The sequence below is a fragment of the Quercus lobata genome, chromosome 2 (genome assembly GCF_001633185.2).
Source record: "Quercus lobata isolate SW786 chromosome 2, ValleyOak3.0 Primary Assembly, whole genome shotgun sequence".
Classification (NCBI taxonomy): domain Eukaryota; kingdom Viridiplantae; phylum Streptophyta; class Magnoliopsida; order Fagales; family Fagaceae; genus Quercus; species Quercus lobata.
In genome coordinates, this window is record NC_044905.1 from 25833445 (window position 1) to 25905533 (window position 72089).

The following is a 72089-nucleotide window of genomic DNA, read 5'->3' on the forward strand; positions in this document are numbered from 1 at the left end:
CCTTACATCGACATGGTTTGGAAGGTTTGGCTCCTCGGAATTAGTTCGAGGAGCATTACATTCTCACCATTCTTCTTTTTTTTGTCCTGCCCTTTCTTTTAGCTCTCCTTCCCTTTTATACTAGTATTCACTTCCCCTTCTTCATCTACGTGTCAGTTTTTCCTTTTTTGGGGCAGTTACTCGTCCCATCAATCCTTACGTCAGAGTGGTTGGGAAAAGCTGGATAGCATGGTATGGAGTATGGGCTTGCCAGGCGCTGGGCTCCACGTTATGGTGTTGGCAGCTTTCTCGCTTGTACTGCTCTTGTACTGAGTTTGTCATTTTCTTCAGGCGTTTTGTGAGGTGTTGAGCGTGAGATCGTCCTCGGCCACGTTCTTGGGCCATTAAGGGGCTCTCATCATACGTCCTAGGCAGCAGGGCTCCTCGGCTTGGGCTTTGGGCCCTTAATGTGAAGTGGGCCGGGATTCCAAATTTCAGGCCCCACAATAGCTGATAAGGATAAAAGAGATCGTGATAGAGGACATGGTGAGATGCTTACTGGAAATTTGAAATTCGAAAATTTGCAGTTATTTAGGAAACGTTTAGTGGTTGTAGCCTTGCATTGTGTAGATAAAAAAATAATAGTCATAAATTATGTGGATAAAAAAATTATGGAATAAAAAAATAATAGTAATGAAATTGATAATTTCTCAACAATCAAAGCAACGCAATCCTCTTCTCAAAAAATAAAAAAATAAAATAAAACAAATAAAAATCAATGCAATATTTAATGCACTCATCATTGGAATGAATCATTCATCCCTGTTCAAAATTAATCATGCTGTGATGAAAACAAATAAGATTCTAGGTCGAATACTAATAAAAGGACAAAATTTATATACAATTTCTTAAATTACTTAATTACATTTAATTAAATAATCACATTAACCAATAAATTACATAGTTAATTTTTTTTTTTTATTATTATTGAAACGATAGAAATCACACCATTGAATATAATTTTTTTTTTTTTTTTTTAATTTGAGATGGATAACCCTTTTTTTTTTTTTTTTTTTTTTTTGAGATGTAGACAACTTTAATTGGATAATTTAGATATACTTAAAAGTTACACAAATTAAAAAAAAAAAAATCATTCTAAAAAAAAAATTTAGTAGCTGTTTAGTAGTGATAGATGTGTAGATGATTGTGGTTAACCTTTTGATAAAGTTGGATGTATTTAGTGCAAATGCAGTTAGAAATAGATAATTGTGGTTAACCTTTTGATAAAATTAAAAACCTTTTTTTTTTTTAAAAAACTCACTATCTATTCATGAGGTGATCATGGTTATAATTTCTTAAAATGTAAAAAAACGCTATTAAAAGAGGTAAAGGAAGCCATACTGTTTAACTGTTGGAGAATGATTTTGAATACTTCTTTTGTAGCATAAGACAGCCCTGTCTTTGGATCACAATACCTACAACATGAAATGACAATTCATTAAGAAGTATAATGGTAGAGTATATGAAGGAACCATTTATTTCAAAATTACATTTTAAAATAAAGAAGAAGGAAAAAAAAAAAAAGAGTTACCGTGATACATATAAGAAAAAAAAAAGTAAAACTTAAAGAAAGTCAATCATAAACAAAAGAAAAGAAAACAAAGAGGAACTTGCAAAAGATAGAACCTGAAAATTTGTTGAAGCCTCTGACAGTAAATATCTTTAATATGAAGAAAAAGAGAAGAGGATGTAGAGCTAAACTAAATGTCTTCAATCTGAAGAAGAATGAGAGAGAGAAAGTGAGATAGAAACTGTAAAGCGTACGTGAGTTTGTGGTTTTAAAGTGTAGGAGTTTTAATTTACATATCTATCCTCGGTAGTTGAAAACTTGTAAGTGGGTATGATAAGGGTATCTTAGACATGAAAAATGTGGAACCCAAACAGGGGAAGCCCCTTAAATAGTAGTATAGATACACTTTACAAACTGTTTCTATCAGGGTGTTAGTTATTGACAATTATTTTAGCGAGAGTTCGCACTTGTTGGAACTTGGATGTGGGCAATAACTGGGTAAAGTTGGTGCAAATTTGACACTGTGTGGGAGTGTTGAAGTGTTTGCATGACCATTGGAGTTTAATTAGTTGGTGTTTGAGTTGTATTTGAATTGCATTTTTAACATTAGTGAGGGTCTAAATGTTGCATTATGTCTGTAAATTTGGTAGAGTTATTATCTACAAATATTATATAACCAAAGCCTCTAACATTTTGTTGACCTCATGAGAGCGTGCCACAGTCTTTGCAATTTCCACAATTTTCCACATCACTTAATTCTTATTATTATTTTTTTAAAATATTATTATTTCAGTAGTTGTTTCCCTGCTTCCTCGATACTTTTTTTCCCTTGCTCTCATTACTCTGATTGAAGCCAGAAGCCTTCCCCTTCTCCATCTACCACTCTTTGTCTCAACTTCTTCTTAGTGCAAATTGTCATACAATCTCTCCTCTCTCTCAAACCTGGTCTCACCTCTTGACCCCAATTGCTCAACTTCCTCCAATCACTTTAAGTTGTACAAAGCTAGAAAGAGTACTAGACCATGGTTCACGTTGCTTTCATCTCTGCTACCCTTGACAAGCTGCTGATTTTATTTCTATAAAACCTGGTCTCCAAGACATCGTAGCCCAATCACCTTGAGAACCACTCTCTTCCCTGCTATTGTGTTGGTATAGATTGATTTGGTTGAGTTTTGGATAGATTTTTCATTCTTTTTATATTTGTTTGAGTTTATCTACTTCTACTTGAGTAAAAATGTTTTTTTCCTTAAATTTTACTTTGACACATCAATATGTTTCTAATTTGTAAATTCCATTATTCTAAATATTTTTATGGTGTTGAAAATTATGCTTCCCTCTATTACGGAACCTGTCCATGAACCAAGGTCTACTTCTTGGTTATATCTGCTAGGTGTTCGACAAAAGGCCTCTATGAGCAACTTGTGTTACTTGGCATTTTTGCATCTATGTTAGTTTACAAGCCTATATAGGTGTATGTGCAAGTTAGATTTGTGAACTCGTATGAAAAGTGTATGAGCTATCTAATAGTACATTTTGATGAAAAAGCTCAAAAGTGATAAAAATGAAAGCTTTAATATCATGAAGTCGTTAGAAAAAGAAAGCATTGCAAGGAAAGTAAAGAAAACAATGGAATGTACGTGGAAAACCCTTAAGAATAGGTGAAAAACCACGAGTGAGAAAGGGTGAATGTCCCTTACTCTTTCAAGCTCTCTATTATGTGAAAATGGAAGTTTTTCCTTGTACAGTGATGATATTCTTACTAAAAGGGAGGTTTTTTCTCTACCTCACTTCCTTACAAACTTTCTACTCTTTTCTCTAATGTTCTTTCTTGGTTCTTGCCCTAATAATCTAGCAACATTTTCCTCTTATAGTTCGAGGAATGTTGCTAGGTACAAAAGACAGGTGTCAAACTATGATTCTCTCATTTGAACCCTAATACAGCTGTTGTACTATATTAGGGCTGTCCATGGGTCGGGCGGGTCGGGTTTTTTCCCAACCCGCAACCGACCCGTAACAGTTCGGGTGGGTGGTTTTTTAACCCGCAACCGATCCGTAGCAGTAACGGATTCGTCGGTTCGGGTCTCGGCGGGTGATGGTCGGTTTCAGGTGAAACCGATTCACCGGAATTCTTCGAAACGCGGCGAGATCTCGCCAGACCCGGCGAGATCTTGCCAGATCCATCCAAGATCCAGTCGGATCAGGCGAGATTTCTGCCAAATCGTGATAAAAAATCACTGGTTCGGCTAAATCCGGTGTTTATTGTGCCAGAAATCGACGGATTTAAGTGAAAAAAGGTGCCGGAATCTGGAAAAATGGCCGGATATTTCATGAACTTCGGTTCGGGTCGGGTTTCACGGGTTTTGAACTGAAAAACCGATAACCGACCCACTGGGTGTCGGGTTAGCAAAGTCGGAAACCGAGTCCGACCGCCGGAGTCGTCGGATCGGGTGGCGGCGGGTCGGACGACGGCGGGTCGGACGGGTTGGCCGGGTCTCCGGTTTGCCTGGACACCCCTATACTATATAGTGGCTGGAGGAGAGAGAGTAAGCACGCTGAGGTCAAGGTAGAGGCGTGAAAAGTGACCTTGCCACTACGTGGGGAACAATCCTTAGACAAGGAAAGGGACATCGGGGGCATTAAGAATGATGCATGTGTCCTTAATAGTGGTCCAGCACAAGCACAACCAACGAAAGTGAGAGATTTCATAGCATCTGATCATAGGGGGTCACTGTCTCTCTTTTGTGAGTGTTGGGTGTCCATGTCAGGTGCAAATTTCACTCTTCCTTAAGATGGTCACGCCATTGACACGGACCAAAGATCCTTTCCCCTAGCCAACGTTTCATTTCCTTTGCTCACAGTCATTCCACGTGTAGGGTCCGGATTTAGCCATGTCAACATTCTCACATGTCTTGGCTGGTGTACTATACAATAGGTGTTGGGATAATAGTGTAGATGAACTGTGATAAACTATTTGACCATGTAGGTTTCATCCTTTGATTTTTTTTTTTTTCAAGCTTTTCAATTCTTTTTATTATATAGATATAGATATATATTTTTTGATAGATCAATTCTTTCCCTTTTTTTTTTTTTTTTTTTTTTTTTTTCTTAATTACTGCCACTATTATTTATATCAAGAGTAGTAACAAGCATGAATTTTATGGGAGCTATATAGTGGAATCATCCTATTGTTTGAAATAAAGACTGTCTTGGTCTTCTTTCTGCACTTTGCCACTTTTTATAATAAATCAAATATTAACTTTCTTAATCTTGTCTTGTACTTTCTTTTCTGTAAATTGTTTTCAAATTTAAGCAATTGATCGAGTAACTATACTCAATAATTAGTTGATTGTCGAACATGTGTTGAAGATGGAATTTTGGGTTGAGAACAAGTTGTAGGACCAGGTTTTATATCTAATTATATTAATTTAAAATAGGTGGAATTATATTGGGAGATTAATAGGCTAAAGTTGAACTTGTTTTCTTACAATAAGCCTTCTTCGCCAGTAGCAGGCTATGAAAAAGATTTTTTAGGCCCAAAGGAGCATCTCAATGATAATTGTTTATTTTACCAGTCGTTTTCTTTTATGTATAAACTTTTCTTAAATTGTATCTTGGATTAAAGCAATGTAATTTTCTAGTTATTTTCAAGAAATGTACATTCAATTTCAATTCATGAAATAGAGATTTGCAAATTGCTTCTTTTTTCCCCCCTTTTTTTCCTCCTTTTGCAAATTGCAACTCCAATGGCTAACCCAATGCTTCATCAAGAAATCAAACCCCTGAAACAAATCGCCATAGACCACCACTATGCTTCGCCCATTGCTAGGTGGCACATCACCACTCTATTTCCTCCATGCCACCTTTAGCGCTCTCATTCAGTGCTCCACAACCAATAGCCCATCAGGTTTCTCATGGGCTAGGGGAAGAAAAAAAAGAAAAATGAAAAAGGAAATCATAGAAAGTTATAAATGTCGTTTGCTGAGAAAATTTAATAGACAAATTGCAATAATTTAAGAGGGGCTATCTAAGGAACAATATCTAAAGTAAAATATCTATGTTTTGCCCAATAAAAATTGGAGGGATTTGGAGGATTTAATGGGAGGAGATCTCATCCCAAATCAGCTACCACAACTTAAAACCTATCAAAACACAAAACTCTATTTCCCTAAAAAGTAAAAACTCCACCATGTCTTTACACCATTTCGACCACCACTTTCAATCAAAAACCTTTCCAATCAAACTTTTGTGCATCGTCCAAAAACATCGTCAAAAAAAGCTTCTATTACCCACCACAATTAAACTAGCCAACCTATCAAGAAAATACTAGATCGCCGCTCTCTTTAAGACCTCAAACAATCCTTAGTATTATTTGCAAAAGAACATTTAAGCATATAATAGCATTAACTTGAATATACAAACATGAAAAGGAGATTCCAGATATGAAAACCATCTTCCTATTCTTTTTGGTTAGGAAAACATTAACTAACTTGAACCACATAAGCAACCATAATCAACATATAAATCGAGAAAATGGAATTCCACAAAGTTCGGTCCACAGCAATGGAATTTGATTACCTTGCAATGCAAGGAGAGGATCGAAGGGGGAAGTTGAGTATGAAGAGGAGTGAGTGGGGTCGTAGTACTGGGAGGTCTTGGAAGATTGGTTGGACTGGGTTTGGAGAATGAGGATTCCAATGGCAACTACTGGCTTCATCTTAGGCTTGGCTTGGTGTGGTCAAGTGTAGGGTGTCGATGGCAGCTTTTTGACCAGATATAATTTGAGACCTAAGGCAATAAATTTGAGTGAGGTTTTTTATATTTGAATATAAATTAAATAAATTCATTTAATATTAATCAAACCAAGGTGAATTTGATGAATCAAATACATAACTTGAATTTCTTAATAAAATGAATTCCAGGTCTCATTCTCGAAAAAAAAAAAAAAAATACATAACTTGAATTTCATATTGAGATTAAAAACTGTAATATCATAGTTCAAACATAAAATTTAATAAAAAGAAATAAAAATTTATTATTATTTTTCAAATGATGTATACTTTATCTTGGGTATATGGCAATGCATAGTTAAGTAAAATTGTAATGTAATTTTTAATTTTGATTATGGTGTTATGAGAGAGAGAACTAGTGCACAACCATGTTTTTATATTATAAAAATCCATTATTATTATAAAATTTTGAGCCAGATGGGGGGTAAAATGGGCAAATGCCCTTTACGTGCAAAAAAATCAGCGTTTTGCCCATTTTCACAAACTAATTAGGGAAATTCTTCTCTTTTGAAACTCGATTTTTGGACAACTGAGTTATAACAAACTGAAAATTAAAAAAAAAAAAAATTCTAGAACTCGAGTTCCATGCAATTTTTTAAAGCCTTATAGTGTCATTTTAAATACCTATAGTGGCGTTTTTTATGGAACTCGAGTTCCATGAACTTGAGCTCCATGCAATTTTTTTTTTTTTTTTTTTTTTTTTTTTTTTTAAATTTACCTATAGCTACGTTTCATGGAGGCCTATAGTGGCGTTTTTAATGGAACTCGAGCTCCATGAACTCGAGTTCCATGCAATTTTTTTTTTTTTTATTTAGTTTGATCGCCCCATACTCGATTTTCTACAAATTGAGTTTTACATTGAAACTCGATTTTGAGAAAATCGAGTTACAAAAGAGGGACATTTCCTTAATTAGTTTAGGAAATGGGGCAGAACGTTGATTTTTTTGCGCGAAAAGGGCATTTGCCCATTTTGGCCCAAAGATGGGCCTTTTTATACATTTCATTAATTCTTTTTTCTTCACCTTTCTTTTTGTAGATTTCAATTTCTTTTTATGAATTTTTTATTCAAATAGAAGCTACAACGTAACATGAATGAAATGTAACATTTTTGAGTAGTCTATGTCCCTTCAAATGAGAGATACCCTTACTTAATAGTTCTGATTATGATTATTAATAGGTTTAAACTTCAGGAATTAAAATGGGTCATGAGCTAAAGTTTAGATTTTGATCAATTTAAGTATTTTAGGGACTAAATGTGGTCACTTTGAAGTTTATTAGGGAATAAAATTAAAAGGGATCACTTTAAACTTCAGGAATTAAAATGGGTCATGTGCGAAAGTTTAGATTTTAATGTGATAGCTTTTAGTCCCTTTTAGATATCTTGGCAAAACTTAAACCTAATGCATTATCACTCCATGGGAAAGGGATTGCTTTAAGTTTGTTTGGGACTAAAATCGATCAATTTCAGTATTTTTGGGACTAAAAGCAGTCACTTATAACTTCAGGATTTAAATTCACTCATGAGCTAAGGGTTTAAAATCTAACAGTGTGTTTTGGCCTTTTTTTTTTTTTTTTTTAATGTAAATATAGTCCCTTGAGTATTGAGGGAAGTAAATATTCTTATGTTATATCCAATTTAAGTCTTTGTGAAAGCTTTTTATTTTTGGGTGTGCAGATTTTTAGTTTTCTATAACAAGGGTGTTTCTGTATTGATGTTATATTGGGCACACTTTTGTCTCCTATGAGAATGTATAAATAATAGCTGTTGTATACTAAGGATGTGTAGGCTCTCTGTTTGGGTTGTTAGTTGTGTGAGCTCATTGAGGAGACCCTTGTTGGTGGAACGGTAGTGATTTTCTTGTTTGTTTGTTTTTGGTATGTTATATATAAATATATAGATATGATATAGGATTTGAATGTATGGCGTATGCTTCATGATACTTGATCTTAACTGGTAAAATTTCTTTTTATTGAATGAGGGTCCTAGGAGTGGTTTAAGAAGTAATGGGATGTTGTAATAGAAGTGATTAATGCATCTATAAGTTGTTTGTGACTTTGTTTCTGAGAATATGACTTGTTTGTTAAAAAACTCTTATGATATTCATAAAGATATTAGAATGGGGGAGTGATGCCTATGAGATCTAATGCCTCCTGAATCCTGATTTTTGGTCATGTTTGAGGTATTACATAATCTTATTTGCTTCTCTACAATTAATCTTTGTGAATAAGTACAAGAGCAAAGAGAAAGCAAATAATTGAAGAAGAAGAAGATGAATTTCCTCATCTGAATAACCTATTGTTTGCAAATTTAACTATAGTTATAGAACTATCTTCTTCTTCTTCCTTGTTTTTGTTTATGTGTGTGTTTACTTTATTTTTTAAGCAAAGGAAATTCATTGAAAAAAACAAATTAGATGTTGGATGAAGCATTCTGTATGTTCCAGATGATGGTACTAGCATAACCATTGTTTTAATGTTACCATTTTATCTTTAAATTATTGACTATTGGATATAACATCTATTGGAGAACTTCAATACTTATACTTCTGCCACTCCTTTAATTCATTTTAAAAACGCAGCTATAGGACGTTTTTTTTAGAGGCCTCTAAAAAAAGATACTAACAAATTATAATAAAATATTAAATCATGAGGAAGTGACTATAATAAATTAATAATAGATAAGAGAGATTAAAAAAAAAAAAGAAGTAAACTTTATTACAAAGTGTCAAAAAAAGCAAAGAATTTGGCTTCAAAAATTGTAAGGCACAACCTTTAGAATAGTAGGGGCTAGGGTGCTTAACTGCATAGGACAACTTTTTTAACCTTTTGAGTTCATATCACCGGACTTTTTCTATAACTAGTTAGGGCAGCACGTGCTTGCCGTGGAAAAAAAAAAAAGTAGTAATTAAGGTCAATTTTAAATTTTATTTGTATCATAAAACAAAGATATGAATCATTTGATTTTTAAAGTATATAGAGATTTATATTAATCAAAAGAGACATTAATTTTAAGAATTTTGGCAATTATGTCGTAAAAAGTTAATCTCATTCGCATAAGAATTTTGATCAACTACAAAGTTAGAGTAGCTATTTAACATATAAATATTTATTTAACTATAATAGTTTTTTAGTACCTACTTGCTAAAGACAATATATCTACTCTCTAAAAACTTCTAAGAATGATAACGAATATCATCATTTTCCAACAATAAACAACTGAGTTTTGCTAAGGAATTTTAAAAAGAAAAAAGAAAAAAAAAAGATAACAAAAGGCATGTGTCATCGAATTTTTCATTAGATAAATTATAAGTTTTGAAAATTTAAACCTAGAAAATCAACGTTCTTTAAATAACAAATAAAACACTTAATATCATCATTCTAACTTTCTAAGAATTTCTATCATTTAAAACTCAAAATACGTAAAGAAAATTTTGAGGATGTTAAAATTTAGTGGGAGTAATTTAGACATTACACAATAAAATATTTTAAAAATCATAAACTTTCATTAGGGTTTAATTGAGAGAGTAACAATATGACATAATTGCTCTTTTCCAAAATATTAAGGGAAAAATTGCTTGATTTTAAACTTTAAGGAAGAATTGTAAACTACCTCAAACATAAAGGATGAAAAATATTTTTTTCCTAAGTTTTTTTTTTTTGTTTTTGTTTTTGTTTTTGTTTTTGTTTTTGTGTGTAAAACTATGTGTTTTTACTTAAAATAGTATGTAAAGAAAAAAATATACAAAAAGTCAACCCAAGAAAATTGTATGTGGAATAGTGAATTTTGGCTTAACAAAGTTAATTAAACTAACAAAAAATTTCTAAAAACACAACAAAATGATGCAACATTTTTATAATACCTTTATAATTTTGTTATATTTTATTTTAAATTGTAAAGAATTGACAGTTCAGTAGTTTTGAAAATATTGTGACGACATCAAGATGTCTTAACATTTTTCACACAATAAAATGTTATGTCCATGTCATTTTCACAAAAAATCATAAGTAGTAGGTTACTATAAGTTGTTATTGGTAGGCAAAAAAGTAGTTTTATTGGTAAGTTTAAATTAGAACCAATAACAATTTACCATATTTGATTTGTTATGAAAGTGTTCCGAAAATTATTGTGGATATAACACTTCTTTTTCACGATACTTTTATTTTCAGTTGTAACTGGTTCTGGTATGATATTTTATTATTTTATTTTGACCTATAATGAATTAACACCTCAACAATTGTGAAAATATTGTGCCAATTTGTGATGTTAATATTTTATTATAATGTGAAGCAATGTGAATTGGACAAACCAAAAATAATATAGCAAATATACTACAACTTTATGCATTCACAAAAAAAAAAAAAAAAAAAAAAAGTGAAATTTAAACAAACCAAAACTACTGTAGCGAAAAACTCACTCTTTTTATATATAGAAATATACATTGCACTTATAATGTAAATTTATATTGTAAACACATAAAAATTGGCAAATGTTGTACACATTTGCAAAATTTGTACAATTTTTTTTTTTTTTGCAAATGTATATAATATTTGCTACTTTTTGTGTGTATATAATGTAAGCTTACATTACAGGTAGAAAGTAAATATATAAAGATCCTTCAAAAGAAAAAAAACAAGCTCAAACCAAGTTGGTGAACTTGAAGAAATAAAATAAAAAATAAAAAGGGAAAGAGGCAACTCACTAAACCAAAAATACTGTTCATAACACTGTTCATGAACTTATTTAAATGTATATAATATTTGCTACTTTTTGTGTGTATACAATGTAAGCTTATATTACAAGTGCAAAGTAAACATATAAAGATCCTTTAAAAAAAAAAACTCAAACCAAGTTGGTGAACTTGAAGAAAAAAAATTGGGGGGGGGGGGGGAAGGCAAGCCACTAAACCAAAAATACTATTCATAACATTATCCATGAACCTATTTGCTCTTTTTATATATAGAAAAAAGAGCACAAATCGATGACCGAAAGAAAGAAAAAAAATGAATAGTACATATCGAACAAACCAAAAGTGCAATAGCTTTTACACATTCATTCAACAAGTGTCACAATATTTTCACAAAACATTTATTTTCAGTTGTGGTTGGTCACAGTTTTATATTTTATTATTTTATTTTGACTTATAAGAAATTGACATCTCAATAATTATGAAAATATTGTGAAATTTGTTCTGTCAGTATAACAATATATATGTGGATTCTTATAAATATTTAAAAGAGAAAAAAGTACAAACGGAAGACTGGAAGAAAAAAAAATAATTAAAAAAACAAAAAAAAAACGCTGTAGTTACTGTAGTGACATTGTAGTAACTGTTCAAAACTTGAAAAAAAAAAAAATGATAAAGACTCAATAAACCAAATGTGTACTGTAGGGGCATTGCCGCTTTTTATATAGCTAGAAATAATTATAAATATTTGACTATTGAGTTAGTATTTAGGTATTTGTACTGGACGTTAACTTCTATAAGGTAATTACTTCAGAAAAGATTTATTTGACTAAACTCTAACTATTGTTAGTGAAAGTTTTTAAGTTAAATATTGTTGAAATATTCATGTGTAATTAATGAGTTGGCTTAGTCGTGAAATCTTACATTTGGATGCTAGTGACAAGAATAAGTAATTGATATAATATAATTGGATTCCAATACATAAGTTTTTGACTCAAGTGGTGTTCATATATGTTTTATTTGGAGTCTTACCCAGGAGATATCTCCTAACAAAAACTACCGCCATAATTTGTCTGCTCACTCCTCACCAGTTGCTCTGTGCCCCGATATTTCTTAAAAGTTTGAGTCTATCTGATGCCCAAAACTTGACAACTCGGTAACCACATTATTTTATAATTTTTTTTTTTTGGGATAAAGTTTGTAGCATCTCAAACTCTCTGTATATGTATAATATCTAATAATGCGCATGTGTGGACTAATGTATCACGTAGCCACAGCGATGGACATGGATTGTTGAGAGAGAGAAAGAGAGGGGAGAGTAGTGTTCAGAAAGAAGAGAAGTGTGTTTGACTTTTGCGGTGGGTTGTTGAAAAAAAAAAAAATATATATATATATATATATATAAAATGATTATTTAAAGAAAATAGTATATAATAAACAATCTGATATATGTGTTTTTTTAAAGTGATCGTGTAAAATAAAAGAAGAAGATCCTAGCTAAAATAAACAGGAAATTTTAAAATAACTGATTTGAATGCTCTAAGTCATAAATTACCGTGCTTAAGAATTCATTCCGTGTGCGCAAACGATAATAGAAAGCTGAATGTTCAAACCTCAGGTGGAATCATGTTTGCCCACGTAAAAAGCTAACAGTTGAATGTGTTGCTGCTTCGTTTCCATCATCATGGTCGTCATCATTGTTATCAGTGTTGTAGTATAAGTATGCGATATCTACACCCTAAAACCTATAGGGAAAAACCAATATGGCCATCAACAAAGTTCAAGTTAATGTTAAGATTCTCCTACTGTGTGGTACGCTTCCACACCATTCTTTTTATTTGAACTCTTTCTTTCTTTTCATAAAAAAGTGCATTTTGATTTAAAGGCCATAGATTTTTTTTATTTTTTTTCTCCTCTCTGATCATTTTTTGACTTGTATTTGGTAAGAGCACCCATAGCAGATGTGAGATATGTGCCAAATGCTAAATATTTGGCACATATCCCACACCAAACACCATTTGACCCATTTATCAGATGTTCTAAATGTCATATTTTTTGCAATATGCTACAGTACCGTTGCAAATTTGTAACGGTACGAAATCAAAATGGTATAAGTTTTAATCATTTTTTATTCTCTTTTCTCTCTCCTCCCTCTTCACTTTATTCTTTTCTCTTCTCTCTCACCTCTGTTCTCTCTCACTGGTTCCCTCTCTCTTATAAATTGTTGATCTTGATCTGTCATCGCCGATCCATCATCGCCGATCTCTCACCGGTTGCATTTTGCATCGTCATCACCGATCTCTCCGGGCATCGTCATCGTCATCGTCGATCGGAATCGATGTGGGCATCGACATTGAGGTGAGATCAATCGACATTGAGGTGAGATCGGAGTGTTCGTCACAATCATGGGCATCGACGTTGAGATCTTGATCGTGGGCATTGACGTTGAGGTGAGGTGAGATCTTGATCGTGGGTTGCCCGTGCTAGTGGGTTTTGGTCGCCGATGCAAGTGGATTCGTGGCTTTGGGTTGGCGGTGCTAGTAGTTTCATGGGTTTGGGTTGCCAGTGCTAGTGGGTTTTGGTCATATTTTTTGGGTTTGAGTTGCTGTGTTTTCTGGGTTTGAGTTGCTGTGCTAGTGGGTGTTGCTCTGTTTTTAATGGGTTTTGTGGTGGGTTGTTGATGACGGTGGTTGTGGTGGTGGTTTTGTTTTTAATTTTTTGTTTTGCAATGGATTGTGGCTGCCACGGTGGTGGTGGTGGTGGCGGCAGCAGTGTTGTGGTTGTTATTTATTGTGTTAGATATATTATTTTATTGCGTTGTTTATATTACTTTAATGTGTAGTAAATATTATTTTAATGTATAGAATTGAATGATAAAACATTTGATAAATGGGATGTTGTAAAATGATGTGGTAAAATAATAAAGTAGGTCTTTGGCGTGACAAAATGACTTTTTTTTTTGCAACATCTGCTGTGAATGCTCTAATAGCATACAAAATGCCTCATGACATTTTATTAGTTTCACTACTAAAAGCAACTTTAACGTAACCCAGATTTGTGCGCGTTGAACGAATTATTGATCTTTTTACATTCTTTCAACCGCCAATTTATATATTATAGTTAAGAGCTTTGTAACTTAACTGATACTTCTTGATATTTACAATTGAGATATCCAGAATTCAAATTTCGTCTCTACCATATATTCTAAATTTTTTATTTGATTATGTTGTTAGGTGCATTTCTGCTGGGAGTTCTCAATCCAAAAGTTGCAACTGCGCAGACAGATGGTTGCCCAGAATCTTGCTTTTGTATGGAGTATATGACTTGTGGGTCTTCAGACGAAAAGCTATATAATGGCTGCAACTGCTGCTTTAACCCAGGCTGCACCCTTCATCTCTGCAGTAATACCACCATTTCCTGTCCTACAAATTGAAGGGGTGCATGGTCGATATTGTTCCATGTATTAAATTTCAAAATCTGTTTGCAAAACAATGAGCTTTACTTTGCAACAGACTTAATAATTGTCATAAATAAAAATCAATCACCCTGAGCCTCGCAGCACAATGGCGTTGCCTTCCTCTCCCCATGATTAGAACCTAGGTTCTAATTCTTCCACTTATTTTGTTAGCCAAAAGAAAAAAAAAAAAAAAAATAAAGACAGTTTGTGAATTCATTATCTCCAAGTTGTTATGAGCAATTTGTTTTCTTTTTTAATATATTAATTCTGCATCTTAAAACCTTGATCATATTAGCAAATTTTGTTCTTATTAATTCGTCTCCTTAAATCTAACTCAAATAAGCAAATTGTGTTCTTTTTATTAATTTGATTCCCTGAAATATATATAACTCAAATAAGTAAAGAAATATCCTTGTGAAATACACCTAGCTCAAGTAAGAATATTGTATTATGTATATATTTTTATTAATTCAGATCCTTAAAATCTGGGTCAAATAAGCAAATTGTGCTCAAAATCTAGCGACAATTTTACAAGCAACACCAATGGCACAGTATATCTTCAATCTTTGGAAATGCAACAAGTAAATAGAGCCCCAAAAATTGTATGAGTTATGTAAGGGAACCCATGATTGGATAAAAGAATATAAGGTCGTAGCTAATAGCTAATAGTGGCAGAGTAATACTTTTTTTTTTCAACGAAATAAAATCTAATTTAAAAATAAAAAAGTAAATACAGTCCATTGGAAATCTGATTAAAAAGAATAAAAGGTCTATCTAATATTTTTTTTTTTTAACAATTTATATCTTTCTTTCTATTTAATATATGCTCCTTTTCAATCCATTAGAAAGCTGCAATCATTGACTTCTAAGTTCTAATAAGGTCTACTTAAAACTTTGTACGTTTTTAGACCCTTTAAACACAAACAGATTAACCGAGTTATTTAGCCAAGTGATTAACTTAGGTAAATTATACAGATCTAGGTTAATACAGATATATCATATCATTGAAACAGTGCAGAAAATAAATAACAAAATGATATGATAACCCAGGAAAACCAAATCGGTAAAAATACTTGGGAAGGATTTAACCTAGCTATCCTCAAGGTAAAACAGATCCACTATGAAAGAATTGAAGTTTACACAATATGGACTTAGACCACTAACATCCTATTGCAACATCGAGTAGGAAACTTACTACCACGACCATATAACAGCTCCGAGTCCACAGACTATTTCTTTCTTGGATTCACAGCAACCATAAGTACTCCCACTTGTATTTTCTTTAAGCTTTGTGTGTAGCAACTGAAATGATCACCAAGCTCTCAAATCAATCTTGAGATTGGAAACTCTAAGTATGTATGAAGACAAACACCTTTAGATCTCACAAGAGATTCATACACACAGCATAAACAACCACATTAAAATGTGGCTAGAGTTTTTCCTTTTATACTTAAGGCAAAATATAAAACCCTACACGTTAAACGGACTTGGGTTGAGTTGGAAAATTCTGCAGAAAAAAAATCTGCACGAGCTTTGGTTGATCGAGTCTAATTCTCGATTGATCGAGCCAGGTAGATTTATACAATAAATCCTGCAGTAACTCGATTCCAACTTTACACATAAACATACTTTGAGCAAGTCTAAAACAAGACTAAACGTTTTGATCATGGTTTGCCAACATTACAAAATGAAGTTTTAATACATTTAAATCTAAAGTCTTAGAACCCAACAAACTTTTACTTGGTATCCGTTATTCCTTTTCCTGTATTATTTTATGTTTTTTTTTTTTTTTTTTTGATAGGATGTATTAGTTTATGTTATTCTTTGCCCGTAAGAAATGCACGTGTTCTTATCAAAAAAGGAAAAAAAATGCACATGTTGATGTTATTTTTGTAATGTTAAATGAAGTCGAATATGTTAAAGGGTTACTTGGAATTATCGTACCCATTTAAAAAAAAAAAATAAATTGTTAGAATGGGGTAGTTATCATTTGGAAGCTTAATTAGTATGAAAACACTAATGCTTGTTCAGACCCCAAATTAAAAATTATGGCTGGATTACTTTTAATCTAACTTATCAAAGTGCGGAACAAGAGTAAATGAATGCAATAAACCGGTAGCACTACTCTAAGCCACATTCAACCACAATGAACAATAAAAGAAAAGTTTAAAGAGTAGGGAAGTAGGAATGGCAACAGGCCGGGTTCAGGTCAGGTTTTTTTCATACTTGAACCCGCCCCATGGGCCAAGACCTATTACCCAAACCCAACCCATATAATAAACAGGTTTTTTTATGAAGGGCCCAGACTTGCCTTGTTGGGCCCCATTTAGCCCTACCAAATTTGGGCCCAATCTGCGGCCTAAATTGTGGCCCAACCAAAAAAAAAAAAAAAAAAAATTTGAATTGAAGCCCAAATTCATTTTTGCTAGATTCAAGCCCTATGACATGCAGATTCAAGCTTATATAACGTGGCCCAAATGCCAAATCAGTCCAAATCATAGGCTATTAATCATAAATCAATAAATCACATGTTAATTATAAATCTATAAATCAATAAACCATAGCTAATATCATAAATCAATATAAATCATCTGTTAATTATAAATCTATAAATCAATAAATCATAGCTAATATCATAAATCAATATAAATCACCTGTTAATCATAAATCTATAAATCAATAAATTATAGCTAAAATCACTTGCTAAACATAAAAATAAAATAAATCCAACAAGTCCAAGAAATAAGTATCACAAGTACAATAAGTTCAAGAAATTAAAAAGTTACAAAATAAATCCCACAGGTGACAAGTTTAGAATTATAACAAACCAACAAATTAATCCAACAAGTCTAAGAAATTAAAAAGGCCACTAAATTAATACAAAAAGTCTAATCCTCCACAGCTGTTAGGTTCTAAAGACTTAGGTATTTATGTATTTAGAATTCTAATATGTATTGTTGGCAAATCATGATCAAAACAATGTGTTTAGAAGTGTTTTAGTCTTGCTCAAAGTTGTGCATTTATGTAAAGTTGGAATCGAGCTAATGCAGAAAAGATTAATGCATTTCGGCCTGGCTCGATCGATCGAAGCTTAGGCTCGATCGATTGAAGCTCGGGCAGAATGTTTTTTCTGCAGATTTTCCAACTCACCCCTATTTGTTTTTAAACGTTTTAGGGTTTTTCTAATTTGTCTTAAGTATAAAAGGCAAACCCTAGCCACGTTTTAGTGTTGCTCATATTGTGGTTTGTGTAAATCTCTTGTGAGATTTAGAGGAGCTTTCCTTTACAAAAACTTAGGGTTTTCAAGGAGAAGATTTATCTACACCTTGATGATCAACTCAGTTGCTGCCATTGAAGCTTAAAGAAAACATAAGCGGGTGTGCTTGTATCTGGTGGTGAATCCAAGAAAGAAGGAGTCTGTGGATTCGGAACTTGTACGTGGTCATGTCAATAAGTTCTACTGGTTGGTAGCAATAAGAAGTCGAGCGTGGGGGCTTGTAAGTCTTATTATATGAACTTCGATTCTTTCAAGATAGTGGATTCAAGTTTACCTTGAGGATAGCTAGGTCAAATCCTCCCCAGGTTTTTACCAGTTTGGTTTTTTGGGTGATCATATCTTGTATTATTTATCTTTCTGTTGCTTTGCATGATATGATCTTTGTGACTGTGATAACCTAGATTTATTAAATTGGACTAAGTAACAACTTGGCTAATTATCTAGGTTAAATCAATTGTGTTTTTAAGGGGTCTAAAAACCATCAACAGCTGTGACAAAACTCTCATTCTCTTCATTAGGCTCCCCATCATTAAGAATTGATTGAAGTGTACAATCTCCAGATATAGTTGAAGAACCTACAACAACAATGAATTAAAAAAATGGAATAAACTTCATCAAATTATAACTAGCAAATATAAAAATACAATTTTGATTTTATAAATACAAATTAGTCAATTGCTAACCGTTGATTTCACTCTATAACCAATTCTGAGCACACATTATTGCTTCTATAGTCTTGGGATGGAGCCTACTACAATGTGGACTTAATAATCTCCCACTAGTGCTAAAGGCAGATTTTGAAGCAATAATTGTGTTAGGAATGGCTAAAATATTTCTTGCAATCCTTTGTAAAGTAGGATACTTGAGACCATTACTTTGCCATCATGCCAAAATATCACAGTCTTCATTCCTCTTCAACACTCCCTCATAAACCTCTTTTTTCAACAAAATTTTCATTAAAAATGGGTTTCATGACACTATTCACATATTTAAAAATTATTTTGCTACAGTGTTTTCAGTTTTTAGTTTTCAATTTTCAGCAAAATAAGCGGTATCCAAACACACCCTGATTTGTAATTGTGAGGAGATTGGATCCACGGATTTGCTAGAGGCAGCATGGCCTCAGTCTCGCTATTGAGCTAGGAATTGTGAACCTTATTTTAGAAGCTGATGATGTATTTATTGTTCAGCATATGAAAAATACCTCTACTAACCATCTATTGGAATTTTTACTCTCATTGTAGAAACCTATTGATGGTCATTCCCAGTTTTCAAATTGAACACATGTATAGAGAAGTTAACTAGTGTGTTGATGCATTGGTTAAACAGGGTGTTGACATAGACTTATCTTTTCAAGAAGTATGCGCGGGTCAGGTTAGGCGGTGGAGGGCAATATTCTTAACCAACCTGAAAATGGCAGGTTGGGAAAATTCCATTTTGCTATCAACCCACTAATTTATGAATCCGGCGAATTAGTTAAAAATCTTAACGATTTCAACTTGTTGTGTTGAGCGGGTTGACAAATTCAATTAACTAAATGAAATCATTTCAATGAAATTGGGTAATTAAAATTTTTTCTCCCTCAAATAAAAATAGAAAAGAAAAAATTGTAATTTTTATTATAAATAATTACAAATGCTACATTATTTTTTGTTAGAATGTTTGAAAAATTTATCATACTAAAAATATAAACATCTGAAAATCTAAAATTAGACTTGTACATAGAGAAAGAATAATAACAAAATCTTAGAGAGAGCAGCTAGAGTTTATTAAGGAAGAGAAATGTGAAAATGAAAAAAAGAAAAAAAAAAGAGCAAGAGATGAATGAAATAAAGTAGGTAAATATGTGAGGGAAAGTTTTGCAACATGACAATATATATATATATATATATATATATATATATATATATACATACACTACTATTTAAGGAGCTTCCTCTATTTGGATTCCTAGCCCGACACTCCTATGTTTAAGTAGAGACAAAACTAAAGGACAATCTGGTAAAAATACAACTCTAACTTCCACTATAACGTTGCTCAAAAAATAGGACCACTCTCTTATTGATTTTTAAATTGCTTTATCAACTTGTCAAATAGATTAAAAAAAAAAAAGCACAGAGCCTTTTCTTTGGTGAGAAACTCATCACTACATTTCTTTTTTGGTTTCATTTTGTAGTTTGAAGATTGAAAATGGCTTTTACTGTTTGAGTGTTATTGCTTTAAAGATGAACTTTTTTCAGGAACCTAGAAAAGATCCCATGGGTTAGGTTGGAGTCGACTTTGTGGTTGAGTCCATTACTGTTTTTACCAAAATGAAAAGGTTGCTGCCCATTTGAAGGTTTGCCTTTTCTTTTTTATTCAGTTGTAAGAAACTGTGTGTTATACATCAAAAAATGTGTTTGTGTTTTAATATCATATGGGGTTGTAAAAATATGGGATTTTCTTAGTTTTTTAATAAAATTCAATTGGGTTTGTTTTCAAAATTCTTTTTGTAATTTTGTGATACTAATTGACAGCACAAGAACAATAGTACACCTTCCTTTTTCCTTTTCTTCTCTTTTCCTTAAAATTTGAATTCTTCATAGTCATCCTTAGTCTCCAACAATGGAGATTCTGTTTTGAGGCACCGAGTCACCATCAGTGGAGATTAACAAAGTGGTTTGCAATAAGTGTATTTCTCTCACTCTGAGTATGATTTCTTTTTTTTTTTTGGTTATAGTAATGGGTTTTCATAGGTATATTTTGTGAACAGATATGTACATTTCTTATTTGTTTTTAATTTCATGTTATTATTGGCTCCTTAGATTACTACTTGCTATTTGCAATTAAGGAGGCCTGGAAGTTATTCGATAAAATATCCCATTGGATGAGTACTTTTTTTCCCTTAATATGTTGTTTAGATTTTTATATCCATTATATTCATTAGATTTGGTATTCTATATTTTTTGTTTGAATGGGTGGGAATTCATGGAACAAACTATTTCGTCAACATGGTTTTTAGTAGGGTGATTTTTTTTGCTAGCACTAATTGAAGACATATTGTAGTTTGGTTAATATTTTGTTATTCATTTTCATTATTCCTATTTTTTTCATGACTTTTGTTTACTTTAACTATAATCTATCAAATAATAGATTTGGGTTTAAACATTTGGAAGTTTTGCTGTGAGTGAAATAATTTTTTGGTATAAATATCATCACACGCCCTTGATATTTTATGATTTGAAAATATCTTCAAATTATGATGAATGAACACTATTAATCTTTATACAAAAAATACAAGAGCCTTTGAGCATGTGCGTAAGAGTGTGCTTAGAGGCTAGCTAGTATATATATATATGTGTGTGTGTGTGTGTGTGCGTGTGTGTGTGTGTGGGCAGGTCGAGTTGTGGCAAGTTATAATATTTCAACCCACTATTCAACCCGACCCGCTAAATTATTTATCTAACTCACCCAATCCAACCCATCTCACTTAATGGACCTGCATGTATTGGGTCGACCAAGTTGGCGGGTGAGGATTTTTTTGCATAACCCTTTTTTTTTTTGTACTTTCTGATAATCCATTATTTGTAGTGGATAATTTGCTTGTCTTTGATAAGTTAGCTAATGTTTGGAATAGACATATGTCTATTTCAGTTTAGCCTCAGGGGCGACGTTATGTAGAGTTCAGGGGGTTCAAATGAACCCCCTGAGCTGGCATATTTTTTTTATAATATATAATATTTTTAATTTTAATTTTTGATTTGTCCCTATTAAAATGAAAATTTGAATATTTTGACCCTAATTTTTTTTTTTTTAGTACAATTGAAATAAGCTTAAATATGATCTTCTTAACAATATTTTGATCTTTTTAAACACACAAAAAAAGCCCACAAAAAAAAAAAAAAAATCGTCTTAAACCTAAAAAAAGTGCCTATTTAGATTTTAACAAATTTGAAATAAACTAATAGAAAATTCTTAGTTTACATTGTGTATATAAGATTTACATTGTCTCTAAACAAATGTGTATTGTACATTTTTTGCAAATTTGTATAATATTGCACACATTTGTTTAGTCTACAATTTAAATCTTACATTAATAGTACAATATTAACATATCATTGTGCTAAACTAATAGATAAAAGTATTTTAAATAGTAATAACTAAAGTTAACTTTTTTTTTTTTGAGTAAAATTAAAGTTCACTTAATGAAAATAATTAATATGTCCATTGTATTAAGAAATAATGTGCTAAATGAACTTATAGTTTATTTTTTATTCTTTTACTTGTGCATACTATGGGCAAATTTGTAATAAGAAATCTTTGTAAAGCGCAAAATTCATCTCTTACCCAAAATACATCTTCTTGTTGACCTCTCTAAAAAAAATTCTGGAGCCTCCACTGTTTAGTCTAATATATATATTAGCCCTTTTGACAAAAAATAAAATAAAAAAATAAAATACAGACAGCGCTGTGCATGCATTGACATTGATTCTGCTCTAGTTGTCTGCCAAGATCTGTTGGAACAGAGTTTACTATTAATAAGTTCCGTTGGAACGATCAAGCTCAATTGGCTACGATGTCCATCTAGAATTATTTATATCGCTCTTTCTTTTTAGCATAAGTAGGCTTCCATGATTGGCTTCTTAGGTCCACTTAAAACTTTTACTATGTACATATTCCCCCTATTAATTTATGTTATTCTTTGACAGTAAGAAATGCAGATTTTATTTGCGAAATATTATAGCATGTATTGAATGCTACTTAGGAATTCAGGTGTTTAAGAGGGAAAGATTGTGTAAGTAGTTTTGGGGTATAGCGTTAAAGTGGGGGAGATTGTAATACTTCAAATTATTTGAATTGAATTGGATTAGATCATTTGAGTGTGTGTTATGCAGATACTTGCTGTGTCCCATGTCGAGTATTTATTATGTGGATCTTGAATTTATAATTAATTACAAGCATGGTTGGAGCCACTCTTTGACTTGAGGGCAATCCCCCCTCTCTATTATTTTTTATTATATATATTATTGTATATATATAGGTACAAATTTTACCAATTTTGTTCTATAAAATAACATTTTGCCTACTCTTAACAATATTATTGATGTTTTTAAAAGAGTAATGCTAGAGCAACAAACTTTTTTACAACATTTTTACAAACTATTAAGATAATAAATTCTTATTAGTTTGCAACTGAGCCAACCATTTACACCACTTTTTTATTTACTAATAACCACAGTCACATTTGTAATAACCACTTTGAAGCTCCTCCGCTTCTGAAGAAGGAAAAAACCGAGGTGGAAACATATATAATGCGACGTTGTCTTGGGAGTATTTTACTTCTTCTTAGTTCTTATAAGCACAGACTTGCACACAGTTGAATCCCATCTCCTTTAATCTCTGCTCTGGTGTAAGTCCAACCTAGATCCCATCTCCTTCAATCTCACTACCTTTTGTTAATTTGTCTACTCACTCCTCACCATTTGCTCCTTCAATTTCTTAATTTTAAGTCTGAGTCTATCTGATTCTTATGCGCAAAACTTGAAGACTCGGTAACCACATTATTTTATAGAGTTTGTAGTATCTCAAACTCTCTGTATATGTATAATATCTGATAATATGCACGTGTGGAATAATGTATCACATTGGAACAGCGATAGATATGGCTTGCTTGCGCAAACGAATATAATATATATATATATATATATATATATATATATATATATATAAGTTGAATATTCATCACATCACAGGTTGAATGTTGCTGCTTCGTTTCCATTATCATGGTGGTTATCATTGTTATCAGCGTTGTAGTATAAATATGCGATATCTACACCCTAAAACTTAAAGGGAAAAACCAATATGGCCATCAACAAAGTTCATGTTAATGTTATGATTCTCCTACTGTGTGGTACGCTTCCACACCATTTCTTAATTTGATTTGAACTCTTTCTTCTTCTTTCTTTCTTTTTTCTTCTTTTTATTTTATTTTTTATTTTTTTGCGTTCTGATTTAATGTTTATTAATTTTCTTTTCTTTTTTCCTCCTTGAATATCTTTTGATCTGTATATAGTGATAGTACTATACCACTACTGCCCTGGGTCATTTTAGTTTCACTAAAAGTAACTTTAACACATACATGACCAAGATTTATGCCTGTTGAACGAATTACTTGTACAAGGGTGATCAAGAACTTTGTAACTCACTCAGTACTTTCTAGTATTTCTAACTAAGATTTGAGACATTTATGATTCAAATCTTCTTTTTCCACAATAACCACAAAAAATCATTAAAGAAAAAAAAGAAAAAAAACTCATTGTGGGGGCCAGTTAATTAGGAAATATTGTTAAGGCAGTATTAACTAGGCCTATGGCCCGATCCGAGGACGTTAGACCATCCGAGGAGGTCCAAATAAGATTATGAGGAGAACATAATGAAGAGAGGAGTAGAGACAATATGGGATAGGTCCAATAAGCGTCCGAGGACAAAAACCTTCTTGGCAACATGTGTCCGAGGTAGATCTGAGTGCCATATCATCACGAACTTACTTCGGAGTTACATCACAACTAAGGGTTGGACATTGGACTAGGGGTAAGAAAAGAAAGGTAAACAAATATCTTCAAAAGCTACTACCTTTGCATTAAATGCCTTTCAACCAACTCTCTGGCCGCATTAATGTGGAAGTGATGCCTGAACAGTGATCAAGCAGTCTTACAGCTACTGGTTGATGGTTCTAGGAGGTGTTGGATGGGACAGAAAGGAGTCCCCCGAATCTAACCTACACGTGTGTAGTAAGGATGACACCAAGATTGTAGTATATAACATGAGAAGATGTACTAAAAAACGGGAGGAAGAAAATCAGGACTGTAACTCTTGTACAATTTTATTATTCGACAAAAATATATGATACAAACTACTTGAGTTACTCCGAGGACAGATTTTCTCATCCTACTTGTGTCTAACAGTCTTAAATTACCAAATTGAATCGTTTTTCTTCTGGAATAGATCTAGTTTTTTCATCCACGCTCTACAAATTTATTGTTTGGGCCGCTTGGGCCAGAACCCAATCTTATTTTAGGTCCAACCCAATTTCAGTCCTTACAATTGGTGCCGTCTGTGGGAAGAGCTTGATCTAGGCTAAACGAAATTCAGTTACAACATTCACGATGGAGGAGGCAGGTCTACACTAGGCAGCGGCAAGACCGCACCAGATAGATGTTGATCTACACCAAGTAAAGTTAAGGGATTCCCTGCATGGCAATCCGCGCGGGAGCCTCGAACGGAAAGGGGGCCGCGAGGGAAGTGTGCGCATAACTCATACCAGTAAAAGTCAGTTTCGAGGGAAGAGTAATGTCTCCCTTGCAAAAAATGACAGAGACATGCAACGTGAAATTGACGACTTAAAAAGAGAGTTGCATCATGCTCGGTGAAGACGTTCCCTGTCCAGCTCCAAACCGTCCTCCGAAGAGACAGATGGTGCTAGTTATAGACAGAGATCCAGAATTCCGTCTAGCGAGACTTTTTCCTATGAAGAGGAGCACCACCATCGACGTAGGTACAAAAGCCCGTCTCGCAGAGGCTTGGGGAACAATGCCATGAATAAGGCACTGAGTCAAGTTTCCAAATCACCCTTCACAAGGAATATAGAGGATGCGAGTCTTCCTCGGCAATTTCATCAGCCTACATTCACCATATATATAATGGTCGGACAGACCCGATAGAACACGTTAGCCATTTCAGCCAAAGGATGGCTATCCACTCCAAAGATGAGGCCTTAATGTGTAAGGTCTTTCCATCAAGTTTGGGCCCGGTGGCGATGAGATGGTTCAACGGTTTAAGGGCTAACTCTATCGATTCCTTCAAAAAACTCACCCGGGTTTTTGGCGCTCGCTTTATTATTTGTAGCAGGGTTCCTCGACCTTTGGGGTTCTTATTGTCTATGTCCATGCGAGAGGGTGAGACTCTTAAAACTTATTCAGATAGATACTGGGAAATGTTTAATGAGATAGAGGGAGAGTATGATGATGTGGCCATAAGCACTTTCAAGGCTGGTCTTCCAACCGAGCATGATTTGAGAAAATCTGTAACTGGTAAACCTGTTACTAGTGTACACTAATTGATATTTCGGATTGACAAGTACAGAAGAGTAGAAGAAGACCAACTGCAGGGAAAAAGAAAGGCTAAGGTAATCCTTCAGGAGAGAAGGGATTTCAGGTCGGACCGGTACATCAATAACTGACCTCGGAAAGACTTTGTTGGGAAATCAAGTTCTGCCAACACCCAAACGATTAATGCTGTGTTTCGAGAGCCAGTACAACAAGTACTGGAGAAGATCAAGAATGAGTCGTTTTTCAAATGGCCAAACAAGATGGTAGGAGATCCTACGAGACGTAACCAGAATCTTTATTGCCACTATCATCAAGATCATAGACACACAACTGAGGATTGCAGGAATTTATGGGACCATTTGGACCAGCTAATCTGAGAAGGGAAGTTGAAGCAACTCTTGCATCATTCCAGTGGTCGGATAAACTAAGCAGGCTTAGAGATGCGAGGAGATGTTTCTTCGAGACTCCCCCTTGGCACAATAAATGTTATTTTTGCTGCCCCGGGGAGGACTGGATCTTGTCCTTCTAGAGTAATGTCGGTATCTCGATCTCTAGTCGAAGAGTATAGCTCAATGCCTAAAAGGGCCAGGATGGACGTCCCGTTGGTTTTGAGTTTTTCAGATGAGGACAAGGTTGGAACCATACAGCCTTATGATGATGCTCTTATGGTCACACTGAGAATTGGCGGGTACAATGTGAAAAGGTTGATGATTGACCAAGGTAGTGCTGCTGATATAATATACCCTGACTTGTATAAGGGGCTAGGTTTGAAGTCTGAGAACTTGGCGGCCTACAGTTCTCCTCTGGTGAGTTTTGAGGGAAGAATGATCGTCCCAAAAGGTCAAATCAGACTACCTGTACAAATCGGTACGGATGTGGTGGAAGTGGACTTCATCAAGAATGAGTCGTTTTTCAAATGGCCAAACAAGATGGTAAGAGAGACTACGAGACGTAACCAGAATCTTTATTGCCACTATCACCAGGATCATAGACACACAACTGAGGATTGCAGGAATTTATGGGACCATTTGGACCAGCTAATCCGAGAAGGGAAGTTAAAACACTCTTGCATCATTCCAGTGGTCGGATAAACTAAGCAGGCTTAGAGATGCGGGGAGATGTTTCTTCGAGACTCCTCCTTGGCACAATAAATGTTATTTTTGCTGCCTCGGAGAGGACTGGATCTTGTCCTTCCAGAGTAATGTCGGTATCCCAATCTCTAACCGAAGAGTATAGCTCAATGCCTAAAAGGGCCAGGATGGACGTCCCGTTGGTTTTGGGTTTTTCAGATGAGGACAAGGTTGGAACCATACAGCCTTATGATGATGCTCTTGTGGTCACACTGAGATTTGGCGGGTACGATGTGAAAAGGGTGATGATTGACTAAGGCAGTGCTGTTGATATAATGTACCCTGACTTGTATAAGGGGCTAGGTTTGAAGTCTGAGAACTTGGCGGCCTACAGTTCTCCTCTGGTGAGTTTTGAGGGAAGAATGATTGTCCCAAAAGGTCAAATCAGACTACCTGTACAAATCGGTACGGATGTAGTGGAAGTGGACTTCTTCATTGTAGATGTTTTCTCTCCATACACGGCTATTATAGGCAGACCTTGGCTTCATACAGTGGGGGTCGTTTCCTCTACTCTACACCAGAAGGTAAAATACCCATCCGGAGGCCAGGTTTTGGAAATAGTAGGAAGTCAGGCTGCAGCCCGACAATGCCTGGTAGTGGCTATCCAACATCGACCAAAGGCGGAGACCTCGGCTACCGCCGATAATGGTTTATGGCAATCGAAAGCCCAGCATTACCCTTAAATGGACCAACTGTCGAGGCAAAATGCGAAGATCTGGAGATGGTAATCGTTGGCAATGATCCGGAGAAATTCTTTCAAGTTGGGGCTAAACTGCCTTCGCAAGAGAATGAGCAATTGGTGGAATTCCTCAAGGAAAATGTTGATGTGTTCGCATGGAGTGCATATGAAGCCCCGGGTGTAGATCCGAGCTTCATTTGTCATCAACTCAATATTAATCCTTCCATTACTCCGAAGAGACAGCCACCTCGGCGCCCATCAAAAGAACACGCTGAGGCTGTCAGAAGTGAGGTTGCCAAGCTCAAGCAGGCAGGGGTTATCAAGGAATTTTTTTATCCTCAATGGCTAGCCAACACGGTGGTGGTGAAAAAGAAGACTAAGAAGTGGCGAGTGTGCATGGACTTCATGGACCTCAATAAGACATGTCCCAAGGACCTCTTTCCTATGCCAAGGATAGACTAGTTGGTAGATGCAACAGTAGGTCATCCTCGGATGAGATTTTTGGATGCTTTTCAAGGATATCACCAAATACCGTTAGCATTGGACGATTAAGAGAAGACAGTTTTTGTCACCCCCATTGGAAACTATCATTATAAAGTGATGCCCTTTGGTTTGAAAAATGCAGGGTCTACCTATCAACGAATGATAACTAAAATGTTCGAACCATAACTGGGTAGAAACATTGAGGTCTATATCAATGATATGGTTGTGAAGAGTAAAGTGGTGTCCGAGCATGTGGAAGATCTTACGAGCATTTTTGAGATTCTGAGAAAGCACAAGCTACGTCTGAATGCTTCAAAGTGTTCCTTTGGTGTAGGCTCCAGAAAGTTTTTGGGGTACATGGTGACTCACAGGGGAATTGAGGTGAACCTAGATCAGATTAAGGCCATTAATGACTTACAAGCACCTCGAAATCTGAAAGAGGTACAGAAACTGACAGGGATGACTGCTGCTTTAAACCAATTTATCTCTAGGTCAGCTGATAGGTGTAGACCGTTTTTCCTTTTACTGCATAAATGGAAAAAATTTGATTGGACCGAGAAATGTGCTGTAGCATTTCAGCAACTGAAATAATACCTATCTTGGCCGCCTATCATGTCCAGTCCTGAAATGAATGAGGTCCTATTTGCCTACCTGGCAGTTGCCTCTCATGCAGTAAGTTTTGTCTTGATACGATAAGATAATGGCGTTCAAAGACCAGTTTATTACGTAAGTAAGTCACTTTATGAAGCCGAGGTGCGGTACTTATCACTGGAAAAGGCCATCTTGGCAGTAGTCCATGCTACACGTAAACTCCCACATTATTTCTAAGCGCACACCGTGGTAGTTCTAACTTAGCTACCGCTCAAGTCCATACTTAGAAGCGTAGATTATACGGGGAGGATTGCTAAGTGGGGAACGATCCTAGGGGCTTTTGACATCAAGTATATGCCTCGCACCTTTGTGAAAGGCCAGGTCCTCGCCGATTTAGTAGCCGAGTTCGCTGAGCTTCCAGAAGAAGTTGAGATGAAGCAACGTGGCATGGATGAAAAGTCGGTTGGCTTGATCTCCACACAAGATGCCTCATCCTGGAAAGTATATGTGGATGGAACAGCAAACCAACGAGGAGTAAGAGTTGGGCTAGTTCTGGTATCCCCTGAAAAGATCATCATTGAGAAGTCCTTGAGGCTGGGATTCTCAGCTACGAACAACGAAGCGGAGTATGAAGCTTTGCTGATGGGAATGAATATCCAGAAAATGGGTGGAAAGACAGTGGAAGTGTTCTTAGATTCATGACTGATAGTCGGCCAGGTGAAAGGGGAACTGGAAGCCTGAGATGCAAGAATGCAGGAATATTTGAGTCAAGTTAGGCATGTACAAACGAAATTTGAATCTTTTGACTTGTCACATATTCCCAGAGGTGAAAATACCCATGCAGATTTCTTGGCAACCCTTGCCATCTCCTCAGCACGGAATTTGCCCTGGGTGATAATCATTAAGGATTTGTGCACCCCCACCCCAACAAGGAAGGACGTACTCCAGGTTCATCAAGTCAACTTAGCGCCGAGCTGGATGGACCCCATACTGCTATTCCTCGAAAGCTATACATTGCCTGAGGAGAAACTAGAAGCCAAGAGAATATGAAGGAAAGCTCCTCGATTTTGGTTATCCGAGGACAAAAAGTTGTATAAATGTTCTTTTTCTGGGCCGTATCTGCTTTGTATACACCCCGAGATGTCAGAGTCACTTCTAGAGAAACTACATGAAGGAATTTGTGGAAGTCACATGGGGGGAAGGTCCTTATCTCACCGGGCCATTACTCAAGGATACTGGTGGCCAAATATGTAGAAGGAAGCGCAAGAGTATGTTAGAAAATGTGACCAATGTCAGAGATTGTCTCTAAACATCCACCAACCTGGAGGAATTCTTAATCCTCTTTCCAGCCCTTAGCCTTTTGCTCAGTGCGGTTTAGATATTGTAGGTCCTTTTCCTAAAGCATTAGGAAACAAAAAGTATCTGCTGGTCGGCACGGATTATTTCACTAAGTGGGTCGAACCTGAATCTTTGGCTAACATCAGAGATGTAGATGTTAAAAGGTTTATCTGGAAGAATATCGTTATATGATTCTGAACTCCCCACGCCCTATTCTCGGATAATGGCCTTCAATTTGGTAGTAAAACCTTCAAGCAATACTGTTCTAATTTAGGGATAAAGAATAGATATTCCATTCTAGCCTATCCTCAAGGGAATAGGCAAGCTGAGGCTGTCAACAAGGTTATAGTCAATGGACTTAAAAAGAGGCTGGATGATGCAAAAGGAAAATGGGTGGAGGAATTGCCACATGTCCTTTGGACATATCGAACAATGCCTCGACGGTTAACAGGAGAGACTCCTTTCTCAATGACATATGGAGTCGAGGCCGTCATCCCTCTGGAAACTGGTTTCCCAATGTTAAGGACTAGTGCATTTATCTCGGACAGTAATGATGGGCTGTTAGAAAAAAGTTTGGACTTGATCAAAGAGCGAAGGGAGAATGCAATAGTCCAAATGGCTTACTACCAGCATAAACTCAAGCAAGGCTATGATACCAATGTAAAGCTGAGGCCGTTAACTGTAGGAGATCTGGTGCTGAGGAAAGTTCTGGGAACCACCAAGAATCCAGCTTGGGGAAAATTGGGGCCTAATTGGGAAGGACCGTATCAGATTACTTCAGTAGCCGGAATAGGAGCCTATTATCTAGAAGACTTAGATGAAAAAGCTGTACTCCATCCTTGTAATGTAAACAATCTGAAGAGGTATTATTATTAATAAAAGTAATCTTGTTTAGTCTTCTTTTAATTTATGTCAATCATACATCATGTATTTCCATATCTATTGAAGTTTTAAACAGAAACTTAATGGAAATTAATACCCTATGACATCTATTGAAGTATTAAACAGAAACTAAGTTATGTCAGGTTCCTCGGACCATAAACTTAGTGGAAATTAATACCCTATGACATCTATTGAAGTATTAAATAGAAACTAAGTTATGTCAGGTTCCTCGGACCATAAACTTAGTGGAAATTAATACCCTATGACATCTATTGAAGTATTGAACAGAAACTAAGTTATGTCAGGTTCCTCAAACCACACACTTAGTGGAAATTAATACCCTATGATATCTATTGAAGTATTAAACAGAAACTAAGTTATGTCGGGTTCCTTGGACCATAAACTTAGTGGAAATTAATACCCTATGACATCTATTGAAGTATTGAACAGAAACTAAGTTATGTCAGGTTCCTCAGACCACACACTTAGTGGAAATTAATACCCTATGACATCTATTGAAGTATTAAACAGAAACTAAGTTATGTCAGGTTCCTCATACCACAAACTTAGTGGAAATTTATACCCTATGACATCTATTGAAGTATTGAACAGAAACTAAGTTATGTCAAGTTCCCTATGACATCTATTGAAGTATTGAACAGAAACTAAGTTATGTCAAGTTCTTCGGACCACAAACTTAGTGGAAGTTAATACCCTATAACATCTATTGAAGTATTGAACAGAAACTAAGTTATGTCAGGTCCCTCGGACCACAAACTTAGTGGAAATTAATACCCTATGACGTCTGTTGGAGCATTAAGCAGGTTCAATAGAAACTAATACAACCTCTTGTTATTAAAATACTAGTGCAACACAAACTTGGGCATTAAAAGGGAGTAAACCCTTAAGTCCCATTCTCGGATCACAAGGTTCCTAAAATACCTAGTATAGATATAAATCTCAATAAGCTCGTAAGTATCATTTAAAGCATACTGAGGTGCTATGGACTTAACTTTATACAACTTTTGGACATTTTCTTAAGGATAAACTTGTTAGACTGGATATATATGTATCCAAAATATATCTATGTAATATTATAGACTCAATGGTTATCATTCATCTTAATTGCCAATTAAAAGAGTGTGTAAATTATGTTTTTTCTCTTGTATAAACAAAGGGTAGTCAAGATGAAAGCTACTCAAAAACAAAATAACAAAACAAATAAAACAAAAATGAAATAAACAACAACTCAAACGAATTCCAAAAAGTAAAAATGCACACTTCATTAAAATATGTCTAAAAAAAAACAACAGAAACAGAATTCCTTGCAAAAGTTTTAATTACATAACAAAAGCAAGCTCATTTTTTCAGCTTAATTTGAAGCTTGGAAGTTTTGTTGGTTGGGTTATCTTCCTCCGAGGTAGTTGTTCCCTCTTTATCTTTAGTAGCTCCCTTAGCAAGCATAACTGTTGAAGCCAAGTCTTGCTGAAAGCCTTGGGAAGCTGCTCCTGTTTCCGGAACAGTAGTAGCTTTATCCGAGGATACTTCTTGGGAAGCACCAAGTTCTTTTGTTGGCTTTTGCTGGCTGGGAAGAGGAGGATTCTGAGGCTGTGCTTCTTTACTTGGTTCAACAACTAAAGAAGCCACATCATTTTGAGCAGAAGGAAGGTTTGAGGCTCGTATTGCAGAAGGGTAAAACACATTTTCTGGTTTCCTCAGCTCGGATGAAGCCTCTACCCCAACTCGGGTTAAGGCTTCATCCCAAGTTTGGGCGCAGAAAATGCGACACACAGCTAGGACCTCTGTCCTAAGGGTTTCCTCGATCTCAGCCACTCCAAGGTCATAACCCTTCTGCTCAGCCTCGTCTCTTGCTTTCTCGGCCTCAATCTGTGCCTTCTCAGCTTCGGCCTTGGACTTCTAAGCTTGGTCTTTCAGCCTTTGGGCTTCCTCCAGTTGTTTCTTGAGTGCTGCCACTTGCTCCTGGGCAGCAGTCAATTGGTCGGCGGTCTCACGCAGACGTTTCCTCTGTTCCTCGGCCTGCCTCTCTACGCCTTCCAAGGCCGAGTCAGAGCTACGGTGAGCCTGCTCCTCACTGGTCAACTTTTTCTTCAGATCGGCAACATTATGTTCGAATATTATCAGTGTTTGTATAGCTGCCGACCATTTTTTCCTTTCATCTTCCAACTGTTGATATCAGTTATTGGTAATCTCTTCCAACCTAAAAGCATGGTTTTGAATCCCGGACTGGACTGTACGGTCCGAACGGAAAAACCGTGAACCTCTCATAATCACGGTTCTTTTAAGCTTAAGAATCGGTCTATGCCAAAAAAATAGGAAACTGTTCGAACCGCGGTTCAATCGCACAGTTCTGAGAACCGTGATCAGACCGGTTCTCACGGTTCCCTTTGAATCTGAACCTTAAAAAAAAAAAAAACACACACACACACACACACACACACACACAACTGCTGGGAGTAAATCCTATCTTCAGAAACTCTGCCATTGCCATCTTCAGAGAAACACAGCATGTCTTTATGTTTCTTCTTCTTCTCTCTTCAGAGCACATCACGCAGCTCCCTCTCTTCAGAAACTCTTCTCTTGGGCGAAGCAAGCTTTAAATTCTAGCTTTGTTCTCCGTTGGTAATGTGTGTGTGATAGGGTGAGAGTATGAGAGAAAGAGAATAAGAAACAGAGAGCTAGAGAGAAAGAAAGAAAACTAAAAGCAGAGGACACATTCTGTGGAGAAGGAAGAGTCTAGAAAAATAAAATCAAGATGAGACTTCAGAGGAGTGGGGATGGGGAATACGTGTGTGGAGGAGAAAAAACGAAAGAAAAAAAAGAAAAGAAAAGGTAAATACACCCATACGCTTTCTTTCTTTTCAAATGTCCTACAGTCATGCGCAGCTTGGATTTATATCAATATCAAGTAATTGGTAGTCTGACAATACACGCGTCAAGAGTCGAATGGAGGAGAAAGAGTTAAAGACTGAGTGTTATTAATTGCTCCCCCATATGACTTTGTAAAGCCGACTAACAATTTCTTAAAAGCTTTTCCCTGAAAATAATATTTGTCAAAAAAGTGGTCACTTCACAACTCAACACACTTGTTGAGACTTGACACTTAGACCAACCAGTAGTTGCCTCATGACTCCCCCATTTTGTTACAATCCCTTCATCCCGTTTCTACCTTGGCACATTTTGGGCTTTTTTTATTTAGTTGGAAACTTACTTTTCCATAATGTTTCTAATCTTGTAATCAAGAAAAGGAAAATAGCTATTTATGTTTTTTTAGAATTTAATAATTTTTATTTGCATTATGAAAGTTATGTCATAAAAAATATTATATATATTTGTTTTGGACTATTTTAGTTTATTTTTTTTTATTAATTTAATGTTTTTATATATATTAAAAATAATTATTAAATTAATTATGACGTCGTCACGGTTCGACCCCGGTTCGACCTCGATTCGACCACAAAAACCTTGAACCTCTCCCTTTTACGGTTCAATGAACAGTCTGGGTCTGAAAACCTTGCCTGAAAGTGGCTTGGACAGCCTAAAAAAAAAACATTAATACTGTAGCCAATAAAAAATATATATGTCTATAAATAATAATTATAAACAAAAGAAAAAAAAAAGTTAATATTATACCATTCCCAGGTATCTTTTGCAGTTAAGGAAAACTTCATTCTTCCTCATGTTCCTCAGGTCAGCCATGTCCTTGGGGAGCAACAAGGCCTCCTCCACGGCCGAGGCAACGTGGCACCCAATGCCACCGTTGAAGTTCCTGAGTGATGCATCATCCCTCAAGGGCTCCCTATTGTGCATGGGCACTGGGAGCTAGGCTTGTGGCTCAGGAGGTTGAGTGTCCGACCTCTCCCAGCCTCGTTGAGATGGGTGGATGACTTTTTGTTGCTTTGCAGCTCGTTGAGCTTCCTCTTCCTGGGTCGGACGGGACCTTCCTGTCTCAACCACATCCTTCCCTTTTTGCTCCCTTCTCCTTTTTGGATCAACAGGATCAGGTCTAATGGGCTGAGGTGGGTGAGGAGCAGGAGGAGGAGATTTGGGACGAGGAGGGGGGATCTGAGGTTGGGTGGACTTCCCCGGTACACTTTTTCTCGGCTGATTTTCTATCAGCTCTATTAAACTCCTTTGAGGCTTCCTTTGGATACCCATTTCGTCAAAGACTTCCTCGGGAGGTAAGTCTGGTTAAAAGCCTCGAATTCTTCAGAGGAATCTGATAAATCTACAACTTCGTTTGGATTTTCTTCTTCTTCTTCTCCTTCTTCTTCTTCTTCTCCTTCTTCTCTTCTTTCCTCCTCTTCCCTGAGAACGAGCTGGGATGAAGATGCTCCTACTGAAGGAGTGGCAACGAAAAGTGGTTGAGTGTGGGATGTATCTCTAGGGAGTGGAACACCTTCTGGAACGACAAACCCTTGGTATGTAACACTGATGCGGTAGAGCTGGGGGTCGCGAGCTTTGATCACGTACTTGGGGGTTTGGAAGGCGAACGAAAGGGGGGTGTATCCAAGGATCAGATGAGCTACTCGGAGTTGACCGTCAACTTCGTTCACATACACCTCGGCTTGCAAGACCCTATCCAAGCTTGCCTTATTAACTAAACTGAGTTTAGGCTTGGTAGTATGCTTGTCTATAAAATCATTGAATTAGAATGGGGCTTTATTAGGAACAAGGACATTGAGACATAGAATGGAAACATAAATCAAAATTCATGAATCTACAGCTATTCCCCCACCTGGCTCTCCTTCCTCCATTGGACAGGGTAGGCCATCATGCCATTCCCTGAAGAAGATAAGGAAATCCTCCTTTAAATTCTTGTTGGAAGTGGGAAGGAACTGGATTAATCTTACTGCAGGATACCTCGATTTGAGGTAATATCCCTGCCCCTTCAAATGGTGCAGATTGTACACCCAATTCACATCATGGTGGGTCAGGTTTAGGTTCATTCTCTCGTTCAAAGTTTCTATACTTCCCAAGACCCTAAACATGTTTTGGGCACACTGTGTGGAAGATAACCTAAAAAACCTAAGGTAATTCCTGGTAATGGTACCCATGGGAATGGTCATCCCACCCTCTATGAAGGCAATCATGGGAATAACCATCTCCCCTGTTTTCCTAGCACCGACCCACTCCCCCTAGGTCGCATACCTCACACCCACTGTTGGTGGGATCCTATACTTAGCCCTGAAACTTCTCATACCCTCCTCGTACTCAACCAGACATTTGAACTTACCCATTTTCCTAAAGGGTTTCGAAGAAAAATTAACAAGTTTAAGATGAAAGCTAAAAAGGTTTTAAGAAGACTTACAGGTTTGAAAGAGGGTCCTCGGACAAGATTCTAGTATTTGTAAATGCACAGGGAAACGAAAGAAAGATACAGGTTTAGTGTATGAGCTCTAGGATTGTGTGATTGCTGAAAGTAAGAGAGAGAATTGATTTGAAAAGCTATTTATAGTAGCGCAGAAGTTACAAGCGGGAAAGTTCTCGCTTGTAAAACAAGAAAAACCCTCCACCGTTCGATTTACATCTTACCGTTGAACGTGGGGGACAAGGGCGTCGCCAAAATTTAATGTTGGCATGCTTGGACGCCGAAGTGTCAAGAGCGTGCCCAGAGCATACAAAAAGACATGTAGGAGGTCAGGAATACAGAGTAGAACCAAAAACAAGATGGGCTGAGGACATCAAAATTGTCCTTGTCAGTTTTTAGACCCCTTAAACAATTGATTAAACCTAGGTAATTAGCCAAGTTGTTACTTAGTCCAAATTCCAAGTCTAGGTTATCACAATCAAACAATCATATCATGCATAGTAGCGGAAAATAAATAAGGCAATGATATGATCACCTAGGAAAACCAAACCGGTAAAAAACCTGGGGAGGATTTAACCTAGCTATCTTCAAGGTAAAAAGCAAATCCACTAGAAAGAATCGAAGTTCATACAATAAGACTTACAAGCCCCCACGCTCGACTTCTTATTGCTACCAACCAGTAGAACTTACTGACACGATTACGTGCAAGCTCCGAATCCACGGACTCCTTCTTTCTTTGGTCTTTGCAAAACACAAACACCCCCGTTTGTGACTTTGAGATCCCACTCAAAGGTTTAGCAACACAAACTCTCCTGTTTGTGACTTCAAGATCACTCTTGAAGATTTAGATTATCAACACCTTTGATGACAAGAGAAGACGGCAACTTCTACAATACCGGATCTTGAGATTCTTCAAGGAATAGCACCGGTAGAAGACATAAGAGAGTTTTTAGGAACAAAACCCTAAATACAAAAGAGACACACTCTTTTCTCTCTGAAAAGCCACATAAAAACGTGCTTAGGGTTTCCTTTATATACTGGGAGAAGTAGATTAGAAACCTTAATCCTAAATGGGCTTGAACTGCTGTTTGGGCTTAATTAAAATTCTGCAGATACGACTTTCGATCGATCGAGCCTGTCTTTCGATCGGTCGAACCAAACAGATTATGAAATCTTCTTCCTGCAGCTTGTATGTTCTTGAATCTTGACTTGAATCACATTGAGCATTGTTTAATAAAACCTATAGACTCTAAGATCTATATCTAGACAAGTTTGTGTTCATGATTTGCCAATTGTTCTAAACATTTAGAACCTAACAGTCCTTTTCTCCCGAGGAGTCAAAAAGCAAGATTTTGAGGGGTTATTGTAGGGGCCAGTTAATTAGGAAGTATTGTTAAGGTAGTATTAACTAGGCCTATGGCTCGATCTGAGGACGTTAGACCATCCAAGGAGGTCCAAATAAGATTATGAGGAGAACAAAATGAAGAGAGGAGTAGAGACAATATGAGATAGGTCCAATAAGCGTCCGAGGACAAAAGTCTTCTCGACAACATGTGTCCGAGGTAGATCTGAGTGTCATATCATCACGGACTTACTTCGGAGTTACATCACAACTAAGGGTTGGACATTGAACCAGGGGTAAGAAAAGAAAGGTAAACAAATATCTTCAAAAGTTGCTACCTCCGCATTAAATGCCTCTCAACCAACTCTTTGGCTGCATTAATGTGGAAGTGATGCCTGAATAGTGATCAAGCAGCCTTACAGGTGCTGGTTGATGGTTCTAGGAGGTGCTAGATGGGACAAGAAGGAGTCCCCTGAATCTAACCTACACGTGTGTGGTAAGGATGACACCAAGATTGTATTATATAACATGGGAAGATATACTAAAAAAGGGGAGGAAGAAAATCAAGATTGTAACTCTTGTACAATTTTATTATTCAACAAAAATATATGATACAAACTACTTGAGTTACTTTGATGACTGATTTTCTTATTCTACTTGTGTCTAACAATCTTAAATTACCAAATTGAATCGTTTTTCTTCTAGAATAGATCTAGTTCTTTCATTCACGCTTTACAAATTTATTATTTTGGCCGCTTGGGCCAGAACCCAATCCTATTTTGGGTCCAACCCAATTTCAGTCCTTACACTCATAAATGGTGGTTAAAAGCTATTGCTTTTAAGATAATAAAAATAAGAAAAATGTTATAACTACAAACTATTGATGTGTCAAATTTTTATTAGTTCTAATATGATCACTACAATATCATATTTTTATTTACCAATAATTATTTTTAAAAATACTTAAGTCATATCAACAATTTTGTAAAATAATTTATATTTGTAGGATTACTTTAAATATATATAAAAAAAATAAATAAAAAATAAATAAAAAAAACTGTCTAGTTGAATTCAAAGAAAAACTTATTTTGCCCTGTCAATTGAGGGAAAAATCAATGGTCAATCATTCATACATTCTGATTTTTTTTTTTTTTTTTAAATTACTATATTGTTAGGTGTATTTATGGTGGGAGTTCTCAATCCAAAATTTGTGACTGCGCAATCTTCTTGCCCAACGTCAGAATGCTTGTGCGTATTTAATATGACTTGTGGGCCAGACAATACGCCGGCGCCATATAATGGCTGCACTTGCTGTGATAACCGAGGATGCACCATTAATCTGTGCGATAATACCTCACTTTACTGTCCTACCAATTGAAGGGGCGGTCGATGTTCCAGGTAATAAATTTCAAATTCTCTGTTTGCAAATAATGAGATTTATTTTGCAACAGACTTAATAATTGTCCTAATTGTCATAATAGTAAAATAAAAATAAATAACTATGAGCATTGCTCTGCTCAATGTATTCTCTCTCCATGATTAGAACCTATCGGTTCTAATTCCTCTATCCCCACTTAGGACACGTTTGATAAATTATCATGATTATTATATGGGAATAGGAATAAATATTATAAGGAACACATCAAGTTAGAATGTAATAAGTATTAATATTCATTAGTTTAGTGACCATTTAAGAATATAATTTTGAATATGCATCCACAATTTAGTAGAGTATAAAAAGAAGGTGTAATTAAATCATTTTTAAGTCAAATTTCTTAAAATATACTTATTTTAAGGTGTTCAAAATAGAGCTAATAATTAACAACAAGAAAAATTATTTTCTTTTCTTTTGAAGATGTGGCAACTAATGGTTTTTTAGGAAATTTTTTTAAAAAGTTGTTACATAAGGTGAAGGACTAGATATTCAGTACTTTTGATAAGGAATAGTTATTTCTCATTTTGAAGAATAGTTATTCATAAGGAATAACTATTCATTGTAATAAAAACATAACCAAACAACCGAATAGTTATGCCATGGAAAAATCTGTTACATTAAAGTATCTATTACAGTTTACCAAACGTGCCCTCTTATTGTATTTGAAGTAAATAAAAATAAAATAAAAAGATAGTATGAGAATTCATTGTCTTTCACTAATGTGCAATTGTGTTCTTTTTATTAATTCAGCTTAAGATCTAGTCAAATTAACAAATTGTTTCTTCTCCTTAATTCTAGTTCAACTCCTATGCGAGAGACCCAAGTTTATCTTGACAATGAGAAATTATTAAGTTTTCGGGAGGACTATTGAAGTGGTAGTTCCAATCAATGAAACGCTAATCTTTATGCAAGTGTGACATCACCTACAGTATTTTTTATATTTTATTTCTTGTGATGATTAGGAACATGATTTACACATTTGCATAGGTTGTATTGTTTCATTGGTTGGGAAGACTATTTCAACATTCCTCTCATAGACTTAATAATTTATCCCCGGCAAAGAAAATCTAATTCTTTTATTCATCGAAATTAATTCATATCCTTAAAATCTAGCTCAAATAAGCAAATTGTGTGTTTCTTTTTAATTAATTAATTAGCCTCTTTAAAATATAACTCAAATAAGTGAAGAAAAATCCTTGTGTAGCTCAAATAAGCAAATTGAATTATTTTTACTAATTTGGCTCCTTAAAATTTAGATGAAATAAGAAAATTATGCTCAAAATCTAGTGACAATTACAAAGAATGCAAAACCAATGTATGTCTTTTTTTTTCTTGTTTTTATTTATTTATTATAGTTATAATTATAATTATTATTGGAGAGAAAGGACTATACATTAATTATATCTTTGAAATGCAATCTGACCAATTTTTTACACTTAATTAATTTTAAATTAATTCTTGTTAGAATTAATCAAAATTAAATGTTTAAAATCAGATGTGATCATGGTCCATATTGTGTGTGTGCATCACGATTGTTGAAAATTGTTTTGATGATAACTTTTGATTGGGTGGTCCAATCGAGGCCTGTGACACACCGTTGTAATCGTTAGATGTCAAAATTTGTTTTGTGCCACAAATTTAAAGATCTAATTGTTAAAATTATGATTATGCACTCAGTGCAAAATTATTGTTTTGCCCTTAATATCGGTTAAATGTAAGTTGTAAAATAAGGTGTCAATAAAGTCTTTGATATGTGGGTTGGTTAAGTGAGTTTTTGATTTGTGGCTTTGAAACTGATTGCCCGACTCCACCCCAATGGAGAAAAACCGCACCACTACAAGTCATAAGTTCGACTTTAGGCGGTCTACAACGATGATGGTTATGGGAAAACCGACCCTATTAGTTCAATGAAAAATTTGGACGAAAATCAAACTAACTGAATTATACACACACCTAGTGGATAGAAATCTTTATTTTTTTAAATGAAATATTTCATAAATTAAGTTATAATATGAGAAGTTACAGATTTAACTATTACATTTATACAAACCCAGCATAATTTTATGAAATGTTTGCGGTAATTACTGTCATTTTGTAAAATCTCAAAATTGGTTGGTATTATTTATAAAATAAAATAAATAAAATATTTCTTCACCCCTTATTAGGGACTGAGATGTGAGTGGATTTGGCTGATGTAGGTCACCATGCCATGACCAACTAGCATCGACGAAATCATTTAGCTAGCACAAAGACCTCAAACAATCAAACATGATGAATTAAAAAGGCCTACATTATTTTTTGGGTAAATTATAAAATCCTCCCTTGAGTTTTTAGATAACACGTTGCCTCAAAATATAAGGGAAATGACACTCTAATTCCTTGATGTTTGAAGTAATCAACACATTAATTCTTTAATTATTAACAGTTTTAGAATACTATAAAATCTGAAAAGATTTATTTGACTAATAGTAATAAACCCTAACTATAGTTAGTGAAAGTTTTTGAGTTAAATATTGTTGGAATATTCATGCGTAATTGATGAGTTGGCTTAGTCGTGAAATCATACATTTGGATACTTATGACAAGAATAAGTATTTTATTTTTTCTTTTTTTTGAGAAAACAAGAATAAGTAATTGATATATATATATATATATATATAATATAATATAATTGGGTTCCAATACATTGCTTAAGTTTTTGACTCAAGTGGTGTTGATATTGTTATATTTGCAGCCTTCCCAAAGAGATATATCTCCTAACAAAAACTACCGTATTTTGTCTGCTCACTCCTCACCAGTTGCTCTGTGCCCCAATATTTCTTGAAAGTCTGAGTCTATCTGATGCCCAAAACTTGACAACTCGGTAACCACATTATTTTATAATTTTTTTTGGATAAAGTTTGTAGCATCTCAAACTCTCTGTATATGTATAATATCTAATAATGCGCATGTGTGGACTAATGTATCACTTGGCCGCAGCGATGGACATGGCTTGCTGAATTCACACATCCTATGTATTAAATTACTGTGCCTAAGAATTCATTTCGAGTGCGCAAACAATAATAGAAAGTTGAATGTTCAAACCACAGGAGGAATTATATTTGCCCACACAAACAACTAACAGTTGAATGTGTTGCTGCTTCGTTTCCATCATCATGGTCGTCATCGTTGTTGTCAGCGTTGTAGTATAAGTATGCGATATCTACACCCTAAAACCCATAGGGAAAAACCAATATGGCCATCAACAAAGTTCATGTTAATGTTATGATTCTCCTACTGTGTGGTACGCTTCCACACCATTCTTCTTTTTAATTTAGCCCTTTCTTTCTTTTCTTAAAAAGTGCCTTCTGATTCAAAGGCCATTGATTTATTTATTTATGTTTACCCCACTTGCTTTTGGTAATTTTATACTACTACTGCCTTATGACATTTTATTAGTTTCACTAAAAGCAACTTTAACATAATCCAGATTTGTGCGCGTTGAACAAATTATTGATCTTTTTTGCTTTCTTATAGCTGCCAATTTGTATATAGTGGTCAAGAGTCTTGTAACTCAACTAATATTTATTGGTTTTTTCAATTGAGATATTCATAGTACAAATTCACTCCCTCCCATTATAACTATCGAATTTAAAAAATAAAATATAAAAATAAAAAACCTGTTTGGTATAAATAGATACCAAAATATAGGGTCAGTTGTTATTCAACCATTCTTCTTTTTATTTGAACCCTTTCTTTCTTTTCTTAAAAAGTGCCGTCTGATTCAAAGGCCATTGATTTATTTATTTATGTTTACTCCACTTGTTTTTGGTAATTTTATACTACTACTGCCTTATGACATTTTATTAGTTTCACTAAAAGCAACTTTAACGTAACCCAGATTTGTGCTTTTTTACTGCCTTACAGCTGCCAATTTATATATAGTAGTCAATAGTTTTGTAACTCAGTTGATATTTATTGATATTTTCAATTAAGATATTCAATGTATAAATTCACTCTCCCATTATGACTATCGAATTTAAAAAATAAAATATAAAAATAAAAAACCTGTTTGGTATAAATAGAGACCAAAATATATGGTCAGTTGTTATTCAATCATTCATACATTCTGATTTTTTTTATTTTTTTTTTATTACCATATATTTTTAGGTGCATTTATGGTGGGAGTTCTCAATCCAAAAGTTGTGAATGCGCAAGCTTCTTGCCCAACGATAGAATGCCCGTGCGTAGTTAATATGACTTGTGGGCCAGACAATACGCTATATGATGGCTGCAGCTGCTGCGGTAACCCAGGCTGCACCATTCATCTGTGCGATAATTCCACAGTTTACTGTCCTAAAACTTGAAGGGGTGGTCGATGTTCCATGTAATAAATTTCAAATTCTCTGTTTGCAAATAATGAGATTTATTTTGCAACAGACTTAATAATTGTCGTAATAGTAAAATAAAAATAAATAACTATGAGCATTGCTCTGCTCAATGTATTCTCTCCAAGATTGGAACCTATAGGTTCTAATTCCTTCGTCCCCACTTATTGTGTTTGAAATAAATAAAAAGACTCTGAATTCTCATTGTCTCCCACTAATGTGCAGTTGTGTTCTTTTTATTAATTCAGCTTAAGACCTAGATCAAATTAACAAATTGTTTCTTCTCATTTATTCTAGTTTGTCTCCTATGCGAGTGACCCAGGTTTGATACCCAGGAATGAGTAATTATTAGGTCCATGGGAGGACCATTGAAGTGGTCCTCCCATTCAACGGTCCTCCCAATCAATGAAACATTATTCTTCATGCAAGTGTGACATCACCTAATATTTTTTATTTTTTATTTCTTGTGATGATTAGGAACATGATTCACATATTTGCATAAGTGGCATTATTTTATTTGTTGAGAAGACCATTTAAACATTACTCCTATGGGCTGAATAATTTATCCACAACAAAGGTGATCTGATTCTTTTATTCATCAAAATTAATTCGTATCCTTAAAATCTAGCTCAAATAAGCAAATTGTATGTTTTTTTAATTAATTAATTTGTCTCTTTAAAATATAACTCAAATAAGTGAAGAAAAAATCCTTGTGAAATGCGACTAGCTCAAATAAGCACCTTGTATTATTTTTACTAATTCGGCTCTTTAAATTTTAGATGAAATAAGAAAATTATGCTCAAAATCTAGTGACAATTACAAAGAATGAATGCAAAACCAATGTATGTCTTTTTTTTCTTTTTCTTTTTTTCTTTCTTGTTTTTATTTATTTATTATAATTATTATTATTGGAGAGAAGGGACAGTACATTATATCTTCAAAAATGCAATCTGATCAAATATTTACACTTAATTAATTTTAAATTAATTCTTGGTAGAATCAATCAAAATTAAATGTTTAAAATCAAACATGATCATGGCCCATTGTGTGTGTGCATCATAATTGTGGAATATTGTTTTGATGATAACTTTTGATTGGGTGGTCCGATTGAGGCCTGTGACATATCGTTGTCGTTGTAATCGTTAAATGTCAAGATTTGTTTTGTGCCACAAATCTAAAGATCTAACTGTTAAAATTATGATTATGCTCTCAATGCAAAATTATTGTTTAAACTTATAAAGTCTTTGATTTGTGGGTTGGTTAAGTGAGTTTTTGATTTGTGGGTTTGAAACTGATTGCCCTACACCGCCCCAATGGAGAAAATCAGCACCGCTGCAAGTCAAAAGTTTGACTTTAGGCTGTCTACAACAATGTTTGTTATGGGAAAACCGACCCTGTTAGTTCGATGAAAAATTTGTGTAAAAACCAAACCAACCGAACTATGCACACACCTAATGGATAGAAATCTTTTTTTTTTTTAATGAAATATTTTGTAAATTAAGTTATAATATGAGAAGTCACAGATTTAACTATTACATTTATACAAACCCAGCATAATTTTATGAAATGTTTGCGGTAATTACTGTCATTTTGTAAAATCTCAAAATTGGTTGGTATTATTTATAAAATAAAATAAATAAAAAATTTCTTCACCCCTTATTAGGGACTGAGATGTGAGTGGATTTGGCTGATGTAGGTCACCATGCCATGACCAACTAGCATCGACGAAATCATTTAGCTAGCACAAAGACCTCAAACAATCAAACATGATGAATGGGAAAGGCCTACATTATTTTTTGGGTAAATTATAAAATCCTCCCTTGAGTTTTTAGATAACACGTTTCCTCATAATATAAGGGAAATGACACTCTAATTCCTTGATGTTTGAAGTAATCAACACATTAATTCTTTAATTATTAACAGTTTTAGAATATAATAAAATCTGAAAAGATTTATTTGACTAATAGTAATAAACTCTAACTATAGTTAGTGAAAGTTTTTGAGTTAAATATTGTTGGAATATTCATGCATAACCGATGAGTTGGTTTAGTCGTGAAATCTTACATTTGGATACTAATGACAAGAATAAGTAATTAATATAATATAATTGGGTCAAGGGCGGCGCTATGTATACTTTAGGTTGGTCACAGGACCACCTTGAACTTGGAAAAAATAATTTTTATACCTTAAAAAAAATTCAATTAAATGTGTTGTTGACCACCCTAGAAAAAAAACTTAACCACCCTAAAAATAATCTTGAACATTTTAAATAAAAATTTAAGCACATAAAAAAAAAAAAATTGACCTCCCTAAAATTTTGGTCCGTTGAAGGCTTAGTCGTGAAATCTTACATTTGGATACTAATGACAAGAATAAGTAATTAATATAATACAATCAAATATTATGAATAGAAAAGGCCTATATTATTTTTTTGGTAAATTATAAAATCATCCCTTGAGGTTTTAGATAACACGTTGCCTCAAAATATAAGGGAAATGACACTCTAATCCTTTGATGTTGGAAGTAATCAACACATTAATTCTTTAATTATTAACAGTTTTAGAATATTATAAAATCTGAAAAGATTTATTTGACTAAACTCTAACTATAGTTTGTGAAAGTTTTTGAGTTAAATATTGTTTGGAATATTCATGCATAACCGATGAGTTGGCTTAGTCGTGAAATCTTACATTTGGATACTAGTGACAAGAATAAGTAATTAATATAATATAACTGGGTCAAGGGCGGCACTATGTATACTTTAGGGTGGTCACAAGACCACCTTGAACTTGGAAAAAATAATTTTTATACCTTAAAAAAAATTCAATTAAAATGTGTTGTTGACCACCCTAGAAAAAAAACTTAACCACCCTAAAAATAAACTTGAACATTTTAAATAAAATTTAAGCCCATAAAAAATAAAATTTGACCTCCCTAAAATTTTGGTTCATTGAAGATTGAACCAAAATATTGCGACAAATGTTATGTTCATAATATTTTCACAACATTTTTATAACAAATTGTAGGTGGTAATTGTTTAGTGGACAAAAAAACAATTTCAATGATAGGCAAATTAGAACTAGTAACAATTGCCAACTTGAATTTGTTGTAAAAATGTTGTAGACGTAGCATTTTTCAAAAATTGTCCAAACAAACAAATTCGCCTAAAAGCCCAAATCAAATGTTTAATTATGATATTTTAAATTGTTTTTTCAAAAGATATATTTTAAAATCACTATTTAAAAAAAAAAATTTAATTGCATATTTTCCTATAGCTAGTCAGTTAATGCTTGCTTTTGTCTTTAGCTTAATTTATTGGATTTATGTGGTACATCTTGTACATATGCATATGCACTGAAATAATGCCCTAATACTTTATCGAATATGAATGTAATGATTTAATGCCTAAGTTGAATACGTTGAATGAACTTCTAGTTTACCCTTTATTCGTTTATTAGCACTATGGACAAAATTCTTATAAAAAAATCACTTTTATTACAAAATTCATCTTTTAAGCAAATTTGTACTTATTTGAATAATGCTTTTTTAGATACTACACCATGGTTGTGAGAAAAGGTCTCATCTTTTTATCCTAATGATCAAGGTAAAATAAATAAATAAATATATATATATATATATATATATTTACAAAGAGGTTTTAGCCATGATTTCTCTAAAAAATAAATTAGTGAAGCATTGCATTGATTTAATCTTGATTACCTTAAAAAATACAAAATATTCGTAGGAATATATCATAAAAAAATGATAATACATTTTTTTATATTGTTACTTATTTAGGCAAGATGTTGGTTTTTTTTTAATAGGAAGATTTTGGTAATTGAACGAGAGATCAGTAGTTTAATAATTACTTGGTTGTGTACGTTGAAAAAGATGCAGCTAATAGCATTAATAATGAAGCCATCATACAACAATTTCAAAATATGAAAAACTCATCGAAGGAAATTTTAAAACTTTATGTATTTAAGCCTTTTTTTTATGTTAATATATTTAAGTTTTATTTTTATTAAATTTTTGTTTAATTTAAATTTTTTAATAACCATCTTGAAAAAAAAAAATTCCTGAAATCGCCACTAAATTGGGCTCCAATCCATTGCTTATGTTTTTTACTCAAGTGGTGTTTATATATGTTATATTTGCAACCTTGCCAAAGACATATCTCCTAACAAAAACTACCGCCATTTGTCTGCTCACCCCTCACCAGTTGCTCTGTGCCCATATATTTCTTAAATGTCTCTGTCTATCTGATGCCAAAACTTGACAACTCGGTAACCACATTATTTTAGTATAATTTATTTTTGGATAAAGTTTGTAGCATCTTAAACTCTGTATATGTATAATATCTAATAATGTGCGTGTGTGGACTAATGCATCACTTGGCCGCAGCGATGGATATGGAATGCTGAATGCATATATCCTCAGTCTTAAATTACTGTGCTTAAGAATTAGTTCCGTGTGCGCAAACAATAATAGAAAGTTGAATGTTCAAACCACAGGTGGAATCATGTTTGCCCACGTAAAAAGCTAACAGTTGAATGAGTTGCTGCTTCGCTTCCATCATCATGGTCGTCATCATTGTTATCAGCGTTGTAGTATAAGTATGCGATATCTACACCCTAAAACCTATAGGGAAAAACCAATATGGCCATCAACAAAATTCATGTTAATGTTATGATTCTCCTATTGTGTGGTACGCTTCCACACCATTCTTCTTTTTATTTGAACTCTTTCTTTTCTTTAAAAGTGCCATATTCAAAGGCCATTGATTTACTTATTTATGTTTTCTCCACTTGTATTTGGTAATAGTATACTACTACTGCCTTATGACATTTTATTAGTTTCACTAAAAGCAACTTTAACATAACTCAGATTTGTGCACGTATTATTGATCTTTTTACTTTCTTACAGTTGCCAATTTGTAAACAGTAGTCAAAAGTCTTGTAATTCAAATGATATTTATTGGTGTTTTCAATTGAGATAGCCAGAGTACAAATTCACTCTCTCCCACTATAATTATCGAATTTAAAAAATAAAGTATAAAAATAAAAAACCTGTTTGGTATAAATAGAGACCAAAATATATGGTCAGTAGTTATTCATACATATATTCTGAATTTTTTTATTTGATTATGTTGTTAGGAGCATTTCTGCTGGGAGTTTTCAATCCAAAAGTTGCGACTGCGCAGACAGATGGGTGCCCAGAATCTTGCTTTTGTATGGAGTATATGACCTGTGGATCTTCAGATGAAAAGCTATATAATGGCTGCAACTGCTGCTTTAACCCAGGCTGCACCCTTCATCTCTGCAGTAATACCACCATTTCCTGTCCTGCAAATTGAAGGGGTGCATAGTCGATATTGTTCCATGTATTAAATTTCAAAATCTGTTTGCAAAATAATGAGCTTTATTTTGCAGCAGACTTAATAATCATCATAAATAAAAATCAATCACCATGAGCCTCGCAGCTCAATGGCATTGCCTTCTTCTCCCCCATGATTAGAACCTAGCTAGGTTCTAATTCTTCCACTTATTTTGTTAGCCAAAAGAAAAAATAAAAATAAAAAGACAGTTTGTGAATTCATTATATCCAAGTTGTTATGTACAATTTTTTTTTTTAATTTATTATTATTATTAATTCTGCATCCTAAAACCTTGATCATATTAGCAAATTTTGTTCTTATTAATTCTTCTCCTTAAATCTAACTCAAATAAGCAAATTGTGATATTTTTATTAATTTGGTTCCGTGAAATATCTATAACTCAAATAAGTAAAGAAATATCCTTGTGAAATACACCTAGCTCAAATAAGAATAATGTATTATGTATATAATTTATTAATTCAGCTCCTTAAAATCTGGCTCAAATAAGCAAATTGTGCTCAAAATCTAGCGACGATTTTACAAGCAACACCAATGGCATAGCATATCTTTAATCTTTGGAAATGCAACAAGTAAATAGTGCCCCAAAAACTGTATGAGTTATGTAAGGGAACCCATGAGTGGATAAAAGAATATAAGGTCGTAGCTAATAGCTATAGTGGCAGAGTAATAATATTTTTTTTTTCAACGAAATAAAATCTAATTAATATATATATATATATATATATACACACGTACGTTTTTAGACCCCTTAAAACACAACCAAATTAACCTAGTTAATTAGTCAAGTGATTACTTAGTCAAATTATCAAATCTAGGTTAACACAAATATATTATATTATTGTAAAGTGCGGAAAATAAAGAACACAACAATATGATAACCTAGGAAAACCAAACCGGTAAAAAACCTAGGGAGGATTTAACCTAGCTATCCTCAAGGTAAAACGAATTCACTATGAAAGAATTGAAATTTACACAATAGTGACTAAGACCACGAATATCCTATTGCTAGCTTGAGTAAGAAACTTACTACCATGGCCACGTAACAGCTCCGAGTTCACGGACTACTTCTTTCTTAAATTCCCAGCAAGTACAAGCACTTCCGCTTGTGTATCTTTGAGCTCTTGAATTTGCAACTGAATTGATTACTAAGCTCTCGACATCAATCTTGATATTAGAAACTCTAAGTGTATGTGAAGGCAAATATCTCTAGATCTCACAAAAGATTCACACACACAACATAAAGAGCAACCTCTAAACGTGGCTAGGGTTTTCCCTTTTATACTTAAGACAAAACATAAAACCCTACACGTCAAACGGGCTTGAGCTGAGTTCGAAAATTCTGCAGAAAAACAATCTGCATGAGTTTCGATCGATCGAGTCTAATTTTCGATCAATCGAGCCAAGCAGATTTACACAGTAAATGCTGCAGTACACTCGATTCCAATTTTACACTTAAACAGACTTTGAGCAAGTCTAAAATAAGAAATAACGTTTTGATCATGGTTTGCCAACATTACAAATTGAAGTTCTAATACATTTAAACCTAAAGTCTTAGAACCCAACAAACTCCCCCTTTGGCAATCCATGACAAAACACAAACTAAATAAAAGTGCTTAAAGTTTACAAAAAATAAACAGCCCATTACAAAAATATTGCCCAACACAACAAATTCAACCTAACTACTATCTATCAGTTGCAAGTGTAGGCAGCAGCACGACTGAATCAACATGTATATTCCTAAAACACTCAACAAATGCATAAACGCATGTATGGAAAATAAAAGTAAAACAAAATAACTTCTTGATTTCACAAAACATAAAAATAAAGACATATATCATGAATAACCTCATAAATATAAATCAATAAACAATGTGAAACAAGAAACATATATAGTCAAAGTATCTCCCCCTATCATGGACAACCCAAAAATACATGAGCCAAAAAAAAAAAAAAAGTAAATACAGAATAAAGCACCTAGATATAATCTAAAAGCTCCAAAGCTCCAACACAACAAAATCTCCCCCTAACAACAAAATCTTTCCTACATATATACTCCCCCTTTTTGTGACGAATTGCCAAAGGGCAATCATAACTCATCATCAAAAGGAGGTGGCAGAGGCGACTATCGAAAACTCTCCAAATCCGCTCGCAAAGATCGAAGCTCCTCAAGCATGTCCACCAAAAGCTGACCATGAGCCACCTGAACGGTCATGACAGTCTCCAACATATGACGAATGTCTGAATCATTTGAAGTAAAAGGTGGGGGAACAATAGCAGCAGCAGGATCGATAGATGCCTCAATAGAAGTATCACGTGTAGAAGAGGGAGGAAGAGGTGTGACACCAGAAGACTCAACCCTAGGGCGTTTAGAGCTTGCTCTCATCTGAGCAGCCCTCTGCCTAAGAAATGTGGCACCTATGAGAGCTATAATATGAACGGGCTCAGACACAAGAAACTCCTCTAAACCCAAATGCAAAAGAATCCGATGAATAAAAACTGGAAAGAAAAGAGCATGAGCAATAGAACTACTCCTATGAACCTTAACCAAAGATCGAATGAAAAGATAAGGAAAGCTTATAAGAGCATCAGTGACAAGGGCATACAAAAATGCACATCTCTCTATAAGAATGGTATGCAAATGAGAGATGGGCCAGATGGAATGGCAAGAAATCTGGAAAAAGAGATAATGAGTCTTGGTCAACTCGTGAGAGGTGATCCGAGGATCAGAACCCCACTGGATAGAAGTACCAGTAATAAATAACATAATGTCATCTAGGGGTGGAGACTCATCGTACGGATAAACAGGATGTGGGACCAGTGGTACCCCAAGAGCACATCCACTACTGAAGGAGTAATGTTGTACTCATCACCCCGTATCCAACTTCTCACGAGAGTGTTGGAATCATAGGAGTGGACAGAGAGGTTCGAGTAGAACTTTCTGATCAAGGTAGCCGAAGGAGGATGATCAACATCCAACAAAGGCAACCAGCCCCTACGGTCAAAGTTTCTCCTAATCTCACCATCTAACTCATCTAAAATGACCTTACGCTCAGCCCAAACATTCCTACGAAGGTTCAGCTTCTTATACGCATCTTGGTTTTTCTCACTCAGGAACCTCTCACTATCAAAAGTGGGGGCAAAAGAAGAAGAGGATTTCCTATTAGCTCTAGTCTTCCTAAAAATAATGCTAAAGAGCAGAAGGACAGACACAAAAGAGATAGAGAAAAAAAAAAACAGAAAAACCAAGGGCAGACTGCAAGTTAGCACAGAAATATATAGAAATAATAATTCTATATGATGCATGAACAATATCAACACATGATGCATGCTCTAATGCAGTGAGAATAAGTTCAATTTTACTTTAAAATCACAAAATTGGCTTGAGCATAGAGTTTATATCAAAAACCCCATATTTTGAAAACCCACTTTCAAAAAACCAACAAATTGACCAAATTGATCATTACACAAGATAGATAACATAAAATTATGATCAAATCAATCAATCTAACAAGCCGATTTCATCAAATTAGGCTCAATGGAACAAAAACCCTAAATCGGGTAGTTTCAAGCCCTAGAATTTCCAATTTTTCCCAAATCATCAAATTGATCAAATTAATTCACAAAGATCACTTTTATATTGTCACAAAACAAAAACCCATTGATCAATTTCCAAAGAAAAAACTTAAATCAATAAAAACCCCAAAATTTCATAGGTTCGAAATTTTCCCACAATGCATGAAACATGAAAATAAATGAAAAATGAGGGGTATAATGGTCTTACCGGCCTTAGAAGACAAAAACCTTATAAAAATTTTGAGGGAAAACGACAAAAAAATTGATTGGAAGCCTTGACCGATCGAAGAGAGAGAGAAAAGAGGTTTTGAAAAAGTTTGAAAGTGATAGAACACGTGAAAACTCAAAGTTTTAAAAAACTCTCTATGTGACTTTCGATTGATCCAACAGCGATCAAGCACTGATTGAAACAGACAGAACCCAACCAAATTTTTAATCGCTATTTCGATCGGTCGAGAAACAGGTTCAATCAATCGAAATTCTTGAAAAAAAAAAATTTAAAAAACAGAGCAATTTTATACAGAAACTCCTCAAAGTATATTATTTTATGAATAAAATGTATGAGTATGAGATGAAATGCTTTTTAAAAACACTTGTTTTGAACCCGTTTCCCAAAAATAAGATTTTCAATCAACTATCCTTAAATTATCAAACTTCAAACATATTTTGCATTAAAAATAACGAATTTTCAATCTTGGATGGCCAAAACAAAATCACACTCAATAACATGTACAAAGTTTAGCAAAGAGTAACTTGTACAGTGTGTGCTACTAGCAAGAGCTTGTGATACATGTGAGGTGATATGTAAATAGAAATCAAGCACAATTTCTACAAAATTCATCACATAAACTTGAAAGAGGCTATCACCTAAAGAGTTACATCATATAACTTCCACATCTCCTAGAAAACAAACTTACAATCATGTAAGTTTCTTGATTTGCCTCATAATGTACACACCAATTTTATTTGTTCAGAAACTTATTAAAATAGTCAGGATAATGTACACACCAATTTTAATTGATTGAATTTATTATTGTCCAATAATGTACACACCAATTTTAGCATTTAAATCGAGGCTACACCTTATGTTCTTTTTGTGCATGTGCTACACTTTCTCGAGCACGAAATCTTATGATATGCACTAAGGTGTTCATGATTGGCTAGTAAACAGTGGTGAGATGGTTATTTATGTCTTTCTCAAAAAGTTCAAGTCCGACAATCAAAGGCATGTGATTTCAAGATCAAGATCATGTGATCAAAAACTATAAACATCTTCTCACACAACATGCACTACAAAACTCAAACTAGTAAAGTGCAATAAATAAGCTCATCCAAGCTAAACAAGGCACATAGACATGTTATGTAAAGATAAATTGGCCAATCTTGATTTCAAATCCAAGAAAAATAATGCAAAACACATTTTGCTTCCCTTTTCCTTTTTTTTTTTATTATATTGAAAATAAATAACAAAAACAATTCTAAAATAAAATGCATGAATGTTATGCAATGCAAATCCTAGAAAACAAAGAAAGCAAAAGCAACAAAAAGATGGTCACAAAGAGAAGAGCGATGAAGCACAAGGATCATGTCAAAAAGACTCAATTAGATCGAGCCTTTTGCATCCAAAACTTTTTAGATGCAACTCTAGCATTGAAGTTATTCACATTAGAATTCTAAGCAACTCTAGGATTGGAATAAATGTTTAAAACCTTTACCAACTCACCAATAAGTACCATAGGATCTTGTGCTTAAAGCATAGGTACTTTTGGCTTATTTGCTCGCTTAGCAACTTGCAACTTTAAACAGTTTGGACGAATTTGCCCAGACTTTCCACAAAAATGACAAACCCATACAGCTCTATCATGCAACTTGCCCTTAGGAGGATTAGGAGTTTTAGGTTTAGATTCTTGAAGATCAACCCTAATTTTCCTAAGAGGTGTGACTTCTATAGGTTTGACAACCTCACTCACAAGGGGCTCAGAAAAAGGAACAAAATTTGTAGAATGAGTTTCAGACACATTAGATGCTTTCTAAAAAACCTAAACCAATTTTGTCTGAGGGAAACTTTTGAACACTTAGCATGTGATCAAGTTTGGAGCTTGCAGACCTATTAGTTTGTTCTCTAGCAACAGATAATTCAAGTTCTAAATTCTTAACTTTATCAGGCAAAAGCATGTTCTCAATCTTCACATTATTCAATAATTCATTAGCATCAAACAATTTCATAAGCAAATTTTTCTTATCAAGTTCAAGAGATGCAATTTTCTTTAAGCCTAAATCAATACTCATAGCATCGTTTGTAGCAACTTTGCAAAGTTTATTGTAGGTTTCTTGCAAATCTACATCCTCAGAAAGTTCCCCATCAGAAGGGTTCTCTTCAATAGCAATACTTTCATCAACTATAGCAGTAGCTGTGAAAGCAATGAAGTTTTCATCCTCATCACTACCAGACTCATTACCAGAAATTCCATCATCACTAAGGGTTACAGCCATAGCTTTACCCTTAGACCTCAAGAATGTAGGATATTCTATTTTCACATGGCCATACCCTTGACACCCATAACATTGTTGACCCATAGAATTATTAGAAGGTTAACCTACTTTTTCTTTAGGTTTTTCATTGTTGTTCACCTTAGTGTGATCATTCCTCCTAAAATTTCTAAATTCAGCATTGTTTTTGCCTCTTGCCCTTCTGTTATTGTTCCTAAGAAAGTTTCTAAAGTTTTTGGCAAGATAGGCAATCTCTGTAGCAGAGAGTTCATCATCAAATCTATTCACATCAACATCATCAACAGACTTAAGAGCCATTGATTTGGATTTGCTTGTCTTAGGTAGGTCCAACTCATAGGACTGAAGAGATCCTACAAGTTCATCAACAGGGATGGAGTCCACATCCTTGCTTTCAGTGATTGCAGTCAATTTGGGTCTGAAATCCTCAGTCAAAGATTTAAGAATCTTCCTAACAATCTCAGGTTGATCATAGATTTCACCCAAATTATAAGCAGAATTTACAATATCGTTAAGCTTAGGATAGAATTCATCAAAAATTTCATCATCAGACATCCTAATGCTTTCAAATCTCGTTGTTAATTGCTGCAATTTATTGATTTTAATTGCCTTTATACATTCATGCACAATTTGGAGGATATTCCAAGCAATATGAGCAATCTCAACATTAGAGATTCTCTTAAATTCCTCCATAGAAATAACATTAAAGATAGCATTCATAGTTTTGCTATTAAAAGCAGCTACTTCTTTTTGAGAAGTTTGCACTCACTAACAAGAGTAGTGGGCTTCTCCCATCCGTATTCAACAAAGTTCCAAACTCTCTCATCAATGGATTTCAGGAATGCTTTCATCTTTACTTTCCAATAAGCATAATTATTCCTATCAAAGTGGGGTGGGATAACAAGAGAGTGACCGTGTTCCATGACAATAGGGATCAAGGATCAACTCCAAGATCAAAGGATCTACAACGGAAGAGCTACCCGCTCTGATACCACTTGTACGTTTTTAGACCCCTTAAAACACAACCAGATTAACCTAGTTAATTAGCCAAGTGATTACTTAGTCAAATTATCAAATCTAGGTTAACACAAATATATCATATTATTGTAAAGTGCGGAAAATAAAGAATACAACAATATGATAACCCAGGAAAATCAAACCAATAAAACACCTGGGGAGGATTTAACCTAGCTATCCTCAAGATAAAAAAAATCCACTATGAAAGAATTGAGGTTTATACAATAACAACTTAGACCACTAACATCCTATTGCTACCTCAAGTAGGAAACTTACTACCACGACCACGTGACAGTTCCGAGTCCACGGACTACTTTTTTCTTGGATTCCCAGCAAGTACAAGCACTCCCGCTTGTGTATCTTTAAGCTCTTGAATCTGCAACTGAATTGATCACTAAGCTCTCGACATCAATCTTGAGATTGGAAACCCTAATTGTATGTGAAGGCAAACACTTCTAGATCTCACAAAAGATTCACACACAGAGCGTAAAGAGCAACCTCTAAATGTGGCTAGGGTTTTTCTTTTTATACTTAAGACAAAATATAAAACCCTACACATCAAACGGGCTTAGGCTGAGTTGGAAAATTCTACAGAAAAATAATCTACACGAGCTTCGATCGATCGAGTCTAATTTTCGATCGATCGAGCCAAGCAAATTTACACAGTAAATCCTGCAATACACTCGATTCCAACTTTACACTTAAACATACTTTGAGCAAATCTAAAACACGACTAAACGTTTTGATCATGGTTTGCCAACATTACAAATTGAAATTCTAATACATTTAAACCTAAAGTATTAGAACCCAACAATATATATAAACCGAAGTCTCTAGAGTTCTCACAATTTTCCACGTCACCACTATTTTCTTTTTATTTTTATTTTTATTTTAGGTTTTATATCTTATATATTTATTATTTCTTTTCAACGTGTAATTATCTTGTTAAGTGTTACCATAGTTTAGTTTAAGTAAAACTCTATTAGGTATACATTTCAAGAGTATAAAAATTCTACTTCAACTAAAATTCTATAATAAAAATTTCAACAAATATAAACCCCTGCCAAGGTCGAAACCCTTCATACTCACTCAAATTTTCACAAAGAAAACACATTAAGCAAATTGAAGATTTTCAAAGAGGGTACGGGACTTCATGAGACCACTTTGTATCTTTGTATCCACGGAGTTGCTCAAAGTAAATGCAGAGGTAAGGACATGTTGCCATCTTTCTTGCTCTAACTTTCTGTGATTATTGCTTTATAATATTGTTATTGTTGTGACTTGTGATTAAGTTTATTAGTATGAAAAATCTACGTGTGAAAATTTTAATTGTAAAAATTTGTTTTTGTGATTAAAACATTAGATTTAATCGTAATTTTGATTTAATAATTAACAATTTCATCAATCAAAATTTCTCTAATGTTGGTGTAATTTGTACTAGTATGTATGTTATATATAGAACCCTCATATTATCTTGGAAAAACCACTCTATAAAAAATTTGTCATCAATAACAAGAAGAAGAGCTTATTCCTGACTATCAAAACCACAAATTTCCTGTCATTAATAATCAATTATATATTAATGTTGTGATATAATCCATAGGTATTTTTTTAAAAAGAAAAAAAGAAAAAAAAGAGAAGTATAGTCCATATGGGAATGGTTTAGATGTTTCCTACTTGATTTTGGAATCTCAAATTGATTAGTAGAATAATATGGAGTGAGAAGGTGCATTATTCATATTAAAAGTGGCAATTCATATTGATAAGAAACTAAACAAGGGCATGTAATAACCTCTATACATATGGTGGTGGTGTATCGTTGGTGCATGTGAGAGTTAGAAGACAAAGTTTTTTCTTTTTTATTTATTTAAAATATGCATCCTACTTTGTTGATACCTATACAATACCCATGGGAAACTATTCAAATTCTACTACAATTTATTTGTTCATATCCTATCAATTTCTTTTTTTTTTCTTTTTTTTTTTGGGATAAATAATAAAACAAAAGCAGCCACCGCCCACCATTATGGTTTTTTTTTTTTTTTTTTAATTTAAAATATGCATCCTACTTGGTTGATAAATATACAATACCTATGGGAAACTATTTTAAATTATAAAATAATTTTTCTATTAACTTTTAATTAATAGTTTTTTCATATAGGACTCTCCATTTGTTTTTCAAAAATATATGTGATTTTTAATTTAACTATCTCGTGCATCGCATGAGTTAGCGACTAGTTTAAAAATAAATAAGTAAATACGGTCCATTGGAAATCTGATTAAAAAGAATACAAGGTCTCTCTACATTTTTTTTTTTTTTTTTTTTTACAATTTATATCTTTCTTTCAATTTAATATATGCTCCTTTTCAATCCATTAGAAAGCTGCAATCATTGACTTTTTTTCTTTTTTCTTTTTTGAAAGCTTGACTTCTAAGTTCTAATATAAGTTCTAATATGGTCCACTTTAAACTTCTACTTGGTATATATCCATTTTTCCATTTCCTGTGATGGGACTAACGAAATCAACTACAGCCGAGCTCAATAAGATAGACGAGATCATTCTCTAAGACAAGCCTAAACAGGTGCCCACGTCACCAACGAGGGTAGTAGGATCATTCAATGCCACCAATAATGCCCCGAACGGTTACAAAACCAGCTGTACAAACCGTTGGGAGCATATTAAAACCCCATTACTAAGCCAGAGGCGTTACCAAGAAAGGCATTAACATCACAATATCAACCACAACGGCTAGAATCCAAGGCAACATATATAAAGCCCTCACATTGCCAACACAAGGTATATAGACACTTTGAGAGACACTTATTGTTATTCTGCTATTCTGTTTTATTTTACAAAGAACTTCCCTATTCTGACTTTGGCATCGAAGACGTTATGGCAGACACCACATCGGTGACCACCTTGAAGGAGCTATCTTTTCATTTACGTAATCATCCAGACAAGAGCTTGGATCCATTTGGACCCATTCAACTCAACTGACGAAGTCACGCTTCATTAGTTTGGCATCGTCTGTAAGGACGACATTTTTGTACTCAGGGTCGAAAGCGTAGTTTCCAATCAACTTCCACATTCAAATGGAATCCAACCAAGATTCTGCAGCTTTGGCTCAGCAAGTTTAGGCTCTTGTAGCCATTGTCGAGGAGCTCACCAGATAGAATCAAGAGATGAAACTACGACTTCAACAGGAGGAAAACTGGTTTAGAGCCAATCAAGAGGACGAAGGAGATAGCCTCAAAAGGAGTGACCGTCGAGGGCCGACTACCCCGGATGAACCCTACTCAGACCCTCTCCAGGAGATGAGAAAAGAGATGAATGAGCTGAGGAAGGCTATTAAAGGGCAGACAGATTGGAGTTTGGACAGGATGGTTAGGACAACAGATTCGCCGCTCACCACGGCAGTCTTGGAGTGCCCTGTGCCGTCTAAATTCCGATTACCTCAACTTAAGCCGTTTGATGGGCTTAAGGACCCTTTGGACCACCTTAACACTTTCAAGACGACTTTGGTCCTCCAACAACCTCCTGACGAGATACTGTGTTATTCCTTCCCTACAACTCTCAAGGGAGCTGCAAAGGAGTGGTTCACAAAGTTACCAAAATCATCTGTTGACAAAGTTACCAAAATCATCTGTTGACAATTTTGAGCAATTAAGCAATGCCTTTTTGCGCCACTTCGTCAGTGGACAACACCCGAAGAGACCAGCTAATCATTTACTCACTATCAGACAAGGGGAAAAAGAAACCATGAGGTCGTACATGAAATGATTTACTTGGGAGACTCTTGAGGTAGACGAAGCTAACAACAAGGTGCAGCTGACGACCTTTAAAGCAGGGTTGAAGTCTAGAGATTTTGTGGTTTCACTCGCGAAGAATCTGCCTAAAACGATAGCGGAGATGCTCCTGAAGGCACAGAAGTATATGAACGCCGAGGAGATAAAGGAAGAAAGGAGGACGATCGCAGAGGACAAAAAAAGGAGTGTCTAGACCGATGGATCAATGACGGGGGTAAAAGGAAAGACGAGAAAACTCCCAAAATGGTAAAATTCACTCCTCTAGTTATGCCTATTGATAAAATTTTGGCACAGATTAAGGATGAACACTACCTCAAGTGGCCAAGGCCGTTATATTCATCCCCCAACGTCCGTGACAAAAACAAGTACTGCCAGCTCCACAAAGATCATGGCCATTACACAAAGGATTATCGGGACTTAAAAGAATAGATAAGGGAGTTGATACAGAAAGGAAAATTGCAGAAGTATGTGAAGAAGCGGGAGCCCAATAGGCTTCATAGGTGAAGTGTTTATCTAGAATGGCTCGCGAATGTCATCTTAGTGAAGAAGGCAAATGGGAAATGGAGAATGTGAGTGAACTTCATGGACCTGAACAAAGCTTGCCCAAAGGACAGTTTCCCCATACCGAGGATAGACTAACTAGTAGACTCTATAGCCGGGCATAAACTACTGACGTTCATAGACGCTTTCTCAGGTACAACCAAATAAAGATGGTTGAAGAAGACTAGGAGAAAACTGTTTTCATCACAAGTCAAGGGCTCTATTGCTATAAGGTAATGCCCTTCAGATTAAAAAATGCAGGGGCAACCTACCAGAGGCTGATGAATAAAATGTTCAGCGAACAAATTGGGAGAAACATGGAAGTATATGTGGATGACATGCTCATCAAGAGCAAGGAAGAACTAACACATCTGGACGATCTAAAGGAGACGTTCACCACGCTCAAACAATACCAGATGAAGCTGAACCCTAGTAAGTGTGCTTTTGGTGTAGCCTCGGGAAAGTTTTTGGGATTCATGGTGTCCTAAAGAAGAATAGAAGCAAACCCGGAGAAGGTGCAAGCCATCCTCGACATGACGTCATCCAAGACCATCAAAGAAGTCCAGAAGCTCACAGGGAGGATCACGGCACTTAATAGGTTCGTCTCTAAAGCGACGGACAAATGCCTGCCCTTCTTTAAAACGTTGAAACAGGCTTTCGCCTGGACTGACGAATGTGAGGCAGCATTTTAGGAACTCAAACGTTATCTAAGCAATCCACCCCTCCTGAGTCTGTCCAAGCATGGAGAAGACTTATATCTGTATCTGGCAGTATCAGCTACGGCTGTGAGTGCAGCCCTAATCCGAGAAAAAGACAAGAAGCAGCTCCTAGTTTACTACGTTAGTCAGGCTTTCCAAGGGGCTGAGGCCAAGTACCCAAGGATTGAAAAAATCACATTCGCATTAATAGTAGCCTCGCACAAATTGCGACCGTACTTTCAGGCGAACCCCATCCTGGTAATGACGGATCAACCCATCAAAAAGTCCATGAACAAACCCGAGGCAGCAGGGAAAACGGTCCAATGGGAGATTGAACTTAGCCAGTTCGACATCGAGTACCACCCCAGAACAGCCATCAAGGCACAAGTTCTGGTGGACTTCATTGCCGAGTTCACCCTCCCAAAAGATGACAACCCCACTAATGAGACAGAACGGTGGACGATCTTGACTAATAGTTCGTCAGCTCAAAAAAGAGGGGGAGTAGGGATCACCATAGTCACCCCCAACGGAGAAATGCTTAAGTATGGAGTTCAATTGAAGTTCCCAGCCATCAATAACGAGGCCGAATACGAAGGAATACTGACGGGGCTGAGACTCAGGAAAGCACTCGAGGCTAAGAACCTGCTCATCCAGAGCAATTTGAAATTAGTAATAAGGTAGATCAAAGAAGAGTATGAAGCAAAGGAGGAAAGAATGCAAAAATACCTCAAGCTGACGAAACATCTAGCCTAGGAGTTTGATAAATTGGAATTCGTACAGATCCCAAGAGGCCAGAACATGGCAGCAGACGAGATCGCAAAAATGGCCTCGTTAGAGGAAGGGTAAATGAGCATGGAGTTAGACATGGCGGTCCAAAAGCGCCCCAGCATCAAAGAAGTACCAACATTTGCAATCCAGAGCACAAACAGTTGGATGACACCGATCGTATCTTTCCTCCAAGACGGGTGCCTCCCTCAAGACACCGAGGAGGCCAAGAAGATGAAGAAGAGGGCAGCCAGATTTACGATCCTAAATGACACCTTATACAAGAAAGGTTTTTCCATGCCTTACTTGAAGTGTGTCGACGAAGAGGAAGCCAAGTACATTCTAAAAGAAATCCGCAAAGGAGTTTGCGAGGACCATGCTGGCCCGAGGTCATTCGAACAGGTTATTTCTGGCCTACTATGCAGGTGGACACAGTAGAGCTCGTCAAGAAATGTGACAAGTACCAAAGGTTTGGGAATGTCCAGTGACTTCCAGCAGAGAGACTGACGATGATAGCATCCCCGTGGCCATTTGCATAATGGGGAATCGACATCATTGGCCCGCTACCCCAAGGTAAAGGTCAAGTAAAATTCCTACTAGTTGCTATTAATTACTTCACAAAGTGGGTCGAAACAGAGGCACTAGCAACCATCACTGAAGCAAGAATCCGGAGCTTCGTGTGGAAGAATATAATTTGCAGGTTCGGGATTCCAAGGACGATCATATCAGATAACGAGCGACAGTTCGACAGCCAAGGCTTCAAAGACTTCCGTTCAAGCCTAGGCATCAAGAACCAGTTCTCATCCCCAGGGCATCCACAGGCGAATAGACAAATGGAGGTGACGAATCAGACATTACTCAAGATTATCGAAGCTAAGCTGGACAACGCAAAAGGTGCCTAGCTAGAAGAATTGCCCAATGTCTTGTGGGCCTACAAGACCACGGCAAGAACCCCAATTGGAGAAACCCCCTTCAGAATCACCTATGGCACTAAAACAGTAATCCTGGTCGAGGTAGGAGTAGCCAGCATCAAGCGAGAGGTATTGCACGAAGAAGACAACGACGATCAACTACAAATCAACCTGGATTTTCTGGAAGAAGTAAGAGACAAAGCTTCCAACAGAATGACAAAGTACCAACAGAAGATAGCTGAATACTACAACAAAAGGGTAAAGCTCAGACGACTTGACATAGGTGACCTCGTCCTGCACAAGGTCACCACAACGACTAGAGACTCTGCCTAAGGAAAGCTTGGCCCTACATGGGAAGGACCCTACAGAGTCGTCCACTACTCCAAGCAAGGTAGCTATCACTTGGAAACCCTAGACTGATAGAGGCTCCCGTGGCCATGGAACATTGAGCACTTGAAGAAGTACCACCAATAGATGTAACAAATAAATGTATTCATTCCTGAAATTAATAAAAGAATTATTTAGCTAATGTCTTCGTGTAAACAGGTCTAGTCAGTTGTAAGTTCAAAGAATGGCAAGATCCCTAAAAGGGTGTAAGTCACAAAAACCAAAAATGGTCAAGTAACAAGATTCCGCCTAAACGGATGTAAGTTAATGACGAAGCCAAAAAGAATGACAAGATCCCTAAAAGGGTGTAAGTCACAAAAACCAAAAATGGCCAAGTAACAAGATTCCACCTAGACGGATGTAAGTTACTGACGAAGCCAAAAAGAATGACAAGATCCCTAAAAGGGTGTAAGTCACAAAAACCAAAGATGGCCAAGTAACAAGATTCCGTCCAGACGGATGTAAGTTACTGATGAAGCCATAAGCATGACAAGATCCCTAAAAGGGTGTAAGTCACAAAAGAAATGGCTAAGTAACAATATTCCGCCTAGACGGATGTAAGTTACTAACGAGGACAGGATCCCTAAAAAAGGTGTTAGTCCCATAACAAAGCTTAAGCTGAATCTGAGCTCCCAACCAGTTCACCAAAACCCTCGACGAGATCCCTTGAAGAGGTGTGAGTTGCAAGAAATCAACTAATTAACAGAACCCGCGCAGACGAGATCGTTGACGAAGAAAAAGGAAAGTCACAACCAAAAATTTTACTAAGTACAAAGCGCGGACGGATGTAAGATACCACAAGCATATCACAAGCCAATAAGCATGCAATCACAAATGCAAGAAAGTACGCAGTTATAAATTTAATTAAAGCCCAAAAACAACGGGTAGTTACCATTGTTTTTATATCTAAAAGCCCATAAACACTGGGCTAAAAATATTGTTCTCAAGACAGATTAGAAGAAAATTGTTCTGAAATTAGATTTACAAAAAGCCCAAAACATAACGGGCACCCAAAAAAAAATAGAGAAGAAAATCTTTCACAGGTAGTAAACTCAAGCATCAACAACAGCATCGTCACTAGTAGGGGCATCATCAGCAGGAGCCTACTCGGGGGCGTCACCCTTAGGAGCCGAGGACTGGGCAGCCTAGTCAATCGCCATCTCCTGGTCCACCTCTTCGAGATCCAGGTTCTACAGGTCGACTCCAGTGGGATGCTTGACGAGGTACCTCCTTAAAAGCTCAAAACCTTTATAGTACCAACTGAAGAGCACTGTGTTGTACTCGTCAGTCTACTAGAAAGTCTTGACGGACCTAGCAGCAATAGTTTTGAGCTTTTCCTTGGCAGCCAAAAGTTGGTCGTCCTTTTCCAGGGTTAGCTGACGCTCAGCTCTGAGATCGTCACTCAAGGTCCTGGCGTTTTCCTTTAAGATGTTGGCCTCGTCCATGGAGTTGATGAGCTTCTTCTTCAGTGTAGAATTTTCCTTCTCCAAAGCCTCCATCATGGATGTTAGAGATGCCACCTTAGCCTCCTGAGTGAGGTACTCAAAAGCAATATGGAGACTATCCCCCAACACCTGAAAAGAAAATTGAAGTTGTCAGTACAATGAGAAAGAAAAAGAAAGAGACTGAAAGATGCACGAGCATTTTACCTGGACGAGCTTGTGGACGTGCTGATTCACAACCACGTTGAATGGCACACCAGAAAAAACCTTCAGGTCCTTAGCATTCACGACCCCGTGTGCCCTTTCCATCGCCAGTCCTTCGTCGTCCCAGACAGTAGATGAGCGAGAATCGACCTTTTCCTTCTCCTTAACCGATAAGCGCAGCCTTTTTAAAGGAGTAGGGATCTCTTCAACCGAAGTGGCTGGAGAGGCCGTCCTCGCAGTCTCAACAGAAGTGGTAGAGGCAACTGGAGTAACGGACGGACCTTTCCCCGTAACACGCACTCCCTTCTTTCCGATGTTGGACAGAGGCTCGTCCTTCTTGGACCTCATCTTCGCATACATATCCTTGTTGAACTTGGTCATCATTTCTTCAAGAAGAAAACACTTGTTTAAAAAAAAAAATAAAAAAAAAATCCAAGTGTATACAAGAGAATCAATACTAACGAGCTCAATACTTACTTTTTTTTTCTTCGATGTCGATGCAGCGTAGGTCGTAGGGAGACAGGTTAGGACCAAGGTTATAAAAGGCAAGGGTCCACAGATCTACCAAATTGTCCCAGCTTTCGATCGTCAGGGCGTATTCTATCGCCTTCTCAACACGCTCATTATTCCTACTTTTGAGCTTAGGCCATCTCTTAACTGCGCAAAACAAGAAGCAAAGGAGTCAGTGACGATAACAATAAATACAACAAAACTAAAAACGACGGGAAGAAATACTGATGCACCTAAGGTTGGGGTTCCCCACCAACGAAGCAACCTCGGGATATCACCCCAATCCCTGCTGGAAGGAGTCTCAAAATCATCCCCGGACACAAAGAAAAATCTTGATTTCCAATACTTGAAGGACGAAGGTAAACCCTTGACAATCCTTGTTGTCCTCTCCCAAGGTACTAACTCATAGTATCCGTACTCTTTATACTCTTTCAAACGATATAGATAGATGAATTCACCTACCTTAATCATGTCTCCGTTAACGGACAACCATATTTCCATACAGTTGACCACTATTCTCTATGAATTGGGTATAAATTGCCCGGGAGCAATACCAAAATGATCTAAAAACTCCATCATGAACGAGTGGACAGGGAGCCTAAGTCCACAAGTGAAGGCAGCCTCATAGAAGCATACCTCACCAAGGAAGAAGTGGCAAGCCCTATCCTCGTCATTGGGCCGACAAACACGAACCCGCTCCGGAAATTAAAACCTATCTTTAAATCTACCCACGGTGTCAGCATCCAGCCCACACACCTCCTCGAGGGCGTGAAAAGCCCTAACCTCTCGAGGGATAGAAACAGTAGTATCTCCCTCCATCAGGTCACCGTTAGATGATAACCCAATCTCGAGTTCACTAGATCTAACCTCAGACATCGTCCTTCGCTCTCTCACCAAACCCTCAAACCAATCAATTGATTGAGGAAGTAATGGCAACAACTCAGCCAATGCAATGCCCAAACTGTTACCCTTAAAAACAAAGTCCTCAAGGTTTGAGAAAATGCCTAAAGACCCCCCTAAACATGCAAAAAGGAAAGAAACTGAGGGGCAAGCTATCCTAACTTCAGAGCTACTAACCATGGAGAACCAGGAAAAACGCAGAAGAAAGAGGTAAATACTAAAATCCCAAAAGCCAGAAAACAAAAACAACCACAGCAAAGGAAAGAGAAAGGAAAAATCAAGAACTTATAATAGATTATGAAGAAAAAGGAAATAGAGGAAGAGAAACATACCTTGAAAAGGTGCAGCTCAATCGGAGAAAAATTCAAAGGATGTCGCCGGAACAAGGTCGGAACAGTCGCAAGAGTAAATGGAAAAGAAGAAATTTAGAGCAATGATTAAAGAAATTGGAAAAAGTGAAGGGAGAAATGAAAGGAAAAGAAAGTTTAAAAACTAAGGCCCAAAAAAGTGCAAAACAGCGGGAAACCCAAGGGTCATGCAAATAACTCCATCGATCAGCACACGCCACGTGGCCACGACGCGTGTAGTGCCGCCACTACACATTTAATACAGCGCGAAATCCTAAGAGTCGCTTACAGTCCAAAAACCTTTCATCTTCTATGGTCGTCATGACATGTCACGACGACCACAGAATCCGAGGGCAGCTGATGGGACTGACAAAATCAACTACAAATGAACTCAATAAGACAGACGAGACCATTCTCTAAGACGAGCCTAAACAGGTGCCCACGTCACTGACGAGGGTAGCAGGATCATTCAATGCTGCCAATAATGCCCCGGACGGTTACAAAACCAGCTGTACAAACCGTTGGGAGCATATTAAAACCCCATTACTAAGCAAGAGGCATTACCAAGAAAGGCATTAACATCACAATATCAACCACAACGGCTAGAATCCAAGGCAACAAGGTATATAGACACTCTGAGAGACACTTACTGTTATTCTATACTATTTTATTTTACAAAGAACTTCCCTATTCTGACTTTGGCATCAGAGACGTTGTGGCAGGCACCACACTGGTGACCACCTTGAAGGAGCTATCTTTTCATTTACGTAATCATCCAGACGAGAGCTTGGATCCATCTGGACACATTCAACTCAACTGACGAAGTCACGCTTCATCATCCTGTATTAGTTTATGTTTTTTTTTTTTTTTTTTTGGATAGAATGTATTAGTTTATGTTATTCTTTGCCCGTAAGAAATGCACATGTTCTTATCAAAATATAAAAAAGAAATGCATATTTTGATGTTATTTTTGTAATGTTGAATGAAATCGAATGCGTTTAAGGGTAACTTGGAACTATCATTATACTAAGACTTTGTGGGATAGACCTTCACCAAGAATAATGTTTAGATATAAGCATATCGTACCCATTTTTTTAAAAAGAAATTGTTAGAATGGGGTAGTTATCATTAAAATTGTCTCACTCAATCCCATAAAAAAATAAATAAAAAAAACGTTGTATCATTCAAAATTTCAAACCATGGGATGTTTAGCTCGCATAATACAACCGTTGACATCATTAACGCCTTGGAATAAAAATTATGGGCTCACTCTATCAAGAAAAAGACTTACGCGCCAAACCGGATTGAATGCATACTAAGCATAACATAACTTACCCTCTATCCTTTCATAGGAGAAGATGCCGTTTGGTTAAAGACAACTGACTAATAACACCCCTAGAAATAGATCACTTGTTAATTTTTTATACAAGATAGAAATTATATTATATAATCTAATTATATATGTGTGAAGCACTCTCTTGAAAACTTGAATAGTTGAACCTTGGTTCTTGCCTCCCATATTTCACAATCACTTATACTTGTAGAGAGACCATCACGCTAAGAATGCGCGGTAGTAATCACTTCTTAATTTTTAACTTCTTATCACTCTAAAAAAGAGATAGGATTAGTATTCCAATATATATAAGTCAGGTGTTTGAAAATCATTGTTATTCATTTAAATAGTCTAAATTACAGGTATTATCAATTAGCTCAATGCAATTTGTCAAAAAACTTGTGACTTAGTGGTATGAGTATGACCCTTTGGTTATTAATTAGAAAAGCTGGATTCTTATCCCTTTACCTCAGTTTGCAAGCCAAATATATATATATATCCTAGCTCAATCCAATCTCAATGAAGAGGTACATATGCTTAAGATTGAAATTATCATATGAATACACTGTAAAATAATTCCGCCATTGTTGACTTCTAAGGTCCATTTAGGAATATTGACTATATTTTTTTTCTCCAGTAAAACCTGCCTATTCTACGCCAGAGCCGTATTCATATCTTCTCTTAATTAATCTGTGCTTGTTGATGAAGCCACAATTTATTAGCTTTGAAGTCCCTAACCTCTTGCTATGTTGACTTTGTTGGTTACAATATAATGATCTCATAGCTGATGTGACTCGTCTGAGAATAGATGGGTGTTGAAAAATCTACTTATTTATTTCTCCTCTAAATTTTTGTTTCGAGGACAACATTGCTCTTTACTATAAATATGCAACTTTAACACCTCAAAATTGGTGTAGGAGGAAATATGGCTGGCAACAAAGTTGGTGTAATATATCTTCTCCTTTTGAGTAGTAAGCTCCTACTCCTCAAAAATTGCTGTCATCTTGATTTATACTCTCTTTCTGTTTGTTTAGCTTGTGCTTTTTTTTTCCCCCATATTATTATATTTCTATATTTGAAAATCTAATGTCCATATACTCTCCTATAGGTGCAAATTCTTACATGCAAAAAAAAAAAAATTAATTAAATTAAAATAAATTAAAAAATAAAATAAAAATTGTGTAGCACTAACTAGGGAACTTTTACCCGGCAAAAGTTCGATGGTGGTAACAAAAATATGCTTTAAAAAAAAATCAATATCGCCATAACTAAAATAAACAGCACATTTCAATTCATTTTGTCCAAATTATATAGTTAAATAATTAAATCCACCGTTTCTTAGTAGTTTAAACTTTGAGTAATGTTATACACATGAACTATTTTACAACATTTTTACAAATTGCATGATGTGACTTTAGTATTTTTCAAATAATTGTTGGTAAGCAAAAATGTGATATCAGTGGTGAACCTATATTAGAACTAATAATAATTTGTCATATCAATATGTCGTAAAATAGTTTGTATCTATAGCATTACTCTTAAATTTTTAGGACAATCAATAATTTAACACTTTTAATGAATAAATAATTTCTCAATCTCATATGTTGCTTTCTTTATCATTGAGTAGGTGCAATCCTACTCTTCAATCCAGAAATTGTGAGCGCAAAAGTATGCCCACAATATTGCACACAAGATGCAGGATACATGACCTGCCCATCTTCAGGAAATAAGCAACTTAATCCGCCCTGCAATTGCTGCTTGGCTCCAAAGGGCTGCACCGTTTACCATGCCGATGGAACTGCAATTTGTACTGGAACTTGATGTGGTGGACATGGCGATCTTTTATATATACATGTTTGGAGCAGTGCGTGTTTGATTTGCAATAAAAAGCTGTCAGTACTATGGCTCAAGAATGTAAAATAAATTTAAAATGTAGAGACTTCTTCATTTCTCTACGTCATTATGTGCACTTGTCTGTCTTCGCTAATCGTTGCTCTTTAACTAAACTCTGTTTCAACGTTGTTAATCTCCATTGGAGTTCTACTAATGTGAATTATGACGACTGTTAGAAAATTGAATATGAAATTTGAAACTTGTTAGATTTCTTTTTGTCATTTTATTTTGTTGAAAAATATACTCATTGGTAATGGGTCTAGCAAATGAATAAAACTAAGAAGTTTGACGAAAATTGCTGCTTTAAATACATTATATACTGAGGAATAATTTCTTAGCCAACTTGGAATATACTTGAGAGCCTAGAAGAAACTTGCAACAAAATATATGGGTTTTGATTTTGAAACCACGATATTTCACTTGTCTCAAAAGGTTAAATGGATAAAAATTACGGATTTAATTATTTAACTATTATTTTGACAGTAAGTCATTTAGTTGCTTCTTTGTGTCTCAAACTATAGGACATTGCTATGTTGGTATTGACACCATTTTTCAAGACCTGAGAGAACACTAAACACATCTACACTATTACTCAAAATGATCAATCAACAACATTCATAGTTGGAACTCCTCATAATCGTCCATGTAGCCCAAATTAGAGATCTACTTCGCACCTAATTAATGCTGGACACAACACGCACTTAAAACATATTTACAATCCAAATCCGTATAATCCGAGTTATTATTATGTATTTGAATGAATAATTTTTTGTTTTTATTCTATGCTAACTTGTAACCCTATATATATGCATTTACAAATAAGCATAATTAAATAATTATTAAAATTTACCAAGTTTATATATAATCTATATATCTATATATATAATAATAGATGAAGCTGAGAGAAACTCAAATTAGAATTTTAAATTAGAGTTCCAATTTTGCGCCATGTGTTCTAAATTATTTATTCTTAAAGAGTTTTATTTCTTAATTTTAGAATCAAATGTGGGACCTCATCATAAATATTCATCCAAGTGAATTATTAAGTACAAAAATCAAAGAATATAGAATAAATGAATCGTTAAAAAAAAAAATGTTTCACAATAAATTAAAAAAAATGGACAATTTACATTTTATACCTAATAATATTAATATCCTTACAATTTTTTTTAAAGAGTTAACAAAATATAAAAATGACTATCAATAGTATTTAAATTATATATATATATATATAGGAATTATATTATGCATCTTATTATATATCTTTAAGTGTATCCATGCATATGCTTGGGGTTACAAGCTAGTATATATAATGTTTGTATATTATTCTCAAAAAAAAAATGTTTGTATATTTGAAAATATAAAATAGCTACTAATAAAATTTTAAAAAATAAATATAAGTTTATTTGAAACAAATGAAGAAAAAAAATCATTTAAATTGTTATCTATTAAATTCTCAATTTTAGTGGGTTCCAGTTAGCTTAACTGGTAAGTCTCTAATGGTTGTATAAGAGATCTAGGGTTCAATCCCTGCCTACACCAAAAACTGATTGGTATCTTAGTCTGATGATAAAGAACTATCATCAGGAACGGACGTCATAGGTTAAAACTCTCTCAAAAAAAAAAATCTCAATTTTAGCTTGTCCAACCACTATTTATATAATGATGATGATGATGATGATGATGATGATGGTGATAATGGTGATTTTTTTTAATTTTATTAATTTTGATTCTATGGTTTTCTCACTTAATAACTCATTCAACAAAAATAAATAAATAAGAAAAATAAATTAGGCTCCTTGATTTTTGTAGCATAGTAAATAGCTTGCATCAAAGTTACTATTAAAAAAAATAAATGCACCATTTTTTTTTTTTTTTGAAGGGAAAGGTTAAGGAAATTGAATACACCATTAAATAAGATAGTATTATTACAGTTACACTATTATTACTACTAGCCTCATGATATATGCTTCACAAGTGTGATGAGAATTTTTTTTTTTTTTTTTTTTAGTGTCAAAATTTTCTAGAAAAATAAAAGAGAAAGAAGCAACTAAAAATCATATAGAACAATCAAAATCATATGAGCAATAATTTTTTTTTTTTTTTAAGCACTAAAAGAATTACCTTGTAGGAAATGACTACTCCTTCTTTTGAGAGAAGAGCATTAAAATAATTTTTTTTATAAAGCACTAAAAGAATTACCTTGTAGGAAAGGACTACTCCTTCCTTTGAGAGAAATGATAAAGAGATTTAAAATAAATAAATAAACAAAGAAAGAGATGCATTTATTTATATTTGATTTTAGTAACTTTTTTTTTATATACAAGATAGAAATTCTACTCTAACCTAATCTAAGTGTATATGTGTATGAAACTCTCTTTTGGAGACTTGAACCCCAACCCTTACCCCCCCTACACTCCACAAGCATTTATACTTG

General features: G+C 35.1%; 2 protein-coding genes and 3 long non-coding RNA genes across 5 annotated transcripts; 4 read left to right on the plus strand and 1 right to left on the minus strand.

The window, feature by feature from the left end:
• The first annotated feature begins 12779 nt into the window (after nt 1-12779).
• LOC115971087 lies at nt 12780-14690 on the plus strand. Its single transcript, XR_004087227.1, has 2 exons — nt 12780-12833; nt 14255-14690. It is a non-coding gene; the product is annotated as an uncharacterized LOC115971087 (long non-coding RNA).
• Nucleotides 14691-27247: 12557 nt separating this feature from the next.
• LOC115961998 lies at nt 27248-27655 on the plus strand. The gene has a single exon (XM_031080878.1). The coding sequence runs from the start codon at nt 27248-27250 to the stop codon at nt 27653-27655; it is 408 nt and encodes a 135-aa protein (XP_030936738.1).
• Nucleotides 27656-34785: 7130 nt separating this feature from the next.
• On the minus strand, nt 34786-35121 carry LOC115962009 (leiomodin-2-like). Its single transcript, XM_031080885.1, has one exon. The coding sequence runs from the start codon at nt 35119-35121 to the stop codon at nt 34786-34788; it is 336 nt and encodes a 111-aa protein (XP_030936745.1).
• A 7129-nt stretch (nt 35122-42250) lies between these two features.
• LOC115975100 lies at nt 42251-43636 on the plus strand. The gene is made up of 2 exons (XR_004088081.1): nt 42251-42334; nt 43201-43636. It is a non-coding gene; the product is annotated as an uncharacterized LOC115975100 (long non-coding RNA).
• A 4405-nt stretch (nt 43637-48041) lies between these two features.
• Nucleotides 48042-49021, plus strand: LOC115975101. Its single transcript, XR_004088082.1, has 2 exons — nt 48042-48126; nt 48575-49021. It is a non-coding gene; the product is annotated as an uncharacterized LOC115975101 (long non-coding RNA).
• The last annotated feature ends 23068 nt before the right edge of the window (nt 49022-72089 follow it).

Bases quoted from the DNA above. Each gene is read 5' to 3' on its own strand.
- LOC115961998 (XM_031080878.1), top strand. From the start codon at position 27,248: ATGTACCCTGACTTGTATAAGGGGCTAGGTTTGAAGTCTGAGAACTTG.
- LOC115962009 (XM_031080885.1), bottom strand. From the start codon at position 35,121: ATGGGTATCCAAAGGAAGCCTCAAAGGAGTTTAATAGAGCTGATAGAA.